Source organism: Anabas testudineus, chromosome 2 (assembly GCF_900324465.2).
Source record: "Anabas testudineus chromosome 2, fAnaTes1.2, whole genome shotgun sequence".
Taxonomy (NCBI): domain Eukaryota; kingdom Metazoa; phylum Chordata; class Actinopteri; order Anabantiformes; family Anabantidae; genus Anabas; species Anabas testudineus.
The window spans coordinates 27,042,735-27,114,823 of NC_046611.1; positions in this window are offsets into that span (position 1 = coordinate 27,042,735).

Here is a 72,089-nt window from a genome sequence, read left to right on the forward strand (position 1 = left end):
CCCAGTGTCTACAGAGTTTCAACTGATTTACAAACATTCTCACATTATTCTGAAGAATTTTTTAATACACTTGGGGATTTTTCTTTCTCCCTAATCAGTGCAAGCTGGCCAGGCCCTGATGCAGCAAAGCAGGCCCAAATCATGATGTTTCCTCCAGTAGGCAACAGATTTCATTCGTGGTGTCCTGCCATAGAAACCCTGTTTGTTCAAAGTTTTATGTAAGTTCTATGTACTCATGAACACAGATGTTAGCCAGTTCCAATGATGCCTTCAAATCTTCGTTTCGTTACCTCATTGATGAGTGTTTGTTGTGCTCTTGGGGTCATTTTGTTAAGTTTTTGAAATCACATTGTAATTCCTGATCATAGATCCTCTGAAAGTTCTTTTTGTCGAGGCATGGTTCACATAAGCATTTTCTTTTTGTGGGGAGCAAACCCAAAAAAATGTTTTCTTCTGTTGAAGTAGCTTTTTTAAGATTTTATTTGTTATTATTTAGGCACATTATATTTGTAACCACAGCAATAAAAATGAGGAACTTGCACACTATACTCTATTGTGCCTAACAAAACATGGCTTTACATGATAAGGATCTGCTTGAACAAAAAAGAAACCAGACAGTGAGAGGTAAGATGGGACATAATTGAAGTGCATCAGTAGGATACTAACACAATTACCACAGTGGTTAGGAGGTACAGGAAAAGCTAAACTACTAATAACAGAAGGTGAAAGAACCATCCTCAAAAAAAATGATGTCACGCCTAATTCGTTATTTAAACAACCTTGCATTTAAAAGCAGACCAGTGCTTCTGACTTTAAGCAACTATCATCTGTGGACATAAGTGTTTCAGTGACAGATTAAACTGTTAAACTTTTGTAAAGAACATGAAAACAAGCCTGACTGATATTGTCAGTGTATTACTTTCATCAGACGAGACAAAAACCCATGTTTAGATCTGACGGAGTACAGCCTGTTTGACTGTGAAACGTGGAGATGGGAGTGCAGTGATATGGAGATGCATAGGCAGAAAATGTGGAAAGGAGATGGCATTTATAGATGGTACTATGAATGCAAGTTTATAATAATAATTCATACATAAATTTCCTTGGGGAAAATCTTTGTGGACAGGCTGCCAACTTGAGGCGCCTTGGGTTCAGGGTTAAGTGTCTTGTCCAGGGATACCTGGACACGTGGCCAGGAATTGAAGGGATCCGAAGCGAACTGTCAACCTGGGGGTTCGAAGACAATTGCCAACTGCCCTACCAACTGCTCCACAGTCTCCCGTATACCCAAAAACTGAATAAAGGATAACTGAAAGAAGAAATGAATAAATGAATGAATGAAAAGTTGTCAAGAGGATATTTTCAGCATGACTATGATAAACTCACAGGCCACTATATTAGGTATACCTGTAAAATCTAATTGGACATTAGAAACGTCCCTCAGTATAATGCTAGTATGACTCCACAAACCACTACTAACCACAATTAAAGATATAGTGGAATGTTTCCTTTTTGGGATTTTGAAGAGAGTGGGGTACAGACCTTTAGACCATAAGAAACAGAAAATGCTGTATTGAAGTTGTCATGTGTAGTAACTCTTAAATTACAGAAACTCATCTGCATCTTGTCATTTATGTAGTCATTAAAATAAATATTAGTGACACCAGTGCTCTAGGATTCACAGGGTAGGATATGTAAAGGGAAATTTTATGGGTCTGTTAATTTGTTTTTAAATATACTGTAGTCCCTGAAAAGAAACATGGAATTTTAATTTTGCTGCAAATAAGTGAAAGAAACCAAGAGAGATATAGAAGCTCAGTATGTATCAGAGAGACTGTGCAGAAAGACGCACACATACAGACGTGCACATACACTTTGCCCAGGTCCCCGAAGCTAATTAAAGGGAAGGTAGGCAAGCAGCGATGTGATAACTCTGTGAATCATGTAGAATTGTTGTAATGGGTGACCTTTTTTTCTCTCCCCATGCGGCGGGCAGAAATCTCATTTGAGACTGAGCCATTCCAATTTGCTGCGGCGAGGCAGGTGTCAAAGTCTCAAGCAGGCAGGAAAACATCCCTTGGTGCCTTCTCCTTTGTTTGAGATCATGTGATGCCCTGTGTGAAAATGCAAAGAGCTACAAAGTCTGCTGAAACTGGGGGTTGTTTTTTATCCTTATGTACTACTTTCATTTTTTTTCTTCATCTGCACTTTGACTCAAAATGGAGAAACAAGGAGTTTTTTTCTGTCTTCATGTTGCTTGTATAGAAAGGATTATGTTAGTGATCAGAGCAAACATGAGCATTATAAACACAGTCGATCTTCATTAGGCTACAGGCCAGATATTACTGGGCTGGACACCCTGGAATGTTTGGTCGTCCATTTAGCCAAGGGCAGGAGCAGAAGGGCTGCTGTGCAGGGCTCCAACTCCCTTTGATCCTCTGCAAATGTGTGTGTGTGTGTGTGTGTGTGTGTGTGTGTGTGTGTGTGTGTGTGTGTGTGTGTGTGTGAGTGTGTGTGTGTGTGAGTGCAGTGCAATTTCACAACCCAAGTACACCAGCTGGTCCACGTTAAAGTTCCAAGGTAACCATGGCGCCCTGCGGCTGGTGGAGAGTGTGTGTGTGTGTGTGTGTGTGTGATTACATGTGGTATAAGTTTGGATGCGCTCCTCCACCCTATCCCCCCTTTGGCTTTGACTTTTAAGGAGTTTCGACACTGAGCTTTTGCCTCCATCAGGTAAACAGGATACGGGTCACTGATAAAACAATATATACACATACACAGCCTACCACCATGGGAGTATATATAGTCTACTGAATATGTGGAGTTGGATCACCTAAAAATAGTTTCTTATGTATCACTTTCAACTGAGATTTTTTAGTATCAGATGGTGTAAATAGTGTTTGAGCAGCAGACATTTCTCTGGAGAAAACACTGATACAGCGAACATATACAAGACTGGAGTTAAGCACCATTCACATAAAGAAGAGTCATGTTCAATCAGTTGCCTTGACTTTATTTGTGTAATCACATAAAGTCTAGTAGCCAGGCTTTCCTTAAAGGAGATCATATTTTTATTTAACTTGGCTGTATTGTCTCCATCATTAAAAAACATAAATATAAGAGCGTTTAATAGTGAGTTGAATTCTGGTATTTTTCTAACCAGTATGTTTCTAATATCTATCTGTGAATATAATCTACTTTTTAGTTTTTCATGTAGTTTCTGCTGTATGCCATTACAGTATTTGTGCATAACTGATAAAAAAGAAGGCAAATAAAACATCTACAACAAGTTGTATTATGCCAAAAAAGTAATTTGACTGAATAAAAACATGAAGCGACACAGAGAGGCTGTTTAGGGTTAACCCCTACGCACTTGTGCTGCAGTGAAATATTTGCATATTATCTTCTATTTATTTACTTTGTGCTTTCTCACTACCTGAAAACACATGTATTATTGCAAGAAGGCACTTGTCTGAGGCCTCATGCACCGTTACATCCAAACTAATCTAGAACAACGTTATCTATATATCTCATCTTTCATTGCCCTAAACAAATATTTACTTGGAAGCAAATAAATAAATCACTGAAACAGCTGTAACAAATGTATACAGTATGTCTCATTTAAAAATAAAGATTTCAGAGGTCATATTTTTTTCCCTTTATGTATTGCTCAGATGTTAGTGTGGTTACCACAACAATAGCTATGACAATGCTGATGGACAAAAATGAAAATGCAATCATGTTGAATCATTAGAAATGCTAATATTTGAATAATATCATTGACGAAGACTCATCCACACACATACATACATATATTGCAACCCCCCCCCCCTTTTTTTTTTTTTTAAAGAACAGCTCAAAATAATGGAAAGATTTTCTTTGCACTTCTCCCTCTCTTTCTATATATGTGATTGGTGCTGCTGCAGAGATACCAAGATGATTCAAATGGGAACAATTTAAAAACATTGGATTGGGAGAAAGCACAAAACAATTCTTATATGTCTGCACAAGTCTGCCTTGCAACTGTTGACAGTTTCTGTGTACATCTGATTACCAGCTGTCTCATCAACCTCAACTCAACCAGGGGATCATGAGATGGTAGGAGATGTTTGAATTCACAATTCACAACCTCATTGTAGCACACAATGAAAACAGATATATTTTCATATTTTGACCATGTGACAGCAACTCCTAGTGAGGATGTGATATTTATGTTCCTCATAAAAGACACAGTCACGCTTGATAACAATGTACAAAGTTACTACTTTTTGCAGGAATACATCGGTTATTTGTTGGGTTTTAAACCTCAAAGAGCTACTTTGCATCATTAGTTCTGAAAAGTCTAGTCTGCACATGCAACTGTACTGAGCTAAATTTGTGTTTTCATGCATCATGTTGCTTCCTTGTGACTGAATAAAAAAAAAAACCCTTGTGGTCTACCCAAAGGATGCCACTTTCAAAGCACAGTGTGCACAAACATGAAATAACCCCTCAATCCCTGATTCTACTGTTACTTCTATTTCTTTTAGTAAACAGCCAATAGCATCTGCCTCTGCGACAGCCACAAGCTTCCTACAATAATGAAAGAGCCTTAGGATTTCTACATTTTACATTTTAATTGTACGTGTTGCACTTTTACTAGCTTTTGAAATATTTTATTCATATGATAATTGCAAAGAAACATTTATCAGAGCTATTTCGATACCTTTGAGATCATCATAAACATTCCCATCACTAACAGAGGTAGCGCTAAGATTTTTTAACTAAACTCCTTACTGACATCCATGAAGATGTTTAATCTTTTCTTGAAATGAAAAATCATTCTGCTATCAAGCTGTCCACCGCGGACAGAAAAATCTAATGAAAATATAGTGCTACATATTGATAATGATATTCTGTATCTTTCTATCCCCACCTAATCAGAGGTGGAATACGGCACAGAGTCTCCCCTCTCTCCTGCCATGACAGCCACAATTCATCACAGCTTTAATTTAGTCTGTTACTGGGGTGTCGATAGGACGAACACTGCCTGGCGACCCTCTCTCTCACACACACACATACACACGAACATCCACACAGACAAATACAGGCAGGAAGATGCATGTTCACACACACCCATGCACAACATGCACACCCTTATGACCTTTGTGGAGAACCATCTATCCCGAGCATCTCATGTTTGCTACAAACACGTACACACACAAATATCACGTCTCATACTGTACACACATAGATGGGCACTGAGACACACCTCCTCCCATCGTCCAGAAGAGCTGACTGTGGCCCCTAGCTCAAGGCCCTTCTCCCTAGATGTATCATCAGTCATTTGAAGCAATTAAGCACTTCTCAATGAGAATAGCCTGCTCTTCCTTGAGCAAGACAGAGCGGAGCGATTCACAAAGCCATTTTCTACCAAATCCTATTAAAGGTGGGGAAGGGAGGGGGGAAAAACGAGGTTGAAGACTTAAAATGGAGGGCTTTTATTTAAGGACTAGGAGGTATTACAGGCCAGATTACTCCTGGTTTACGTTCCTAGTCTGGGAAATTACATTCCCGCTTTTTTTTTTTTTTTTTTTTTTGCCAGGCTTTGGAGTCGAAGATGAGAATCACCTTAAGTCTCTCTTGTTTTTCACTTCTCCACTTCAATGGGTTGTTCTTGTTGTTGTGTTTAGCTAGAAAGATTTCTGTTTCCCCACTTTTTTGGCACCTACTGAGCTTTTAGATACCTCTTAGGGTGTGTTTTTAGGGCAGGGGTTTATGTCAGTTATATCTGGTTCTTTCAAGGGAAATTACTTTTTCATTCCAAGATCTAGCATTAATTATTGATAGCAAGAAAAAGACAGGAGCACAAATTTCATAGGATAAAACTGCTATGGTTCAATCTCAACAGGGCTTAGAATCATACACCATATAAACACAGCTGTGAGTCATCATATAAATAAAAACACCAACAACAGAAAAGCTATCTTTGTTTTGATCATATTCATTCTTTCCTCAATTTCAAGATTCCTTTGTTTCAGATTGAAGTCCAAATAGAAGTCTGTGAAATTGTATCCATACTTCAACCACCACGACGCAATGTTTCCCTAGGCTTCCTCAAATGATACTGACCAAGAGAGTGAAGTCTAAACCTTGTTCCATTAGCAGAATAAAATTATTGATATTAAGAGTCCATACTGCAAATATTAATTCATATTGCAAATACCTCTACCGTCAACATTGTGCTGAAGTGTCCGATTAACATTATGTCAATCATGCTAAGTTGAAGACTCACCTGGGTGCTACCGTGGCAGAAGAGAAAGAAGTGAACTATTTGATGTTGGTAGAAAAAAGTAATGGAAACAGTGTTTCAGTAACTTGTTGACCGATCTTAGGCAGCGTTAACCTAAAGCAAGCATTTCCTGTAGCTGTGGATTAGAACTTCCAGGAGACATATTGGACAACTGTTTCTTGCAGAACTGCTTCAGCTCAACTATAGTCTTTGAACTTCTTGTGTGTGAAATGTTGTGGCTGATCAGTGTATATATCTACTGCGTGGAGGTCTAAATTCTGTCTGGACCACTCTATGATGACTCTATGACTCTATGATCAGCCCCATCACCCAGCTTCTCTTGAACTTCAGCTTGCAAGCAGCCACCCTGATATTATCCTGCTGGATATCTTGGTAAACCTAAGATTTAATTTCAGCCTCTATAATGCCAAACTGTCTAGGATGAGAGGTGGCAAAAACAACCCCAAATCATGCTGCTCCCTCCACCATACCTCCCTGCTGAGATTTAATTATGTTGGTTCACAGGTCTTTTCATGCCATACATATTGTGTTCTCTCTCAAAACAAACATTCATCCCTCAAGATTGCCAAAGCCCACCTTGACACTGCACAATGCTACTTGGAAAAGGATTGCAAAAGGAGAAAACTAAGGTTGAAAACTATGTATGCATATACTATCAATGTGGTCACAACCCCTGTGTGTCAAGATTTTGACTCAACGTTTTGACAATTCGACATTTTGTCTGCGATCACATGACCTATGTTTGAATATGCATCACCAGCTTGACTGCGCCATAGCAGTTGCCAAATACAGTAATTATGACAATTTACCATAGCTTTCATTTTATTTTACACAGTATAGAAAAGAGTGTTCTAGTAGACAGATTTATCTTGGGACACTTCTCCACATCCTAACTTTGCAGCTTAGGAAATACAAGTTGTCATAATCTTCACTAAGATCACTGATGGTTCACTGAGGTTCCATACAGTCACTATCCAACTCCCCTGATCAGCCACTGTGCAGCGAAATCCTCCACTGTTGCCCTTCCTAACTCAGGGCACATGTACTTTTGGACTGGAGTCAAGACAGTCTGTCTTCACCCTGACAAAAGCAGAAGAAAATTTTCAAAACACTGAAAAAGTATGTATGCAGGTATGCAAGTCACAGTATGTGTGAGACCACTAATGTATATGTAGTATATGGGCATATGAGTGTGCAAACTGTATGTGATTGGTTAGCTTTGCCAAACTGTAAAACAGGTTTGGAGTTTATTTTTGTTATGTGAAAGCAAGGCCCAGCACTGCTGGAACAGACATCTGCAAAGAATAGACCTACTCATTTAGCGTTAATCAAAACAGCCTGACTTTATTCATGTAGCTCCAGTGATCTGCGAGCCTCTGGCAAGAGCAGAGAGAAAGAAAACACAGATGTGTGCACATTACACAGACACATAGACACACACACACACACACACACATTTGAATAAAAGGTCAAATAGCTTTATCAATAACTGTGGAAAATGTGTTTTGTTAGGAGAAGGAGCAGCTGATCTGACAGTGGCCACCGCCCTGATGAATAACCGTCAGGAGAATCAATAGGAAAGAGGAGTTGAGGTGGAGTGGGGGAACGTTTTGTCATCCAACGGTACACTCCAATATCTAAGCTCATCCATCAAAGGCAGCAATGGCACTCCATCCTCCGCTTTAATTGAAAGCATACTGAAACAAGTTATTTACATGACGGGATGGATTTGAACGGGTGCACATCAGCTGGCAGCTTTGCTGTTGTGTGCTTGCTAAATGTTTGTTTCATGAGCTGATGCTCGACTGTCTCTGAACACGGTTGACTGTCAGCTAAAAATGGAAATGTAGACAAATAGTCTTGTATCAAGTCTAAAACAAAGGAAAGAAACAGAAAAAGGGGTATTTTTAAATAGGTGAGTGTGTACAGTTTCTACTGTATGAATCCATCGTTGACAATCAGTTGCCTTCAAGAATCAGGAAAGTTCATAATTCTGTCAAATGCATCACCATAAAACAGCAGTACGTATAAAAAATGAACATAATGTGAAACCCCAAAAAGCTCCTCAATGCTTGACTTCTTCTAAGAAATAAAACAACAAACCACAGTCCTGTGGTTTAACGGCAACCAGGAATCTTTTTTATTGTTAGTTTTCAAATATGTCTTTTTTTTTTTCTTTTGGCAGTATACAGGGATTGAATTTAGGTTGGCTGCCTTTGGAACTAAAGATACTATAGAGTTTAATGTAATTTGAATTCACATATGGTTTAAAGAATCCCTACTGGGAGCCTGTATTTGACTTTCAATGCGTTTTGGGTTTGTGCTTCTTTGCTACATCAAGCACTGAGCCCATATACTTTTGTAAGATACTGTAGTACTTAACACATAGTGTAGACTGTTAACTTAAGGGTCTGTCCAATATCATATTACACTTAAAACTACAGTATGTAGCAATAAGGAGCCTAGAAATTCTATTTTTCCTTTGGACAGTTTGTTCTCAGTAGTTGTACAATCAATAACTTACAGCTGATTTATTTTCCTGTGGGTCCAATCCATGGAGTGAGATGTTTTTGGTCTTAGCCTCAGGTGAAAAAACAAACAAACATATCGCACTAAAATTGCTGCAAATATGTCTTAAGTCACAAGCTGGTAATACTCATCTTTGGCAAGTACCAACTTGAATAAATTGCCAAAATAGATGAAGTTAAATAGCCAGATAGCTCAAAAGAATCCTAAATATGTTGGGCTCTGTACGTACAGTGGGTGAGGAAGCCAACATTATCCTATTCAGTCTTCTCATGATCAAGTGTTCCAAAGTTGTAGGAGGTCCTAAAGGAGTGACTGCGCTGCTTTGTATCATTTTGCCCTGGGTGACCCAGTCTGAACTCCAGATGCTACTGTGTGTCACCATGTCACAATCAGAGCCAAAAAGGCCAGGGGGAGGAGAGCCTGTCTGCCTGGGAGCCAGCTAACATCTGTCGAGCATATTCACATGTGTAAAAGACATACAGAGAGACTCTTCAGACATGCAGGGAGACTCCTCAGACCACACTGACTGTACACTGTAGTGCAGGATCCAGCACCATAGAGACAGAAAACGTTGGAACCAAAACAGGGACCATTTTTAAGAGTTTCAGAAGATAGAGCCAAGGCCAGGCAGGCTAAGCCAACACTTATTCACACTATGAGAAACCCAATTTCCCCCTTAAAAGAAAAAGTGATTTTAGCTTTAATATTGGTGCCATAAATATGATTTGCCAACTGGTTTATATATAATATTCTAGCAAATGACTTGTTCTTACCATTTAGTGTTGTGAACATGTTCTGTTGGCCCAGGCCCTGGCAAATTACCCATGGCCCTATTATGAGAAAGTGCTGAATGTGATAGCTTACAGAGGAGCCAAGCTTGCCTATTAGCAGGGGGTCTGAGGGGGGGAAAAGTCATATTTTTGCTTTTTTTTCTTTTCTTTTGTGCTTCTAAACCAGTTAAATAAAGCACGGGTTGAAATATCCCACCGCTTTGACTCTATGGAACTCAGCATTTATAGATAAAACAGATGCTTCTGGCAAATGTAATGGGTGAAATTGACATCCACATTATTCCAAAATGTTCTAAATACTCTTTCCGGTTATTGTCTGCATCCAGGCTGGGTCCTGGACAGGGGAGGAGGGATTGGGAATGTACTGGGAAACCACAGTGAAGCAGGCCAGGGAAGTTCAGCAGGGAGTGCAAGGCTAAATCAATGCATATTTCCTTTTTGGTGGTGATGAGGTTAGCCAAATGCACACTCTTCTCTGTATGCAGGTTTTCAGCCTAAATTAAACAGTGACTGGAAGAGCCTTGTCCATTGGTAGGTATGAATTTCACAAAAGATAATTTGCTGGCCGCTCTATCCCACATATTCACATGGTTAATTTTCTTCTGCCTGTCCAAATTCATTGTCAAACTTATTAGCAGGCTCTGGCTCTGAGCCACTGTTTGTCTAAGGCTGCTTCGCTCGAAGGCCTTTACAGACTACATGAGGAAACCTTGGCCAGCTCTTCTAAATATGTTTTGCTGAAATGTCCAGATATATTTTCTCTACAGTCAGAGTTCTGGAGCAGCCTTGGCATGCTCTGGCTCTGTACACGTGTTAATGCTGAAGAGGTTCAGTTATTTTAGCAGCACATTTGATAGTATGTTGACATATGTGATATTCTGTCCAAGCCCTGCGTCACTATAGACCAATGTGCATTGTTCTGGTTGGAGTTGCCTCTGGGGTTCACTGTGTGATTGAACATGTCCCATCAGTGCACCATTATAAAGTAAATATGATAGCTATTGTCTGTGCACATTCTACTGCTGTTTTTTATAGCATTATGGCATAAAGCAATTATTTACATGAGAAAAAAAAAATCTTCATTTAAGTAAGGAATACAGACAGATGAAGGATGAGGACCAATGTTTCAGTGTGTTTTTCCCTCATCATTGAAAAACATCTGCTTGGCCTGAGGGTCTGTGGGGTAAATGAGCCTTGACAATTATTTTCATAAAAAGCAATAAAGACCAGTAATTATAAAAATGCCAATAAGAATTCATCTTTCAAAAATCTATAAAGCCATTAAGTCCGTAATTAAAAAGATGAGCAGCTAAGTCTGAGAAAATTGCATTTTCCTGCACAAGCAACTGTGAAGCCTCATCTCATGTTTGTTTTGCAAATTCTTCAACAAAAACATTAACTTTGAAATATTAATCCAATCTATGGTATTGATAGGAATCTCCCATTTAACGGCAGAGGCCTGAACTCTATACACATACGCTTCATTAGCTGCAGATCCAAAGGGTCATTAAGCCTCCATCTTGACAATTACACACAGATATACATGCATACACACACAGTCTATCTCTCTAACACACACACACACACACACATACAGAAAAGTAAAGCATATAAAGTGACCAGTGTACCTTCCTACCTGCAATAAAAAAAAGTACTAAAAGTGCTCCTTTAATATTACAAGTGCGCAAAATGCTACTAGCACATAAATACATTTTAAAAAATCAGTCCATTTTGACAACTGCTAATTATAGTTTATAGGTTTCTTCATATACTGTATGTAAATTTGCAGTTTTATTGTTATTGTTTTTGTTTGTTTTTAAATTGCTGTAGCAGCATATGTCTGCTAACATGAGATCTTCAGTGTACCAAACCTGATATCTATATTCTCTGCTTTATTGTTTAATAGTTTCTCATGTTCCTATGCTAACATGCTAACGAACTGGCTTTTCTCGAGATTCAGATCTGCCACAGCTGAATTATAAATGTTTACTTCTTATTTACTCAGGACGCTGAAACACGACTACCTGTCATCTAAGACCACTACACAACATCTGCTCTGCTATGTGTGTGTGTGCGCGCGCATCTCAGTGCCATCCCACTGTTTTGATCTGGTGTGTGTTCACAGTGGACATTAGTCCATCTCTCAAAGCAGTAATGGGCTTTGATTCCCCAGGGTTGCCGTGAGATGGTCACTTCTTACATTAGCCAGTCAGGTATGACAGCGCCACGGCTTCCCTTCCTCTCAGCCGGCCCGGATAAATAATAAATGAAAGTGGTATTTCAGTCCTCCAAATCATCCGCGGGGTCAAGACTCCCCTCTCACAGTGAACTTTGTAAGATGCGCCGAAGCGCAGCAAGATGCTAAAGGTTAGCGTCTCAGACAAGACAACTGTGCATTCGGCCTGCAAGCACAAGTAGTTTATAAACATCCACCACAATATCCACCTCCCTACATGTTGGTGAGGAGCTCCCAGTCTCTCCCTTTTGCCTCTGTGGGGGAATGGGGAGACATACGAAGAGAGGAAAAGTTAGCATTCTCACAGAGCATACATCTGCTGCTAAGCTGGCATTTTGTATTGATTTTTCCCAAAGCCTGTAATTTTGAAAGCTTGTAACAGAAGATGAGGTAAATATCATTTTGTTTGCTCAAATGGCTCCAGATTGGATTGGACTGAGATGAAAATGCAGGCGACAGGCAAATCTAGATGTGAAAGAAGCAATTTCATATAATTGTCTTCAGACCTGGCGCTAGAATATATTAATGGTGTTCTAAAAGTGTCAAGTCAAAGAGCTAGAAATGGACTGGAGTAAGTGAAGGCACTTATTCCTTTGACATGTTTTACTCTCTGCTGACAATTTTTCAGTGTGATGTGGTGGCATTTATCAATTCGCGAAGAGCTCTCTTGCTTCAGCTTCGAGTATCAGTTACTCCAAATGCAAATTGCATCCTTGACACTCACAAACACTGTGTCACTGCTGGGCAGTAGTGGACCCTGAAGACGAAATGTCAATAGGACTTCACATGTCAGATTAGCATCAGATCAGTTTACAAAATAAAGACTCCCACAAAATCACAGGCGGATCAGTTCTCCGCAGTATTTAAATTTAATCGTAATAAAAATCAAACCGCATATTGATTTTTGTTGTTCTTTATCTCTGCAAACTCGCTACAAACCAGCAACCTTTCACAAATCTCCCAGTGTGCAAGGAAGCCGAGTTAATAACCGCTGTTTATAACCCTATCGCGGGCAGCCATTCTGGTTCATTTTTCTATTTACCCTGGAAGGTGAAGTTAACCTTCTTCAGCTCATTGTAGCCAGAGGAGAATGGCAGAGATTAGTGTATTGGTCATGGTGATGTGACTGTGCATAAAGTACATGACAAGACCCAACCGCATGGACAAATATGGCTATTGCCTGGAACACAGCTGCAATTGGACTTCAGATTGTTATTTGTTTGATTGGCTTGTAAAGAAATCTATCTTTTCCATACTGCTTTTTTTGTTGTTGTTGTTGTATGTTTGTTTTAATCTTTCTACTGCAGTTGTGCATGTCTAAGTATTTAACTAAGTACTCTTCTGTCCAGTGAAACATGTGGATGGTTTCCGTTTCTCTGCTGTCTCTTGGCTTATTATCCAACAGTAGCACTCATCTTTTTTCAGAGTTTTCCTTGTCTGTCTGTCTTAACCCATCCTGCTTTTCTTTCTTCCTTGAGTTCATCTATCCATAAATCAAGTGGGCTACTTAAGCCAGAAACTCATCACAACAAAGCAATCAGCTCTGAACATCGCTCCTCTTTTCATTACATACAAACCACTGTGTGTGTGCACGCGTCTATGTGCAGTGCGGGTGCTTATTAGCCGAGGTCAGCTAATTATTCGACCAGTGTAATGAAGGTCAGTGTGTTCGTCTGTCTCTGTGCTGATGGCCTCCACCTGATTGAAATAAGTACTCCTCTTCAACCTTCCTGTCATCCGTCAGATTGATTAAAGGGCCATATAGAATTAATTAAACACCTTTTTCTTCAACCTGCCTCATACCTACCTACACACATTCCTTATTATTGCATTGTGTTCTGCATTTATTAGTTTTCGTATAAACTGCTGAAAGTTTGCAGCAGGCGGTGCGTGCACTTCATGATACACATACAGATTTATCTGCACTCAACGGGATTTGCCACTACTGTAGATTTTTTGGCTTTGTGCACAGGTAGACATGCATTCTGGTCAGTGATTAAATAAGTAGCCTACATTATCATCAACATTTAATAGACAGGTGTAAAATGAAGGTGCTGTAATTACTGTATATACATATATATATCTATAGTATGTCACCAGCATGTCCATATTGAAAATATGTGAAAAGAGTGTTGTCATTAACATGATTGATGGGCCAAACTAAATTCGGTAGATGTGATAATAACAGTTAAATTACAGAGCTAGTTACCTACATGCTTAATGAACTGAACACAACATAGTCTATTATTCTTACAGTATATCATGCGTGATTAGCTAACCTATTCTCGTTTCCAGGTCGTCAAAAGCTGATGCTCTGTCAAACCTGCTGGCATCACACAGATACACGCAAGGTAGGCTGACCTTTGGAGTCCGTAAAATGAACAGCATATTTAATTGATTCCAGTGGTAATCCACTGGCGGAAACATTAGATGTCTTGAGTTTGACATTCCCACTGAAGAGTCATGGCACAGATTTTCTGCCCAAATAGGGAAATGACTAGGTGGACTCAGCATTCAGAGGTTTTTTAACTTCAAGAAAAGCAGCACTTTAACCTCAGACACTTTCATTTGAAGTCCAATTCGCTGGATTATGTGAAAAACAAAAATTATAACTATCCACGTATTTATGGAGTGCACTGTGAAGCATGCTTACTCACTGAACAGCTTCAACTGGCTGCTATCAAGCTGCCTCAGCACAGTCACAGGAAGCCTCAGGAGTTCAGGTTGTTGATGGTGACCAGAGTAGGTGTCTTTATGTCTCCATTCCTGACAAACAGAGTCAAAGATATTTAATATATTCATGTGATATTTGTAGGCTGTCCTCTGGACATATTTAGTAACACAATATAGTTCTAATATATGAGAACACTAATAAAACAAACATCATATTTGTCACTTTCTTACATACATAGTTACGTATTCTAACTCTAAAGTGTCACAAGGCAAACAGGTGTGAGCATAACTGATCTGAAATGTTAATACACTAATTATATATAAAAAAGGTCAATAGGTAAAGGAACTAATATTAGCTTGAAGTATATCTATGTTCAGTGTTCATTGTGTTCCTTACTGAGATATCACCGGAAAACTTGGTGATAGTATGCAGAGTTTTACACTTTTCAAAGCTCCAAAAAAGATGAAATGATTCATGTGAAAAAAAAAAAAACTTTATCACAAAAAGAGTTATTATAAACATTCAGAAAAAGTAGTTAATAATTATTGGTGTGTTTTGACAAGAGAGGCATCACAATGTCACCGTGGTACCTTTTCTTTATTATCATGAATTATACTACGTATTTCTTCTTCATCAGTCCTGGTCCCTCTCTGGCAACCTCTACAAGCCCCAGTTCCAAGCATCTCTAACAAGCAGCGGATACAGCGCTGGATTACTGTAGGCGTTAAATCAATAGCTGCTGGTCTCCCAGGCACGGCTATAGATTATGAATCAGTGTTGGTGAGCAGAGCACCATGGTGGCGAAAGGGAGTAGGGAGATACAGAGTGTGTTTAGAGAGTGGTGGGATACTGATGGTGTCAAACTGACAAATTGTCATTATCATAAAATATGCAGGTCTTAAATGACTCAATCTGTACATTATGAACATGCAACAAATCTACATTGGAATCCACACTTTCACTGGACTTTATCATTATTATTATTATAAATATTTATGACGTTGTGTATGTTATTTATTATATTATTTACCATAAAAAAGGTTATCTGAACAATCTCCAGAGACTAGAATTGAGGCAAATCTGGAACTTGATTTTGAATCAAGGTGTAAATAAAAGTAAATTGAGCTTTTTCAATGTAATTGATTGAATTAGCCACCAATGTCTATGTTTGTAACATCTACATGATGATTAGGCTTTCACATCCGTGTAGGAATCTCAACACATTAAGAGTAACTGCAGGAATACTGTGTAATTTAACACAGGCAGAGCTCGACCAATATCTATATAACTGATCTGTGGCTACAAAGTCCATTAACCTGTGTTAAACCTTTGATAATTTCCGCAGTAAGCTCCACTGTTTCCTAGCCTCGGTTTAATTCAAGGCCCTTTGAGTCTTGTTTACAGATGGTATCTAAGTGCCTTGATTCAACTGCCAATGAATATTGGCATGTGTCTACAACCCATAGACCCTACTATTAGGGGTGGAGACCACAGGGTTAGCCAAACACAAACTGAACATGACATCTCTCTTGCCTCTGCAAGTCCACACACACTCACGCACACACACCTAAATATCCACAGTCATGTATGTATAAAAAAAAAAACACAGAAAATGTGGACTTTCACACTCTCCAAAATATGAAAGCATATACTGAGAGCTACCAAAAAGAAAACTAAATCATATAAACACGTGCCCGTATGCAAACACATGAAAACAAACACCGAACACAATCTACAACCTTGCTACTGGGTGGGTTGCTAGACCCATACTGCCCCCTGGCTCGCCTCACCTCTCTCTGTTTGTCGAGCAGCACAGACGCCTGAGGAATAACTTGTCTCCCACCACAGATTCAGGGTCAGATTACCCTGGACCAGCTCCCTAACCTTAACCATTAGAAGGATAAGAAAATATCTGTTCTGGGATCAGTGGCTGGGGGGCTGCAGATGATATTGAGGAGCTGTCAAAGGTGGCTGATTTCAGGGTCAGGCCCTCGGGAGCAATGAGGTGAGGATAGGGTCAACCCAGGCTACCGTAGTAGAGCCTGAGATAAAGTGAGGAGGAGAGCTCTGGGTATGCTGTTTTCTACCAAAATAATTCAAATTTACAAAACTCCCCCAGCTAATGCTTTTGGCCTAGCCACAGAAGAAAAGGAAAGAGTGGATTTAAATGTCCGGGCTTTAGAAGCCAAATGGTAATGACAACTTGGTTAAAATCATTAGAATATTACTAATTACCCATTATCCTAAGCTGGTAATTATACCTCGAGATGTTTAAATAGGTTGTAAGATATTATGTTATAATGCAAAGCAATTATAAAGCACACAGTGGTTGATAAGTGTTCTCTCTATGGATAATTGTAGAGCAGCACAGTATCAACTGTTAGTTGCAGATTCTGGTGGCTACGAGCCGCCAGCTGTGTCTGAATTACTGACTCTCGGAAGTGGCTGCTGCTCTCGCATGGAGCTGTCAAGGTCAGCGGGGACACACACACACGCACACACATACACACACATGTATACCCGCAGCACCAGAATGATTAATCTGTCAATCAATGCTCCGTTTCCTACAGTGAGCCCTCCTCTTTTCCTTGTAAGGTTCCCGCGAACAGAAACGAGAGCTTGCAAGACTGGTGTGTGTGGGCGTGCCACTTCTCCAGTATGTATGTGTGTGTGCGTGTGTTTGATTTGTGCAATCAGAGCCTATTCACAACATTTAGCACACCATACCACTATAGCACAGCTGAAATGCAGAACATTAAATTGCGGTATCCAATCTCCTTATTCTATATCATCGCCATATACCACAGTGAGTTTTCATGGCATGTCCATTTCACTGCATGCTGGTATGATGATGGCAGCTGGGAGAAAGCTGTCTGTCGAAAGGGCCCCTGACTAGTGAAGCCATTAGGTAGAAATGGAGTCACAAAAGATGTACAAAACACAGTAGGGGACACTGTGGCAGACATACCGTACACATGGGGCACTAGAGACTAGACTGGTTTTCATGCTGTGTTTGGATGGCTTGACATAGCAGTGATGATAGATCCATGCAGTACACTTGGGCAGCTGTGCTGTCCGCGAGGTACAATATGTAGCACTGCACAACAACATGAATAATCCAAATCTGCAACCTGAAGACAGGTCTCTTCATTTAAAGAATGACTGGTCCAATGTATCAACATCTGTAGCATTTGTAAACTGAAGGAGATAAGGCAGTGTTTTAATTTAAGAAACTTTCGTGCACCATATGTTATTTATATCCTTCAGAATTCTGTCATCAAAAAGGATAAAAAGAAAACAAGTATACAGGGACTTTAACATCAAATATACAAATACGGTATAACTAAATGTTCAACACTACTGTCAATGGGAATATTTCCCCAGCATTCGTTTCATTTCAGTCACATACAGTTTTGATTTTGGTCTTTGCTGTAATGCAAATGGCTAATGAGATGTGCACAGTGCTTGTTGCTATGTTGTTTGCTATCTGGAAAATATCTACTTATTACTTTCCATCAAATGACAATGTTTATTTCTCTTAAAGAAGATGCTTAGTTTTAAAATGAACCATCACGGTTCACATTTTTCCAATTTAGATTCTGTCATAAACTGAGCCTAATAATATGCTAAATCAATATCATTATAACTTGTAGTATCCAGATTTAATGAAGACTGCACAGGCATATACATTTAATTAAGTGCTGCATTCAGAATGTATTTTTAATTCATCAGTTTCATTTCTGGCAAATAGATATTAGGAGTTATTAAAACTGCATGTGATAATGGCAGTGGTGGTCATTTCATAGTATTAAAGTCTCTCTTTCACTTGTTTATTTTTATTTGCTATTCATTTTTAATATTACAGAACATTAAGTCAGAGTTTCAGCTCACAGCTGTACCTTGTGAACCACTAATGTTAATGTTCTAGTGCTGTCTTACAACTACTATGACTACAGGGAGACGCCTGGTGCCAGTCTCACTATTTAACCTAAAGTTTGAGGGGCTGTCTTAGTGGAATTCATCCTATTTGATTTGAGTGCTTCTGAAGGTGCTGTAAGAACACAGTGTTCAGTGATCGCTTGTGTCGCTCTAACTAATCACCTCTTCCCTCTCTTACTCATGCTCCCCCGTTTACTCCTCCAATCTTGGTCGTTCTTCCCATCACTTCATCTTCTCCACCGCCCACTGCCTTGCCACAGTTAATTGCGGACGCCCAGTCCAGCTGAAGTGGGAAAAGTTGGAAAATCAGAGACAAAGCCATTAGTCCTTTATTGGGGGAGCTAAAAGAGTTAGCCTTATTTCACTGGATTCAATCCGCGTCAATCACATTGGGAAAATTGGATTCCAGAATAAGGAAATCCCACGTGGGAGGTTAGGCTGTCTGTCTGGATCAGCAGAAGACGCATCTTCTTCTTCTCTTCCTCCAGTCTCGTCTTTTGTCTTTCTCTCCACTGAGGCGCTGTGCGTGGCTAGGTTCTGTTCTCACTTAGTGAACCAATAGGGCCATAATAAGTATTGATTAAGCTATTAGCCAACATTACCCAGGCACTGGCAGAGACTGTGTTTAGAATCAGCACCTCAGGAGTCTGTCACACCATGTCGCGCACACACATGAACAGATACACACACACACACACACACACAGTTTTAAGAATCTGATTGAGTGTGCTGCCGGTTTAGTTAGTTAGTGAGGCAACTAAACTGCTATTCTCTTATCTATTTGCCCCTGTCTCCTTGTGCCCATCTTCTACCTCTCCATCTAGTCCTGTAACTGAACTCCAATCAAGGGAGGACGCAGTCCAGAATACACGGTGTTCCAATGAGATGGGTGTGAGTACAAGACACAGAAACACACATACACACACGTGAGGAATCAGATAAAAGAGGCTTGATTACAAAAGACAAGGTCATAGAGAGGAGTGACACAGGTTGGAAGCAAGCTATAAGAGTCAAGCCTCATGCAAGTACGTGCACACACACACACTCTCTCTCTCACAAACACACACCGACACATTCATGCTTTCAACAAGACACAGAAAATTGGTGGTCAGGGAGCTGTTGTTCACAATGCTATGTGTGCTACTGTGTGTGTGTGTGTGTGTGTGTGTGTGTGTTTACATTTGTGAGTGTATGAGAGAGATTCATGGAGATTTCTATTGTGCGACTTTGATCACTTGAGTGCGTTACACTTCACTCCAGCAGCAAAGCAGAGTGGTCGCAGGACGGACAAACTTTCAAATTACAGTGGCTTCCACCTAAACTCAGCGCCGCCATGTTTTGAATATCATTTCCAAGAAGTCATCTGACAGTGATTTCCGATACGTTGTCAGGACAAATTGTGTCCACTTAATAAGATCCTTGGTAGGAGCAGAGGACGGCCACTTGAAGAGAGGGAGAAGGAATGAGAGCGAGGGGGAAAGAAAACGACAAGTATTAATTTGGGATTTTTAACACTCTAGTCTCCATCCGCAGGCCCCGGGGCTGTGTCACTTCTTGCGCATACTCAAAAAAACATACACATCACATCGCTGAGTTGTTCTCTGTCGCTCCCCATCCCTCGGTTCCTCCCTCCTCCATCCTCCTGATCATGGAAGAAATTCTGTGGCGTAGCAATTACCTAAGTCTTTTATCAGTCATTTCAAAGGAGGAAAATTAGAGCAATTGTGTCAGGATGGTCATATGGGCAGAAATTGCACACTTATTGGGTGCACTTACGCCTAGGACTCCGCTCCCTGCACTGATGGGGCCCATTGTTAGGGGACGGTGCTTTCGAAGCCGCTGATTGGGACTGAGAACAGATGCAACCCAGCCCTCCCCCCACCCCCGTCTGCACCCCTCTCACTCGTTCCTCTTACTTCAGCATAACAGACCTGCCCCCATCCCTTCCCCAACCCAAAGCCACAAAGCCTTTGTCTTTATTTCTGCACCCCCCCGGCCCACCCAACACACACACAATCACCCCCACCCCCAAATTGAATATAAATTACAGCAGTGCTACGGTTTATGTACACTATCATCAAAGTTAAGTCCAAACCACTGTCTTCCTGTCAACTCCACTTGCCCTACCTGACCCGCTCCTCCTCATCATCCACTTCTTGCTCAGCCCCTCACAATCTTCTGTGGTAAAGGAGAGTGATGATTTTAGATTATTTTAAGAAAAAAGAACAACTGACATTTTCCCGGCCTCCAGTTTCAGTTAATGATGATGAATTCATAAATCAGTTCACAATATCAGTAACTGAGCTGATGTGACCTTTTACTGAGAATTCATTTATTAAGTCATTCTTAGATTTGACGACCCACTCTCACAGCAAAATGTCATCTGAAGTCCCATCTCAAGCAAGAATCTACAGCATATGTTAAAGAAATGCTTACTAGGTGCACACAGATCACAGGATCCATAGAGTCACACAGCAAATGTTGAGCCAGCTGAAACACTTGTGCCCCAAACCGACCCCAGAAGATGATAGGCCACTCAGCTAACGAGTGAAGCTTCCATCTGATAGTAACACTGTCTGTTTGCAGGGATCTTTCCCTAAATGCTAACTAGATTCAGGCAGTGAATCCTAGCAGTAAATGCTAAGTCTATGGCTTAATCGTCAACTCTAGCCCCTTCGCACCACAGGGAGCTGCCCACTCCACTGGCCACACATCTCCACTCAATCTGTCTTAGCATATTGATTTCCCAGCTGTCTCATTGGTTCCTAACATAATTATGGCTGGCTGGGCTAGGGGCACAGGCGCAGGGCTAATACATTTACACCAGGCCCCATCAGCACAGGCTTATATTCATGTCATTGGGGGAGGCAGGAGATTGGATGCCCCTAAGAGGTAGATCTACTAAGAGAATTTGAGGGGCTTTGCTCTAATGAAAAAGGGAATTAGCTGGCTCAATCTCCGTCACATTGTAAGATCAATAGCAACGTCCATGAAAATATTCAGTGGAAAATAAAACGAAGAGACGTAAAATGACACATCTGTTAATAAAGAAGTGATTACATGCTGTTTATTTATGCTATTATTTCAGTCTTCCCCTTTATATAAGAACTTCAGAATGAGGGCTCTTGAAATTAAGTATCAGATTTCTTTTTTTTCCTTTGTGAAAGCATTTTAACTTTATGACTATTATTTTTCTCCCAAGTCACTTTTTCTCACCTCTCGGTTTCTTTCCAGAACATATCTGTACATCTTTATGCCTATAACCTCCTGTATTTTATTCCACACAGAGGATAAGGCAAAACAGAGAGGAAAAAAAAAAACCTTAAGGAAGGGGAGAGAAAAGAAGGTCACAGTCTATCTATTTCACTGTGCCTAATTGTTGTCAGAAGCTGACCTAAAACGCAGAGACAGTATTTTTCAAAGTCAAGGATGAGGTAGAGGGGGGGTGGCCAATTCATCACGCTATCTCCCTTCCTCCTCCACTCACCATCCGGGACCGGTGAAGGTCTGCTAGTTATTTAATTCCATGGATCAGGCCCTTAATGGCAAAGTCCAACCCAATAAATTAGACACGCACTCGATTACAGCGTCTGGTTTTAAAAGCAGTCGTACACATGATCCTGACATGTAACACCATTCCTTACTCAAAGTTATTGCAATTAATGATAATTGAAGATAAGTCAGCAGGTGGGTAGAGTTGGAGTCTATTGGTACCTCACAGGTTGTATTAAACAGAGACAAATTAACATACTGATCAAGCTGTGTTTTTCTTTTTTTGTTTGTTTTTTTTTTTTGTCTGAAAACAAATTTTATTCCATAATGTTAAAACAGTTTGCAATTGGCTAAAGTGCACTTATTAATCCAACTCGAACACTTCAGCAATCAGTGGTGCAGTGGCATGAACAAAAGTAGTTCAATTACTGTAGAGAATTATACAAATGAATATTTAGAAACAATAATAAGGCAACTCTGTGTAATTTCTAACATACGAGGTGTTATTGCAATCAACAGTCCAATAATTATGCTTGAAATGCTACACTGCACAGGATGAGAACAAAGCTGTGGTGATGACTGTAACTACCCAAAGTATAAGTGTGCACAATACAGTCACCTTGCAGCAAAATAAAATACCCTCCACAGTGTGGGCTCACTGGGGCTCTGATCAGTGTGACGCTGGGCTGCACACAACGGCTTTGTGTTCCTTGAAGTGCATAAAATGGTTGCAACACGTTTTAATGGCTGTAACTGCACTCACTTGGGCAAAATTGCATTATTGTATTTATTATTTGGGCCTCCATTTCCCTTCGCACCATAGCAACGGCTAGTCTTTGATGGTTCCAGTGTACAAACTCTACATAACTGAATGAACAATGCAGACAGCTCTGCAGCAATTTCTTCACTTTTCAGTTGCTGTTGCGCTACACTCCTAATTCTGAAGGCGACAGGTTTTCTTTCTTTCTTTCTTTTTTTTTTCCTTTGCCAAATTTCATGTATTTATTTATTTATTTATCAATCTTTTTTTTTTTTTTTTTTTTTTTTGTCTTTGTGGCATTTTGGACAGTCCCGAGCATTTGCTGACAGTTATTTTGGCTCCTGGCAGCGCAGACATTGACTGTCAACGGGACGTCTCCTTTCTTTTATTCATTTCTTCTATCCTGAGAGATGCTGCTGAATGCAAGTCAGCCTTTTCTCCCTGGAGGGTGGAGAGGTGGGGGGGGGATAGGGGGGTGGGGAAGGACAGTGGTAGTGAGGGGAAGGGGGGCAGACAAGAGGGATGGTGGAAAAGGGCTGCGGGGAGGGGGTGTGCGGAGGGGTGATAAGACATGTCGGGAAGGTGTGGTGGACCGTCTCATTCTCTCTGTGTCTCTCTGCTGTGTGTTTAGCTGTAAAGTGTGTGTGTGTGTGTGTGTGTGTGTGTGTGTGTGTGTGTGTGTGTGTGTGTGTGTGCGCGTGCATCAAGGGTTATTCAGGAGGACACTCTCCTGACCATCAGATCAGCAACATTCCTGCACTTCCTCAGCCTGAAAACACAACCACAGGCTCAATGAAGCTATGTATGGCTTTCTGCAGATATAAAAAAATGTTACTATACATCCATGTACAAAACAGTTACTATGTACCTGTGCACACAAAAATAGGTGTCAGACCTTGAAAAGTCTTTATGTAGTGTAGTATGTGTGTGTGTGTGTGTGTGTGTGTGTGTGTGTGTGTGTGTGTTGTGACCTGTGTAAGTGTATATTCTCGTCTGTGTGGGCATAATTGGGATGTTGCGTGTCAGGGGAACACCAGCAGTATGTTTTTTTTTTTTTTTTTTTTTTTTCCTTGTGCAAGCCAACCAGTCAGAGAACATAATGGGTGTTTTTGCTCAATGAAAGCCTCAAAGCAGAGGTCCAGTGTCTGTTTTGATAAAGGGAATGTGCATGCCAGTGAGTGAACCCTGCATTGATGCTTGGATAAAACACATGATCAATAAAATAAACAGTACATCACCTCTATTAGTGACACAACATCGGGATCAAGGTATGTGAAAATGGAAACAGAAGGGCTGGTAGCGCAGCAGAGGTTTTAGATTTTTAGCCAGAATTAGATGCTGGGGTGTGTATTGAAGCTGTATGATTATTGAACACAAAGTCGCGGGGAGCTGGGGAGGGCTGAAAAATATGCCAGCAAATAACAAGCGTGCCAGGCTACAGCTGCTACTAATAATGTCTGAAAAGACATCTGTATTGATGATTTAGCTGCACAATTAAAAAAAAGATTCAATTTCAAACGGGAAATAACATAGCACGCTGACATTTGACAAAGATGTCTGTGTGTGCCTGAAACAGAAGGAAAATCTAAACTAAAGCCCAAACAACTTGGACTTAATGCAGACACTAAAAGCCCTGAGAATGGAGTTCTTCACTCAGCCAAATTGATTTCTGTTTGCTCTCTGTTTACAAGGTGTGCAGATTAATTTGCAACATGTCCCAACACATCCACGGCTAAAACTCCTCAGCCCCCACCCCCCCACCCCTCTAAATCAAGGCAGCTTTTTCTAAAAGCAGCGGAGATGAAATAATGACAGCGATTAGATTACTATTCTTAAGAATCCATTAGTCAAAAATGACACCCAGGAAATCACACAGTGCATTCTACCCTAATGCAATAAGGTGCCAATTATAACACTCATGTGGAATAAGTGGGCTCCTCTCCCTCTGTTGGCTGAGGAGAACACAAATCATCATTACCGTGTATTTCTTAATGCTATCCGCACTGAGAGGCATTAAGAACAGACTAATAAGTTTAGCCCTGCAAACAGAGTGCAGCTGCGTGTTCCATTTTCTCACTCATTTCCCTTCCTCCACTCATCAGCTTTTTTGGACCTGTCTGTTTGTCGTGTTGCTGTATCAGTATTAAATTTTCCAGCCTGTCTGTCCTTCTGATTGTCCTTCCATGTGTCTTTTATTAGTCTCCTGTCTCTCAAGGCCCAAATAGTTGTCACATAACAAACCCCGATATCAAGTCATCTTTTAACACTGGCCTTCAAGCGTTTTGCCTGTAACCGACTTTCTTTCAGAGTACGTGCTGTAAAAACTAAACTTTTTTTTTTTTTCTTATGCCTAGTGCATCTGGCTTTTAGAGCCGTGTTAAATTTTAGTTTTTAGTTGCGGGTTGTATCTATTATCTATAACCTCTCTAAAACCTTGCACGCACAAACCAAACAAGTAAACACAGCTGACACAGGCAGCAAACATTCACCAAGTATTTGTCTGCTTTAAGCCAACACTAATTCCAAGCCATCAGCTACAAGCTTGCAAAAAGCCGGTAAGCTAATAACATTGTCTGACTTTGCCACCAGTGGCCTGCTAGTGGGCTGTTAGTTGCCTGCCAGCTTGGAAGGGCACTGACTGCTAAAAAGACTCCTGTTGGGCTACAGCAACTTTTCCCAAACTTCATCTCATTGGATGAAAAGACAAAAAGAAGGAAAGAGAGTTTGATGGCAGTAAGGCAAAGCCATGGGGAATCTCAGAAGATGATGAAAGCAAACTCTCGAAGAGCCACAAAACACCACACACCCCCTCCATTACATCAAGGGCCAAGCAAAGAGAATTATAATAACACTGCCTTTTCTTTTTTAATTAATGAAGACTGTTATTTGTAGGAGGCAGGGCAAGCTGTAAGGGATCTTGGATGATTGGCAAACATCAAACGAAAATGGTGTGTGTGTGTGTGTGTGTGTGAGTAAGTGTGTGTTAGAGTATCTATGCCTGCACTTGCACATGTATGCAGGGGGAGTGATTGTGTGAATATAACTGTTTGCTGTACACATGCGTGCGTGTGCGCTTTTGCAGTTGCTAGGCCAGTAGTTGCTGCCTCTAGTAAATAAGACATGCCCATCAGTGGACTTTGGCGTTTGTCTTTTTGTGTGAGTGAAGTCTCTGCTTTTCTGGATTAATGATTGAATAGGGGGAAATGAGGAGAGGAAAACATTATTCATACAACACATTATACAAGTTATGGAGACTTTGAGAACTTCCCCCGTTTCCTCTGAAGGTGGTTTTAATAAGGTTCCATGGGAGTTGGCGCTTCAGGGTGTTGACTAACGGTGGGTGTGTGTGCATACCATGCATCCGTGTGTGTGTTTGGGGGGTACATGTGTTTATATCTTTTGTCTGAATAAGTGTGTTCAGTGGTGGTGCGGCACGTGGTATGTATTACACATCAAAGAAAGGTCAGGCTCAAACACAGCGTCGGGCTAAAGGTTAGGGCACGGCTCTATATAGAACAGAGAGAGGGATGGGGCTTATCAAAGCTATCACTTGGAGAGAGACTGCTAGAGGTCACCAAACCCTTGACATGGCGTACAGATCTAATGTCTTAGCCAAGGATCAATACAACTACACACAGACAAACCAGATAGGCTTAACATCAGCGTAGCCCCTACAAGCCACTGAAACCAGGCACTCACTCCCTCAACTCCAGTGCAAGAAGAAAAAAAAGATGTGACATGAAATAAAAAAAAAAGACAAATAATCAATTAAACAAGAGCTGAGGGATGAATAAAAGAAAGCTTTTTTTGAATGCAAACAAGTAGTGGGAGAAATGTTTCTTCACAATTTTGAAATTTTGATGGCGATTTTTCTTTTTTGGTGTGCATGCCAAATGTATTACGGACATCAGATGGAATAATGCAATGAATAATACAAATCAGAGGTGTTGAGGAGTTGTTGCGGTAGTGTGGATTAATATGCATCAATTTTGAGCTTGAAGTAGACAGAGAGGCAGACAGACGGACCGACAAAGATAGATAGGTAATTGATTGATTGATCAAGCCCTCTATTTACTCTTGTACTTAATGGCTAATCGGTTGACTTTCACTACCGAAGTGAATTACCTCCTCTGACAGTTAAAATGGCTACAACCAGAAAAAAAAAAAAAAAAGAGTGGAGGCATCATCCTTCTTCCTTGTGACTTCCATTCGCCTCAGCGTTCCTGAAAGTGACAGGACGCAGTGTGTTTTTGCTTACACATCAATATTTCAGAGCACTACACATGGAATGCTCCAGTGACTTTGAATATAGGGCCCGTGCGTACACCTCTTCTCTCTTCCTTAGTGATATGACATCAAGTAATGCACAGTGAAAGTTGAAAATCCAGTGCATTGAGGTTCTCCCCCTCTTCAACTAATGAAATCTGTGAGAGAATTGCTGGAAGATGTTGAAGCCTTTATAAAGTCAAAGGGAGGGAAACAGGAAATGTGAATGTGAAGAGCATCTGTATGGGAGATATGGAATATCTACATGGGAGGTAGTGGAGAGGCTAAATGGTGCATCTGTATTGCCGCACATACTCTAAACAAACAAATACAGAAGTATTCATATATGGAAATTAACCTTACTCATTGTCCAGTCCATTCATCCATGTATCCTTCTTTCAAACTGTTCGCAAAGACAAAGACGTTTTATTTAGCGGAGGATCCTCTGCTTGACTCTGTCTAAATCTACCATCACTGTTGACATGAGAACTGAAATTCATTGAATAAAAACTAAAGTGTTGCGGCTTTGTGCTTGTGCATGTCTTTATGTCCACATGAATGCTTAAGCGTGTGTTCGTGGCCATGTGTGTGCACCCGAACGCATGTGCGTTCGTGTGTGTGTGTGTGTGTGTGTCATTTGAAGCTTAGAGTCCATTTATCAAGGACAAAAGGGCCCCAAAGTGTCAGAGACTAATGGACCAGGCCCCATCCACTCTCTCCCCCTGTTGTGATCATCCTCAAAAATTAATTAGAAATAACGAATAGTCGGTCTTTTTTCACTCCACTCTCATTTATTACAATGGTAATTGCTCTTCCCTCATTGTAGGTTAAGTCTTTAAACACTGTCTTACATCAAGACATGCTCATCCTTGCCATCTATAATTCATGATATACTTTGCACCAAGCAAAGCTGTTAAATATTTAGTGAATCATTGCCTTAAACTTAATCACCCTCTGATAAATGCATGTGTTTTCCCCCCACACGCTCTGCCCCTTTTGCTTTCTACTCCCAAATCAACAGGGTACACACTCCAACTGGTTGTATAATCTATTTTTAATTTCTTCATCAGAAATTAACCCCGTACAACAGTACAACTTAACATAATGTATTAATTGCAGTACATTGTTAAGTGCTACATTATGTTTCTGTGAAACAAGCTATTATTATTGTACTTCATTAAGTATTAAATCTAATCCATATTTAAAGAATGCTTAAACATTAATTTGCTAGACTTGGGGGTAATGTCTTTTCTCATCAAACTCAACTCTCCCACAACTTTTAACTAGCTTAGCAAGAGAGTGTTTTTATATGCCAGTTGTTTTTTGTAACACAAAAATGTAGTTTTGTGTGTCACTGAAGAAAAATGCAGCACGCATCAACATAATCAATATTAGTTAACACGCAGAACACTTTACATGGACAGAACGGATGGTGGCGAAGTTACAGCATCTACTGTTTCAGCATCACTGCAGGTCAGTCTTCAGTGTGATTGTACATCAGGTTGTTGTTTTTCAGCACAACTAATCATTTTAAAGTCTGAAGAAAGAGAAAAAGAGAAAATACCATGTATTTGTCATTACTTTACTATGCCTTGTGTTTGATCTGGTTTGGTTTTTAATTCACAATCTGTTGGTTTTTGATTCCTATCAATTTTCCTGCCACTGAGTAGAAAAAAAAATTAATAGACAAGTCATTTTTAAATGAACTACTATGAGCATCTTTTCCAGATCTGCAGCACAGTTACATTTCTCACTTCCTGTTTTGACTTCCTGACTTACATCCTGAGTGCCTGTCATTGGTAAAGAGTTAATAGGCGGGTTCTATAAACAGTCTTTCACATTATCATAAAATCCCAGACGTAAATACATACATTCTTTCAACTGCACCTCACTTCTCTCAAAAGACAAGAGTACGTCTTTAGGTTCTAAACATCCTATTTGAATACACATTTCTCTCTTCTTGTCTTTCCTCCCCTCTTTTTGCTTCTCTCTCTCTCTCTCTCTCTCTCTCTCTCTGAGGCACTCCATCTTCCTGATGTTTAATTCATCACGCTTTTCCATCATCCTTCCACCTCTCTCCGCGGCTCTGTCAGGTAACAAACAATGAGTTTTTGATGTGAATAATTTAATGCATGTACTGCAAATGCCGGCGCTCTGCATTACCCATGCTGCACACTCGGCTGTCATTAAGACACCTGATTTCCCCCAAGATTCCTCTCCCCGCCTCGTAGATGAAAAGGTAACACACATGTCGAAATTTCTACCCCTCTACATCTGGGGAGAAAAGACTATATTTTTAGACAGGCTAAATGAGACAGTGACAGCGGTAAGCAGCGAAAAAGAGAGAGGACAGAAAGATAGACAGAAAGAAAGCGAAGGAGAGATGGAAATGAAGGGGAGGGGGTTGAGGAAAGGAGTGACTCTTTGTTCGTACATATTTCTCTTTTTCCCTCATTCTCACCTGATGTCGCTTTCAAAAGCAGGCGGAAGCATTGATTCAATATTTTCTCTGCTGTGCTGCTCTGATCCTGAAACTGCTCTCTGGCTAGATTTAGACACACGGGAGGGAAAATGACAGTGGCGACATCAAACGCAAACGTGTTGTGGATAATAACAGACGCAGACTCCCTTCTCTTTCTGTCCTGTTTTCCCCTCCCTTCCTACCAGCCCACCCTCCTTCCTGAACCCCCTTAGACATGATACATGCCATGAGCTCTGTGCATATGTTGTGGTGACACCAAATTCCCAACAATTAATGGCTCAGCTCCCCCTCGCTTTTAGGTAATGGGACTGTATTCATCTCCAGGATCATAACTCTCAGCCTTATCTTTCTTCATGCGAGAGAAAAGGAGGGAGAGAAAGAAGGAGAGCGCAGTGGTGGCAATAGTATAGGAGCAGCAGTATTATTTGAATTGCAGCAGCAGGGCCAATACAGACTCATCTATCCTATTCAGCTCTCTCCCTGGCCATTCTACAGACAGACAATCAGCACACAGTGAGACTGGCGAATGAGGATCACCTCCACTGGCAGCAGGGTCCCCTGTTTCATTAAAAAGGATTAAAAAAAAAAAAAAAGGTGGAGGGATGGGGTGCAAGGAGAAGGAAGGAACGTGAAGGAGAAGACGCCGACAAGGGGGGGCTGACAGAGATGGAGATCTGGGCAGATATGAAGGCAAAGGGCAGTGGGTTTTAAAAAATATGAAGGACAAAGATAGAGAGCAGGAGGGATTCAGAGGGAAAAGAGGGGAAGGGGAGAGCAATGAGGGAGATCTGGTCAAATATGACGGCAGAGTATAATATGAATATGAACACTGTGCGGCTCTGTGATGTGGAAAGGAGAGAAAGAAAGGATATAAAGAGGGTGCAATGCAGAGAAGGCGGGTATGGTATTAATAAGCCATTGTGGGGATAATTGAGGAATGGGGGGCACTGAAAGCCTTTTTAAAACCAACTCTCCCTTCAATCTGTGATTCACTTTCATCACCTAGAGTGTGGCCACGTTGATTGTGTGAAATCGGCAGGAGGGCCTTCAATTATTGCATCTCGTCTGAGGTCTTCATGCACAGATACACACACACGCGCAGAAAGGGACACGTACACACATACGTGTACACACACACACACACACACACACACACACACACACACACACACACACAGGCAAACTTGCAGCGATATACTTGCCGGATAGCTGGCATACACATTTGAAAAACATATACTCTTGAACACTGTGAATGTACAATCGCCTCTTTCTTTTTGCACACACATGCACACACACATAATGAAGATCCCTTGATTTTATCCAAATGACTGGGGAGCCGGAGAGACGAAAGAGCTGATACACAATAGACAGAAGGAAGAAATCAGCAGAGACGGAGAAGAGTGTTGATTATTCTCTTTGTCTATTTTGTCATTAGCAGATGGGAGCTCGATAATGTGGTGGGTACTTAATGGTGGTCACACGATGGAAAATGAGGGAGAATCCTATACATAATGACATGGAGTGAATGGATTGGAGACTTTACACATGTGCGAGCCTGCATGCACAGTATTCTGTGGACACAAACTACACACAAACACACTCATCAGGGATAGAGGTGCGCTAAGATTGGCAGAAAACACAAAAATCGGAGCTCCTTAGAAATGTGTACATACAAGATGTGAGTGAATATGCGAGCGATAAGTGTGAGAAGATCAAATGAGATTTTCACATTGTAGTCTCACTGCTGGAGACACAAATGTGAAGGACCACTCTGATAATTATGTCTTTTCATTTCTTCCCCCGTCTCTCCTACTCTTCTATTCCTCTCATTCTTAGCTTATAAACAAATAAATTTGTCATGACAGACCCAGAATACATCATTCATAGGCACACACATACAGGTGCAGGCACACACATACCCCAGGCTTTTACAGAATATAGACTCATTCTTGGTCGTGGACAACACTAAGCCCTCTTTAAACCGAGCCTTTATTTCCCCTGTTGCTCACTGGGAGTGCATGATACTGTGTGCTTCTATTTGTGTGTGTGTGCATGCCCTGTAAGTGTCAATGCCTGTGTATACATACAGTACAGTGTTAATGTACAACAGCATGTCCAATGTGTGTCGATTTTTTAGTCTAATTAAAAGTGGGGTTACATAGAGTCCCAGGCACAAAGCAACCACTGGGAATATTTCTAATTATTTCTTACCTTTCACATCCCATTCGCTTTTCTATATGTGATTACTGACAGCGACTGGAGATTAACTGACAGTGGGGTGCATTTGCACACGATCACTGTTTGTCCAAGTTGACAGAAATAACTCGCCGCTGAAGAACACACGTGTTGATGAACATGCAAGTTTCTGTTTGTGAGCGTGCACGTATCTGTGTGTGTGTGTGTGTGTGTAGGCTTTATATCAAATGCAGCAAAGTAGGAAGTGAATGTTGAACTTTCTCTTGTTGCATGAAATTCTGCTACATTCTTGTTTTCATGAAAGTAAACACATTTCCTCCCAGCACTATTCACGTTTTGAAAAAAACCCAAAACCTTTATGAATAAAATCAGGGAATGTACCATAACACATCACACTGACAGACATGTACGGATATGAATACATATAGAACTTGCTGACATGCAGCCAAAAAAACACCTCCAGGCACACATGCAATACAATTCACCCCATATATTTTTAATATTCACCAGAGGAGTACAAAACACTAATAGCCTGTCTGCTTGCCTTGTGTGATTTAGTGAGCAGCATATTAAAAACTGAAGCTATTCATTAATATGTAAACTAGTGTGCTGTCATTAATATGGGGTTGGGGTCGAGGGACCGAGGTGCAGGGGGGGAGTTACAGGGGCAACGGAGTCAAGGCTGCCATGATTGAGTTCAGCAGCATAATTTGATAAGTGTGTATATGTGTGTGCGTGTATTTCTATATATGTATGGGAATGGTTGTGCATGTCTTATTGGCCAGTGGGGTCGTTTGTTCGTGGATTTGTGTGCGCACATGCGTTTGCATCCTCCCGCATGTGCGCTTCGGAGGTCTCCAGGTCCCCAGGGTGATTAAAGAGAATAAATATGCTTGATTACAAATGTCCTACCTCCCCATCAACTCCCCTAATGTATGCAGTTTAATTGAGCGTTGCAAGTAAAGTATGAGTTATGGAATGAACACACAGGCCAATATCTCAGACAGGCAGAGGGTAGCGGGGGGGGCAAGAAAAAGGGAGAAAGAGTGGGTTTCATTTGGGAAAAAAAGTGACAACTCATCTTACTAAATACTAGTATCTAAATTAAACACATTATACAAAATATTCTAACAACAATAAACACCTATACACATCCATTCACACGGCTCTTACATGATGACCATGGTATTTACCATGTTATGCCAAATGTTGCCGTTTGAAAATCTTTGATGCTGGTACACAACTTCTCACAACTGTCATCAATATGTATTTTTTACATCTATAGCCCAGTGGCTATGCAGCAAACGCACGTCATTCAAATGGTTAGTTGGCCAATAATTCAACTTTCAATCCAAATATTTCCACAATTACTAAGTAAATGCAAAATACTGTATATGACATAATTCGCACTAGAGAAGTTAACTCAGAAAAAACACGGGCTGAATCCACTGCTACCAGATCAATGTAACAATGTATGTGTAGCATGTACGTCAGACCTAGAGTATATGATTATAAATGTTCTTTTTTTTTTCCTTTACTGACCAAAAGTGACTAAACGAGCAAAAAGCTTTCATGAACTGACACTGAGGTGGCTCACAGTGAGCATGTGGGTAGCCAAGTGGAAATTTATTTATACGAAATATTCACAAATTATTACTTCTTTATATAAATCTTCATCCTGATTCCTAGCAGCAGGAAAATTATGCAAAAGGAATCTCTGTTGCCGTTCGTCTACTTCTCCCTAACGTCTAACTCACACTTACACACTTTCTCACAAACGCACACTCACACGAGGCCCTGGCCCTTAGCTGGGTTTGGTCTAATTGGCTTATTGTCTTGAGGAGCCAGTGACAGAGGAGTGGGTAGGAGGCAGACTTTCATCGGAGGTTATTGAGAGAGATAGCTAATTTCCCCGTGTTTCCCTGTCCGGGCCTCTGCGCTGCACACACAGCAAGCCCTCTCAGGAGGGATCATTAAGAGTCTGGCATTCTGACTCTCTCTCACTCACTCTCCCCCACACACAGACACACACAACACAAACACACACACACACACACACACACATTTTCTCTTTTTCCCAGTCAACAACCAAACAGCTAACCTTTCGAGGAAAGTGAGACAAGGCTGGTGAGGGACAAGCAAGACACAGCGATGATCAGGATGTACCGCTCTGCTCATCAACCCACTGTCAAAAACACACATGTACCTTTGCATGCATTCTTAGACAAGCACATACAGTAGCCACAAGGCTCTACATGTGCAAAGCAAACCACAATGACACAGAAAGAAAGGTCCATACCCGGATAATTTGGATATTGAGGCACCTGTAGCCTAAATTTGATATTATACAGTACATACATATACACATGCACACAGAGGTCATTCAGGTTACAGAGCTCCTGCTTTTAAAAGCATCTTCAAATTGCAGCAGTACAGTCATTTCATTGTTTAACATCGATGCTTTGAAGCCCACCTTGAAAAAAACATGTTTATATTATAATATTAAGTTGTTGTTTTTTTCAGCTGACATAAGCACCATTATAAAGAATAAGCCTAACAATGAATGGAAGCGGATGGATGGATGTGTCTCCTCTATCATTAATTATGGACTTTGTATCTGCGAGTGTCACAGAGTGAGAACAGGTTTCCTGGGTCAGGAGCAGAATGACAGTTGGGAGTGGGGGGTTGCAGGGCCAACTGGCCAGTTGAAGTGTAGGGGGTGGCTGCTTCACAGGCCATAAACAGCTAGCAACCCTCCTCTGGGGATTCGGGAATAGGACTACACTCTGGGAGGGAAAGGGTACTAGTAATTTACAAGCCATTCTGCTCCTTGGTCAACAAAAATAAAACAGCTGGGGTAATTTCTAATTCAACAGGCAGCATTATTTATGAGCATCAAGAAGAGGTGCTACAGGCCCATGGTTTCTTTCGTATCCAAACCAAACCAGATCTGGGATGATGTGGTGAAGACCCAGCCTGAGGCACTCCTATCGCCTCTCCTGCCCAAGCCTGATGCACTGTCCCGTGGGTACAAGGCGAAAAAAGTCTTTGGGGGTGGATGTTGAGTGCTGGAAAAAGTAGTCCACCAGTTCTTTGTGATCAACATCTAGACAGGTAGAAATACAGATCCTTACACCGATGTATGTACGTCTTTGCCCACCCTTGTGTTTCCACGAGAGCCTACACGCGTACACTCTGTACATGTATTGGCTGAAGGGTACACATACATGTATAGCCAACATCATTTATTATTTTCTTTCAAAGTTGCTTCAAACAGTGACCGAACAGACCAAGAGAATTCAGAGTACATAAAAATAAGATATCTGGCATGCATCAATAGTCACTGAATCACCATTTTTTGCCCACAATGGCACATTGAATGCGCCTGATCCTAGTCAGAGAATCAATCTTAACTGTGGTTTCTCTTAAATGCAGCCACATACTGTCACATTCTACAGAATTACAGAAAACCTCTCAACGACAGAAATTGTAATAGCTCTCAATATGATGAGAATACTGGTATTTTTAGGCATTTGATCCATCCTGAGGTTCATGGATTTAAAAGCTTTTGTGTTATGGCTGTGAAATGATACATTTGCAGGCCTGCTTAAAACTCAATTTAACCGTAGCTGCAGCATTGCCATAATGGCTACCTTCTATTTCCAGAGCTCTCCCAATCAATAACAAATTGCTGAAAGCACAAATGATTCCATTTTCTGCTAGGGGGAAACGAGAATGATGAGAAAATAGGTGAAATTGATATGTGAGGGAATATTATCAATGCTCTAAATGTCAGCAGGATGAGGGACTATGACCTTTCAGGGCAGAGGGTAAAAAAAAAAAACATACAAAGATAAACCCCAAAATGCAGACAAACAATCATTCTAATGCAACAACTGTGAAGCCTGTTAGGGATTATTCTTTTGTAGCAATGAATGACTATCAAACATGATTGCCATCAAAGAACAATACTGGTGTAACTGAGATTTTTCCTCATCTTCTTAACTTGATCCTGTGCTGTCAGGTCCATTGAATGCACTAATGACATACAGACCTGATAGCTGGTGTTCATGCTGTGTTGGACTGTGAACCATCAACAGTGTACGTGGTTCTACACATACAAGGAACAGCATGGTTAAGCACATTACTTACCTTGACAACAATCTGGACGTTGAATTTACTGCACAGACGCCCACTGCATGCTCCTTTATATCTGCCAATCAGCAAATGTAGCAGCTTTGATTTTATATTCCTCCACTGCAACATTACAAACTATCAATTTCCATAACTTAAAAAAATGAATGCACAAATTTCTACTGTCTCAGAACAACAGTCAGGTGACAGTATGCTCATGAATAACCTGGTTACTGTAATCATTCCTCTTGTTCATGCTCGACTTTAAGACATCCTCACCCTAAGATCTTACAGTGAAAGGGGGACAGGGGACAACATCCGCAGTCCTGTTCAAAATGTGTATCTAAAGTGGATATGAGCCTTCAGCCTTCAGCAGTCAGAAGTATCTTCCAAACTTGGTCTTATGTTTCCCTGGAAATCGCTCCCCTGTTGAGCTGCAGTGAAAAGATAGTAACAAAAAGAGGGACTAAAAACACATGGACTTTTGAAGACATCCACTTAATGCGACTAATTTGTTAGACTGAATCCTGAAATTGTCTTCAGAAAAAAACTTTATTACATTTTTGCACAGAGGGAGGACTATGGATTTTCTCCGCCATCACTTGTACAAGAAGTGATCTCTTGCAAGGATTTCTTGAAGGCCAATGTTAACAGGAGGAATGATTACAGCAAGCAAAGCTTGTTTCAGTGTTGATATAGGCACCTGACTATTGTTCTAAGACAGACTTAGACTGTATCCTTTAATGCACAACAATGTATTTAATGATGTATTTTACTGAACAATAAAATGTCAGTGTTAAATTTGCCTTGATATCAATCTTAAAACTTTGTAACACTAGTGTGTGAATAAAAAAAAAAAAAAAGCCATGCCATGAGCCTGCAGCCTGTTACATTTGAAAAACTGTGGTTTCTGTCTGGCTAAATAAAACAACTATGTTGAACCGGTCACATCCTGGTAATGACACAGCTCAACAGTTCCACTCTCCTCTCCAGAGAGACCCTAGCAGTCAGTCCAGCTATCTCTAGCTTTGAGTGGATATACACTAAATGACAACATGTAGTTGCAAACAAATACTTCGCAAACATAAAGTGTCGCAGCTAGTCTATAGCGATACTTTCAGAAAAGGGGACTTAGTCCAGTAAGTGCACATTTAATGTCAATACTTACAGCTCTTTATGTCAAGAAGGAGGATCTATATATAAATCAAACTGCACCACACTAGTATACTCTCACCTAGAGCATTCACAGATACTGTAAGAACCCTCACACGCACTTACTGGCAAAGCATCAGATAAACAGAAGGACATAAACATACTGAAGGTGGGGTAACGCAGTATCCTCATGTTGTGTACGTTGCACTTAGTATAAAACAATTCTCCATTTCTTCAGCTGTACAATGAAAAGACAGTCAGTGTAATCTTTGTGTAAACACACATAAGCCCTCTAACCTTCTGTGCAAGTACTTTTTGTTCTGAATGTTCTGTACGTCTGGTTAAGTGTGTGTTTGCTTCATGTGTGACAATCGCGTCGGCTTGCGTCATCCATACAGCTGCCACGTTTGTTCTGAACTATAAACACCAATGTGAGGTTGTAAATGACATTAGGTACATCAGACTGTGTAGAACGTACAGGATACAAATAATAGCATGACACTGGATTCCACATCATGGTAAGATGTTTCATTATAATAGTATGTTATGTGTGATATTGTAAATACAAACTCTAGCCTTAAAGTACGTGTTGGGATGAGTAATAATAATATTAGCCTAGTGGACATAACGTTCCTTACTTACACTTTGTCCCCACTGCATCGATGTCTCTCAACACTACTGTCAATAGACTCAATGGTGTGTGCTTCTACAGTACAGTGGATATCTCCAGCAATAATTTATGAGCTTAGACAGAAATCTTTTACAAATTTGTTCTGTTTTTTTAATGAGGAAATGTAACTTGGGAAAATGTGACTGTAACAAACGTAAGACAAATATATAGAATAAACAATAGTGACTTTATTGGGTGGAAATATAAAATATGTTGGAAACTGGTCATTTTGCAAAAGTTTTATAATTTGTAAAGACCGAGGGAAAAACATGTTTCATTTGAAATTATGAACAGTACGTAACTCCGAGATTTTTATTTGACATATTCTATAAAGGTATTAAAGGTAAAAATCCAAACACTGAATTTATTCAAAGCATTTGACTCCAGATGGAGAGAATATTTTTTCTTTTGTGTGGTTGTAGAAGGTATAATTCTTTGGCGAGCTCTTGGTTTGCAAACTGTGAGTGAAAAGATGCCCAACAGTTTCACTCATTAGCACTTACTGGCTTCTTTAGGAGCAGCATCAGCCAGAACATCATTGGCTTTTGTGTCATTCACTCGCCTGGACAAACATCAACCTCCACAACCCCTTCCAGTGAGTCAATATTATTATTTCTGTCATTACGTGATTATTTCGCCGTACAGAACAAGGCCACGGTGTACTAATTTCTCATAAGCAACAAAACAGAGCAGTGTGTATTGTCCTAATCATGGCCAGTGCTCAGTAAAATCAATAATGACAGGGCACATAAAGCTCAGCCAAGGCCCTCTGAAACCTCGTTAGTCTAAATACCTCCAGGAGATATGTGCTAATAAATGAAAATAAAATTAACAGTGCTCACTCTGGCTCCACTGGACTCCTGATCTGACCATTGCAAGGCCGTACCCTGCAGTGTTTTAAACTATCCTGGTTAATTATATTTTCTAATGTGCAGGCCAGAACAAAATTAGAAGCATGCTAAACTTAACAAGCCTAACCTGAACGAGATGCTTTTGTCTTCTCTGCCTCGCGCTTTGTGTTTAAAAATAATAAATCACACAACATTTGAACTTTCCCATGAGTTCCTAAGGCTAGTGATGAGGAGGGGAGCGTGTTCAGGGATGTTGAGAGTTGTCCACATGAAATGAAATATTTAATGCAATAGACTGAAAAAAATATGGAAGCTGTCAATGTGTTGGATAATAAAGCAATACTTTTTTTTCACAAATTTGATCAATAGGGGGTCAAAGATCGGTGCAAACACAGAAACCCAAAAAGTGTGCTCGGTTATGAATGTTTCTGAGTTATACAGGCAGGAAAGCAGGAAAAAACAGGAAGACAATGAAAACTGAAGACGCTTCCTGGAGGAACAGAGACATAAACAGGCCACATTTCTACACACATATACACAAAACACACACACACACACATGTATAAAGATCTTTGAACATCATCATCTGCTGGTGCATGCATGTTGCATGTGTGGGTGTGTCTGCGGGTGCATGCCAGAACTAGCCACTTGTATACAAAACACAAAGAGATTAAATGTCACCACAGAACATAAAATTGTTCATGTGGTTTTCTGGGTGTTAAAGCACAAAATACGGGTTAAGTTTTCCGGTTATTATTGAATACCATTTTAATTTTCACAGCTTTAAATGTCATATACACTTATCAAAATGATAGGTGTCCTGGAGGATACTGTAGAAGGATGATTCATGAGTTACAGAGACAGCCCAGTAAAATAAAAGTGTATATGTCACTATGACAGGTGATGTCCTTAAAAAAAAGAACTTGGTCTTCCATTTTCAGACTTTGTTTCTCAAACACAGAGCTCAGGTGATGTTACTCTTCTCTGACCGGGCAGAAACACAGAGAACTGTTTAAACCTGAGACAACCTGACTAATCCGATATTTTCCTTTCAAATTTTGTTAGGGTGATTCTTAATGTCTTGTGCATACTCCATGTGTGCACATATACAGCAGTGTGAAAAATACAAAAGGCTACTCCATGTACAGCATCAGTGTCTGTCTATGGTTGTGTCCATGTGCATGTGTCCATGCTTTGGCATTCATACTGTCATGTCAGGGTGTGTTTGTTTACTTAATACAAAAGCTTGATTTGTCTGTCCTCCCCAAGGGGAAATAATTGACCAGTCAGTCCGGTCTCTCGCTGTGACTTCAGACAGTCTAAATGTTGCACTGAAGTGTCTCGTCTAAAGCAGACTTTTCAAAGGGAATTAGAGGGCTTCTCAGCCACCGAATCACTGCAGAAATGTAGTCAGACAGTCTAATCACAGATACTCACCGTTTCTCCCTTCTAGGAGTTTCTTCCACTTCAGCAGACCTGCCTCTGTTTGGCTGCCTTGCAGCACCCTTCATCTTACCTTTCCTTTCGTATTCATTTCCTCTCTCTTGATATGCTTGTCCATCTCCCTCTTCCTCTGTGTGTTTCTCGTATCTTTTTCATTATGTATCTCACGCTGTCTCCACCTGTGTCTGACAATCTGATTATTTCTCCTCCCACTTACACCCTCTCCTTTGTTTATATGTAGCTATAAGTGGACAGTATGACCTCTGCAGGACATACGGATGGTGGCAATGGGAGAGGTATGAGTGCTTTGCGTTTGGGTACATATGTGAGTAAGTTTATGTGCACACTGATGTGTGCGGGCTTGGCATTTGTGTGTTGACCACAGAGGTGTACCACGGGCCATTTGTACCGGCCCAGTGCGCCTACGAAATTGCCTCTGGGTGTGGGGGTGCTCACAATGTTCTGGACCATTAGCTCAAATAAGTCACAGCCAAAACTCTTAGTATCTGTCTCGCTGGCCAAATGACAAACTATGCATCCTCCTAAATCCTCACTGCTACCCAAAACTGCCAGAAAGGAAAAGGCAGACACAGGGAGAAAAAGAAAAAGGATCCTAAGGCGAAGGCCCTAATTACTCTGTTGTGGTGTTGGAGCTTTATGGTCTCAAAAAAATGACATACACACGCCCACACGTACATAATTTATGTTCATTTCTTCACATCTATGTGTCCATCCATCAACAAACCGTGAGGAATTATTTTACAAATCCGAGGCAAACAGAATATTTTCACACACAAGGTTTTTAGTAAATGTGCACACTTGTGCGTTAAAGCTCTTTTTTCCCCCTGTAAACAAACAAGCTAATGATATTGAAATTTGCATTGAAGGACTTCACAGTTTTAGCCTGTACAGAAACAAACAATATGGCTTTATGTGAGCATTTTACTACAGGTGAATTTTTACATTTATATTACAATAATGAGTTTAAAATACAGGATGTTTATGTACTAAAGTGCTGCATCATGTACGTGACTTAAATCCTTCTGATGTGTTTGGTCATTTTATTTGTCTGGTTGATTTTTGCTTCTTAGTTTGATAAACCAGTCCTCCACAAAACCACTATCAGGACAGAAAGTACTCAATATTCACTCAATGTGGACACACACACACACACACAAAGTATGAAGACATGTTTAAAAACTAGGGCACAGTGTTAATCATAAAATAAAGGCATCCCTCATGTGCACACACACACACACACACACACACATATAGACCCACATATATGCACTAGCCAGACGACTATTTGGAGCCACAGCTCTCTCTCTCTCTCTCTCATTGTTTATTCTGCCTTTCTCCCTTTCTTCTGTTGTTCTTTAATTCATTTTTCATTTGCTCATCATGACTGTGTGTGTCTGGGGCAGCAGGCACGGCAAGAACTGCCCTCAGTAAGGATATTGTACCACACTCATACACGGACAGCACATACACACTCACACAAAAACATTCAGAGGCATGAGAAAATACACTTGTGTGTGCACATTCTCACACACATGCACACAAACCTCCCTCTAGAGTAAATGAAGCCTTAGAATTCTTGAAGGCACCCCCAGTAAGAGACAGACTGTGTTTTATTCATCCTCTCATTCTTCCCTCGTTCTTCACCTCCTCATGTCAATTTTGCATTTAGGCACTCTTCCTCGTTGCCACTCTTCACCTGAGTCTCCTTGCTGAGATCAGAGCTGGATTTGAATCCCCTATTGGGGACACAGAAGAACACAAAAACAACACATGCATGCAACTGGCTACAGTATACCTGAAGCGTGTTTCAGCTAGTTTCATCATATCAGACCATCACATCGCTTGATGTGTGTGGGTCCAAGAAGTTTGGCTCGGGTTGCATCTGGGGGTTTGTACGTTTTTGATGTGTACTACATTGCTATCCTGCTAGTTATTAGTTAGGTGTAATCATTATTGTAAGACATGTCAAACTTTGTTTTCTCAAGACTGTCTCCTTCTGATATGATTAATAGGAGAAACATGTTGCTTATACTGCATTTTAAAACTACTGTGCTATTAAATATATAGAAAATAAACAAGATATTTTCAGCTAAATTTTTGCACAACCAGAAAAGTAATAACCACACATTTCTGGGCAGTTTGTTTTTTTTGTTTGTTTTGTTTTTTGTTGTTGTTTTTTTATTATTTGTAATATTTAGTTTCACTTAACTTCTGTTCCGCCATCATTGATTACCTCAAAACTGTTGCTTGGGGACTGATCCTGTCCAGGTTTTGATCATGCGGCACACATAGTCATGTGCCAAGAACTAGTTTTCCCTTCATTATACAACTTGAATCAAACTTAGTAAATCACTTTAGATATGTTTAACAGATAACTGCCTCCTATAGCATCAGCATTTTCATAGTGAGCCTCAATATGTTTTGGCAGGAAAGTCAAGAGAGATACTTACTGACCTAAGACTCAGCCTTCAAAGCTATTTACCTGCAAAATGTCACCAAAAGAGACATGAAGTGATGACCTCAGACACTGTTCACTGTGGTTTATTATTCATTTTAATAATATAAAAACTACATTGGATATCAGTGACAGACTTCTGAGAGTAGAGTGGGGATCTTCTACATATTTCTTTCTCCTCTGTGGTGCCCCTGCACCTAGCTCACCTATGCCTAAAAACAGTCCTGGAAATAAACACAACTGTTGGAAAAACTGGACCCATTTTATGCTTAAAGTGCTGGTTACAGTTATGACCCCAAGTTAACAACCTCAGAGGGAACATAAAAGAAAATGCTTCATGCTCTGACAGCGGCATCTGTATGAGAGAAATACAGACATTGACCATCTCCTCTTCCTACCTGTGTGAGTGTATAAGTGACAACTGCAGACAACTGGCTAGGCCAAAGCTGGTGAAAACATTTAAAAGAAAACGATTACAGGAAATAAAGTGAAGATGATTCAACAGGGTTTACTGTGTCTTCAAAACAAAAACAAGTGTGCTGTGATTGTCTAAACCCAACCACAAAACACTTGTTGTAACATGGGATCTTCAGTAGAAAAGGAAAAAAGAACTGTAAATGAGGTAGTACCTCGAACGCATTCAGGAGGCGAAAGTCCGACTCCACAACTTGGACCTGATGCCTCACCGACCCAAGGCAGCTGCAAAGCCAAAAACATGGGCTTTGGAACACTTTTGCGGGCATTTCCCAATGAGGGATAGTGCACTGCTGCAAGTAAGACTGGATTTCATGTTCATTCAGTACTACAGCAGTGACTTACACTTTACACTGCGGTGGGAATGATCTGGTGGTTACCAAACCATAACTAAAGGGGCTGTGAATAAAATGGAAAGTCATGTTTAGTGGCTGTTTGACGCACTTAAGTTATACAAGTAACAGTTAGTTGGCCACTTTAAGGAAATCAATTTGCAAATCTGATCACTAATCAAGTAAGCGTAAGTTCGAATTTCAAATAGTGTTTTTATTTGCATGAAAATTATTTACCGTAAAAGCAATGCATCAGAAATGCACTGACACAGCAGCAACAGATTTCTTCAGTGAAAATGAATGAACTTTCATCATTGTGATCCAGGCCTAACAGAGAACTCGAGTGCTGAAGCACTGACTTAGGAGGCAATCACATTAAGCCGGAAAAAAAGATTTGAGTTGGAAATGTGTAAAAGACTAAGTCGAACCCCAGCCTCACTACCTCATTTGTCTTCGTCTCTCCGCCAATGGAACAATGGCTTTTGTTTAACCTTGTTTGATTTCCCTTTTAGCGCTGATCCCCTGACGAAGAGGGCTATTATTGGGCCTCTCAAAGAGGCATGTTTCACTAACGAGCGATCACTAATGAAGGCTTTGATGTAGGATTAATTACACTCTAAATTGAATGTCTAATTGCTTTTATTCCCTCCCGATGAAATATGCTCCGGCTGCCACTTCAATGCCATCTGTTGTAATTAGAAAAAGAGAGACGGAGATGGGCGAGACAGAGGAGGCGGAGGGTGGGAGATTGTTAGGTGCAACAGACAAGAGCTTTTTCAGTCAGCAAAGTTTATTCTTTTGTCCTCTCCGCAGATTACGCATTTTGCATTACAAATTGTTGTCTTTCCCCTCCTCGTCCTTACCTCTCCTCCCACTGTGCCTTTGCTTCCACCTCTCTGATAGATGATGCAAGGCTATCCGTTTCCCCTTGCTAATTGCATTCTCTGATGAGCTTAGGCAAACACATTAGCTAATTGCATTTGTGCTTCCCTGACACTGGTTGATTGATAAAGTGCATATGATGCTGAATCACTGCTCTGTTTGGTGGTTATTCATCTAAATGGCATTCCATATACATATGTGGACATGTACAAGTGATTGATGTTGTGTTTTAAGGAATTGTTTTTAATCTGATGGAAATCACTTATTTCTTTCAACTGTTTTAATTATGGGGTGTTTGATTTCTGTTTTGCCTGTATGCTCAGGCAAGGACTTTACTTTGAGTCACATTAGCAAGTTTTTCTGGGAAAAATGCATTTTAGATTCCCAACAGTCAGCGCAGACTAAGAGGCAATTAAGCTTTCATACAATTATTGCTACAATTTTGTTCCATTTCAACAGCTATCAAAGTAGTATTGACAAAATCATCAGTTGTAGAGTTTGTGCATTGGGTTAAGTTATGTTGTTAATCATGAAGCTGTGTTGCAATTTATAAAGTTTTCCTTTAAGATTTATGTATTTAAAACTCAAAACTCACAATTGTCCCCACTAGGCCACCTGATGTCCTTGTAATGCCTGGTTATTTCTGTGTTTTGATAGAAAAGCCTATACTGTGAGTAGGTGCAAGGTTCATTTCATCCTCCTTTTGTTGACATGTCTTCTCCTGTTGCCAGTTCATTTTAAACTGCTCAAAAAAAAAAGAAAAAACACACATCTGGGATATGCCATCATTATAACAATACAGTTGCACATGTAGAAGGCCAATAAGTGGCCCACGACGCTATTATGTGCCATAATAGTATTATGTTCTTGAGCTTGCATTAGCATCCCAGTGAATGGATATGTGGCAGGTGTGCTTTGTAGCAGCACAGTGCCTCTGTCCAATAAGACAATGACACAATATGATGAGAAACAACGCCAGTTGTCAGCAATTGTCCTCACAGAAAAGATGACACAGCTGTCAATAACCATGCTGTGTGTGCGCGTGTGTGTGCGTGTGTGTGTTAGAAGGACTCCCCCAGGAGCAAATGGCTTTAAGTAACACAAGCACCTGATCAATACATCAATAGTCAGCTTAGGAGGTCTGACGACACACATTTATACACACACTCACAAACATTCAAACTGACAAGCACGTATACGTTTAGGCACAGAGACACACACACACATGCACACAAACACATGCACTTCAAGCTCTGTTGTGTGTATGACCCTTAGCTAATCAATTTTTCACCACATGATAGGGACGCCACGCGCCACCATCATCACTGCTGCATCATTAGACTGTGACACGCACACATACACCAACACACTATTGTTGGTGCTATAAAAGACTATAGTCAACAAAGACAAAGACGGCTGTGATTGGACATCTTGTCCATTCTTTGTCGGAGACATACACACACATATACGCACACACACACACAAACGTATCTCCTGACCTCACCCCTGCAGCTACAGCATATTGCATGGATGTCAGCTTATGGCAGTGTATGCATTGTGGTCATTGTTATTCTAATGACTGGCTGAAACAACAGTATGGAAACCAGGAGAGATGGAGCTTGTATCTTCAGATAATCCGACGCCTGTGCTCCACACTCACCGATTGGTCACAGTTAGGGGTCTGCCAAGTCAGATAGAAGACCATGCACGTGTGCCATCTGACTTGTATGAGAGAGAAAGGGAAAGTGTGGGGGGTTGATATGATGTATAAATCTGCAGTTATGCTTGTCTTTGTGTATGCAAGTCTTATATGACTACTGTCTAGACTCTGACCAGCTTGAAAAGAATTAAAAATAATACAATTATTTACAGACATTAGAAAATTACTTGCACAGTAGGTGTGCCCTGCCTAGAAGGTGCAGTAGGTGCAGTACAAATACCAAACTTTATATACATATATAAACTGATGAGAATATTGAACCTGAAGAGGATGGCACCCTGAAAGCTGTACTTAAAAATCAAACACACTGCCTTTAGCTACACAATAAGTGACTGTAAATGAAACTTTAAAACCTGCCTTTTAAAGTTTTTCAACATATTGGGAGTGCCAAAAACAAAACGTCATTCACCTGCATTCTAAATAGAGGTAGGATATAACAAATAAAACCTAAGTGACAAATTCTGTTTGTTGGTTTGTTTGTTTTGTAGTAATTTGCATCAACTGACCTTTCATTTCCTCCATTTTGGTTTTAATTGCTTGGTGCCATTATCAAGCAGATGCTGAACTTTCTCACTTTCTCTCTCTCTCTCTCTCTCTCTCTCTCCCTACTTCCCCTAGTACACACACACACACACACACACACAGTCCTTACATACAGTTTTCTCTGTACACAAGCCCATCCAGTGAAGTAAACATAATTCAATTGCATATCTGGCTAACACGATTCAATTACACAGAGGCATTTAAACCAATCACTCCCATGGTCTTCATTCATATCAGTGACATCATTCTGACCATTTGTGGCACCACTTAGGCAGTAATGAGCCAAATGAAAACGGAAATGCAGCACTGAGCACATCACAAAAGGCTATGAGTTAAATGGGGGTTCTGTTTTATTGTTCCGATTAATTGACTTGTTCATCTCTGGCAAACAAACAAACAGATGAGGGCTGCATTAGGGAGGTTCTTGAGCATTTTCAGAACTTAAAAGCAAAAATGAAAAAAAAAAAAAAACGCTCATGATGTGAAAGTGGTAAACTGTACTCAGACAGAACTAATTACTGGGAGATGATCAAGAGCCATTTGGCTTCATCCATGATGTAAGCCAGAGGTTAAAGATGTAAAATGGACCACATACAGTAAACAACTTGATGGCCTGCAATGAGGTCAGCAGACAAAAGGCTTTGTGCAATTCATTTTTTTTTTTCATACTTTGATTTAAATACAATTTGAATTCTGGCCACAGCACTGGTCTCTGAACTTTCCTAATGTTGTCAAGAAAATTTATTGTTTTGTGTTTGATGTCTTGACCTTATTTAGCATAGGGATACACACACACACACACAAAGGCAGAGCAGAGCATGGAAAATGTATCTCAGCTGTCAGCAGACTTTAAAATGGCAACAGTTATTAACTTTGAAATGTTAAAAGGCATGGCAGTGTGCGGGGTTGCTGTACAGTAAGTGGTTCCATCACTTCAGTGAAAGTTAATTGTACAGTGCATGCACAGCGTGTGTGTGCGGCCTGTGGAGATACACAGGTTTCTAGCTGTTTTCTTATTGGAGCAATAAGAAAAAACAAAGCACCCAACCTGCAGACAAATCTACTGATTCTCATAAGAGGAGAGGGTGATTGGAATCGCAGAGAAGTAATGAAAATAATTCTTTCAAGATTTAACCTTTCTACAGGGTTTAACCTTTCAGAGGTTACCAGACATGAGCTGTGTTCCCAAGACAGCTGCTGGATACTTTATTTGCAGGCCAAGGTGAATAATCTTGAACTGTCTTGTCTGTCTTACTGCTTTTCTAATACATTCAGCATTTATAGCAATACCAAAACTGTAAACATGTGCAGAAAATCCTGTGAGGGAAATTTTTTTGTTTACATCGGTGACAAAGAAAGAGGTGATCAATAATATCTGAAAGGAGTGTGTTTATTGCTCACAGACTGGTGGGTTTGTAATACATGTGCTTTTTCTACTCACATTATAGCAGCTTCAAGTTATATGAAAGATTTTTCTTTTTTTCCAGAATACAATTAAATTGAAAACAAAAAAAATACTGTGCGAGTAAACAGATTTTCTTTGCTAAATGGACCGACTTATTCTGTCTCAGCGGCCATATCCGCCGAGCTGTACCTTAAACTAAACCTCTGACCTTTGCATGTCAAGTGCCATAGACGTGAACCAGACAAAATTCATGATACAGTGAAATCACAGCTTTTAATTGGGTTTGTGTAAGCCATAAGCTTACAGACAGATTGCAGGACTTCATGCTTTCTTCCTGGCTTTTGACGACTAAACTCTAAGGCATTGAAACATCAGCTGAACTATGTTTTTTAGTTTCAGTACATCACTTGCCCAATCGCATGGCTTCTTTCACTTTAAAGTTCCATCAAAAGACTTTCTTTGATATATTTTGATGTATGGGTCAGCCTGCACCCAGGCCTTTCAAGGTGGAAAAGAGAAGTATATGTTTTTCAAACTTCAAACATCACAGATGAGGCTGCTGCTCCATTCATTCACATTTGCTTGAACTTCTGTAAGACAGGGCCAGATATCAAAAAAAAAGAAAAGAAAAGAATAATTCCAATTTTTTCTTTATTTGGGTCTAAGTTTGCAACCAGACATATGGTTTTGAGTAGGCGAGTGTTGTTGGGTAGCCTTCATATATTCTGACACAATAATATCTGTGTGCTTTTCTGGGAAACTTCACTCAAGTTGTCATGTCATCAGAACACAAACAGATGACTCAAATTAACAGATTTTGAGAACAGCAACCGAGGTGAAAAAAGGGACAAAAAAGAGTGCGATGGAAGAAAATTCACCAGGGGGGACAATGGAAATATTAAAGACCCTTAAATAAAGTGTTGAGTGAAAAGAGGCACATCTAATATCAGTCAAGGAAAAAGTGCATTGTAGAGTATGTATTATATGAACATGAAGAAACAGCAGTAGCCATAATGACTCTTCACCAACTAGCTATGGTTCACAGAGGCCAATCAACTATTTTGAGCCACTGACTAACTAAAAGCTATGCTGCATAAGCCATTTCCTTTACAAAGCACTACTTTACAGTTCTGCAGTCTAATAACAGTGCAACCAAACCAAAGTCAGGATAAATGAAAAACAGAATATACAGTAGATGTTGATGATTTCAACTCTTATCTAAACTTGTTCTTGCCTTTTATATGTATTCAGTCTCACATCTACTACATCTGACATTTCATCCATCTTTCACAGAGCATTCATCTGAATATCACAGGGATGTGGATGTGATCGGCAGAAAATATAGATCGCTATGTCCATGATGTGTCCCCTTACGTGGATTAATCAACTCTATTGACCTCACTTTCCTGCTGCACGCCACTCCGATTGTTTGTTTACCATTAGGGGCGAGTGTCTTGTTGGTTCAATAGCCCACCTCCATCTGCATTTAAACAATGAAACTATCAGCTAGGTAACAAGAGTGGGGACAGCAGCTCAATACTTCTATGAGAGGTCTCCAATAATCAGCTGTGTTGGAGGCAGGTGGGAAGCAAGCAAATACAAGCAAGCTGTATTGACAGGCGCGGGTTGCCTTCAATCAGCTTATATCTACTGGCAAAGGAAAGTGGCCGCACTCTGCATGGACCCCAAATTATCACTGATGAAGACGTCCGTAGAAGAAAAATAGGTGAGGTGAATGGTAGGGGGTGGAGGTGACGATGGGGAAGGTAAAAGGAGGGATTTTTACTTTCTTAATACAAAATATAAGTCTCATAAATCCGGTTTGTTAACTTAAGTCCTCATTTTGTACTTGGTTAATTTGAGGGACGTTGGAATACAGTAATTTATTAATTAAAGATATGTCAAAACAAGGGGTTGGATGATCATGCCGGTTTTAAACCGGCAAATTCCTGCCTTAACTTGGACCTAGTATGCTTGCCGTACTGAGCAACTATTCCAGTTTTCCACTTAAAATGAGTGACTGCTGTCCCGGGCACTTGGTAGGGTGAATGTTCGTTAGGTGAGTGTTAAAATACCCAATAAAATTATATGAGGACAACCCCAAGATCTAAACTGTAATTAATCAGAAGTCTTCTTTAAAGTTCAGAAACTTTGATGTTTTGAAAAAAAATATTAAAAAACTTTCTAGCTGCAATCAGAATTAAGTAAAATGTTGGCTCCTATGTGAGTCTTGCATCAAATAAATATGTCTAATGTCCATCACTGCCGTGGCCAAAAGCTGGAGAGGCTCACTTTGAATGTTTGAGAGATGGGATCAATTCAAGCCTGATTACATGACACGCACACACATACACAACCAGTGGTATGGAAGCTGCCAACACATCATTTACATAATCAGTTCTTGTTAGATGTTGGGCTTCCTTGTTTTGGTAAAATATGTTTAACCTCTTCACACTTGACACACGTACACACTAAAACTCAGCCATGTAGTGATGTGCTTGGGTCATATTAAGGCCACGAGTAAATTGGCTGAGGGCAGCAGGCCTCACAGCTCCCAGTTTATAGAAACAAATTAATTAGTGGGCCATGCAGCACTGTGAAGTCAACACATTACTGATGCAGCTCACATCACACTGTTGATAATAAGATGTCTAAATATTACTAAATATAATATTACTGTTCATTTATTTCTCTACCTTGGAACAGGGGTCACTGGTAGATGGCAGACTCTCGTCTAAAGGTAAAGGCAGAAGTTCTAAAATAAAAATGCCCCAATACATTAAGCATGGTTTTCTTCTCCCTGTCAGCTCAATTTATGTCACACAAAAACAAAGAGGTGCATCGCATTAAAAGAAGGTAGAATGTGAAGCCACCAGTCGGTTTACAGAAAAGGCTACAATATTTCTTGATCTGATTTGTTACTTGACTTTGATTTATCAAGCTTAGATGCAAATTTATATTTTTGTTTTCATAAGTTAAATATCTTTGGATTCTGGACTGTTTGGATTTTTATTAAAAAAGCATTTTGAAGAAGTCACCTTGAGAGTGTTTTCTTTTTCTTCTTCTTTTGCTTAGAGGAATTTGTAAACTAAATTACATTTGATAAATAGCCTGTGGGTTAATTAGTAATGAGAATAAGCATTCGTTGAAGCTCTATATTTAGGATTTTATATTAATCTCCAGTTTCATGTCAGTAGCTCGAAGGGAAAGTTCCAAATGTGAACAAGCAGAATGTGAGTCGGTCAGTCAACAGTCAACATGCACATATAGTTTAAACAAACACACTTTATCTTGTCCTCTATTCCATTCAGTGCTGTGTGCGTGCTGAATCATCAGCAGGAGAGAAACTCCCATCGCAGCCGCTGTCAGACAGCGCAGCACAGCTCAGGCAGTGACAGGGAAACAGTTGGCAGCTCGGGGGCCTCGGGCCAACCCCGACCATATGGCAGACGCTGTAGCACTGCTGTGTCATACTCTGGCATGTTTTAACAACCAATTAGGCTCATTAGGTCTTGATTAGAGACGGTGAAGCCTGGGGGAGTCACAAAGGGAGAGGAGAGGGGTGGATGATGTGTGATGACTTATCAGGCAGAGAGGATGGTGGGGAGCATGAATCAGTAATGATGTGTGCTCGCTGCACAAAAGATTAGGAACAGGTGTTCTGTTCCTGGAAATAGATTGGCCTGTGAATTCGGCTTAAAAACCTTTTATTTTTTTTGTGGTGGTGGTTTCACTTTTTGAAGTGGACATGTAGATGAAGGTGGGGAGACAGGTTAAACAAGGAGGTTTGAGGTATCTGGCAAAGGGACTATCTGTTCTCTTCTTTCCATCCGTCCTCTGTGGGCTGTTCAGATTTTGACAAAATGTTGACTACGATGCATCTCTGCTCTATAATCTGGGCATCAGAATTATACTGATTGTCCCAGAGAGGGGTGCTATCTGAGTCATATAATTAGCCATGTGACATGTCGGTAAATGATGATCAGATGTTGACATAACATTGGATAATGATGCATCTCACCTCTGTATTTTAGCTTTACCAAAATTACACTAAATGGACTAAAGGCAGATGCTACAATAACAGGGAAAAAACAAAATGGACTGCTACAAAATCAATTTAATGTCACCCTGACATTATCTCTGGAAATATTCAGGTGTTCTGAACTGGCTGGAAATATGATGTGTTGCCTTTGCTGGTGTCAGACTAACAGTAAATACAGGGAGTTGGGAAAGAGTGAGTGAATGAATCATGTGCTGAGTAATGGAGGTCGGAGAGAGGGAGTAAACCAGGTCAAAGTGAGTGAGTGAATAAAAAACTGGTGGAGAGAATTAAACTGAAAAAAGGTTCATAGTAGGAAAATATACGTTGTGTCCACATCCCACTCCCTAATACCATTTCTTAGCACCTCCCACTTCATCTTTTCAAACAACATCTGGACGTTTATCTCATTGTTTTCATCACTTAACCGACACGGCAAAAACAAACCATCTACATTTGTTTTGACCGACAGAAAACACATGGAAGTCAACAATCACTAACTGCCAATCGCCATCAGCTCTGAGCATTTAACCATGCAGAGTGTTTATGCTTTTTTTTTTTTCCATGTGTGAGTGGTCTGCAGAGGATTATGGCTCTAATGATAATTCTACATATGGTGGCTGGATAAACCTGCCTGAGCACTGAGATCATAAATCCAATCTGAGGATGATAATCCTTTTGCCAGATGAGGAATTAATACAAAATGTTATGTAGTGGTCAGGAAAGGGGAAGATGTGTTTGTGGTAGTGTCTGGAGGAGACCAATCATGTTTACCAATCATGGATAAAACTGGAGAGCTGGGTCTGTTTTCCTCCTTTTCACTTTTGATTTATTTTAACACATTTATCAACTCATCTATTGCAGCATTTCCATCAAATGAAGATTGGTCCATACATGTATCATTTGCTATTAACTGAATTTAAACACAATCACGAGTCTGTATTTCAGCACATTGTTTGCATGCAAGAGAGTGGTGTTTTCTTTTTTTTTTTTTTATTCCTTTTTTATTGAGTGAAGTCACCCTGCACTAATCCTACAGTGTTGTTATTAAGCTCAGGGCCATGGAAATGGACAAACTGTAAGACATGCAGAGTGCATATAAGCCAGATTAGCAGTGAAACACCCCCACAAACAATGTCACCGTATTTCATTTCAAATTCAATTCATATTTATAGCCATGTTCTGCTCAATAGGCTGTTCTGCTGTCGTGAGGTTACTGTGTAAAATTGGGAGAAGTAGAAAATCCTGGGTTAAGATATTTAGTGGAGGAACGATTGTACATAAAAGTATCAGAGAGAGAAAGAAAAATAGAGGAAAAGCACATGGTGTGGATGGAGTGAAGGGTTGCTGAGCAAAACAATGAGAAACAGATGGATGATAGAAAAGGGTGAGGCCATTATTAACAGAATCAGATAACAGCAATGAGGGGCTATAGAAACTGCGATTTAAAAAGAGAAAGATTGAAAAACAGGCTCGGTGAGAGTAGTAGAGTAGGGTTAACGTTCAGATAGAGAGAGATTAAGAGTCGGAGTAGATGACAAAGGGAGAGAGATGGGAATTCAGAGTTAGGTGAGAGAGAGTCGGAGAGAGACATTCAGAGGAAAAAAAAATGCCTGAGAGATCCAGAGATAGAAGTTCAGAAAGACAACGAGAATCGGAGAGAAAATGAGGAGGCACAGAGTTTCTCATTGAAAAAAAGAAAGAGAGAATGAGAGAGAGAAAGAGAGAGAGCTCCAGATCCAGTGTTTGACATTTCACCTTGCTCAGTTGATAAGGGGTGTCACCCTCTGGTCCTCAGGGCTTTGACTGCTGTCTGCAGTCATCACCCCTCCCGAGCACAGGAAACTATTGATCAACCAGACAGCACTGCTTCAGCTTGTGTGTGTGTGTGTGCTTCGCTATTAGGTAGGTGAAGGTATGTGTATGCTCTGCGTTTGCCCGTTTGTTTGTTCCTGGGCCCAAATACCAGAATCTGCATGTGGCATGTGATCGCTCAGCCCTGAGCACCGTCCTCTGTCTTTGCTTTATACGCCTTTCGTCTTGCTCTCTGTAATGTCTTAACTTATCTCATTATTTGTGTAGTAGGAAGTCCATTAAGGTTCTGTGGCTTTGGCTGAGTGGAGTGAGAGATCACAGGGCTAAGAGACAGAGACTGCCATTAAAGAGCCTCAGTACTTCAGTGTGGTGTGAAGAATGGCCTCGCACACACGGATGTACTTTAATTCAACAACAGAGAAACAGTGTGCGGCAGAGGCTTCAATTAATGCTCCTTTTCTTCTTTGTGCCACCAATTTTGTGCATTTTCAAAATACTGGTGGGAAAGCACATGTGGAATTCGGCACTGTGCTTTTGAGGCGTCTAACCCTGAACCGCTGCAGTGAACCGTACCGACTGTGTTCATTTTAGAGGTTATGGAGTATACAGAATGTGGACTGACTCATTAGTGTATTTGTTGATGACACATTCATTACTATGACGTTGTGGATAACGTCACTTATTATCAAGTAATTACTGGATAGCTGCAGTACATCTTCCAAGTTTGGAAACATGTGCACCCTTCCCACAGGTCTGGGACCAAATTCAATTGTTTACAGTTTCAGTTTAAAGTGTTTTAAGACCGTCCACCATAATAAATGTTCCAAATAAAAGCATCAGGCCTGCCTGTGAGGCCTGTCTAGCTACATGACTGTTTGAAATGCATATGCACTGACACTAGCTTCCCAAACTAGTTTACAATAACATGGGTACAGTTTCTAAAATGCGGCATCAAGCTTCATTTCGACTCAGTCACACAAGGGGAAAAACAAGGGAAATAACAGAGGAGTGAGATACTGTTGGAGCACCTTCACAAAAAAAGCAACACAGCTCTGAGAGGGTGTGGTATTTCATTTTACAAAATGACAAAGCTTACTTGTTTCTGCTAATTCACTGATACCAAGATTTATTTTTGTCATCCACTTACTGTAGAGTACACTGCTGGAAAACATGTTAGTGGAACAAGAAATAGTCAATAGTCATGGTAAATGCTAATATCTGTTCCAGACAGGATGTTGAACAAAAGTTAACAAACCCTGCTTGTCAACATCAGATTTTTCCTTTATGGGCTAAAACATGTGAAACTCAACATTTAAAGCTTACTACAACCATAACACACAGCTTTATCAATGTATTAGAGCCCACACAGGCATAACTGCGATACCTACTCTCACACCTAAACCTTACAGTGCCTCTGAAATATCCCACAATTAAAGTGATCACAGTAAGCAGTGTGAGGTGGTCCTCCTAAAGGCAGAAGTATTAGAACAGACACACACACACACACACAAACATAAACACCAGCATTGAGGGAAATAAATGATGCACCTGCATGCGGCATTGAAAATTCCTTCAGTGTTGGATAGACGCAGGGGCCTGCTACACTCTGCATTCATTGTGTGGCTCAGGGGAGAGGGAGAGGAAAGAGAGTGAATAAAATGTGGGCAAGCACAGATTCATGTTAAAAATGACACAATTAGTTCAACTCTGAAGTGCGTCTTAGTCACACATGGCTTCCCTTCTTAGACTCACATGAGGTGATCAGACAGGCAAATACTCGCAGGGCCTGGGTGTATAGTCAAATGAGGCACACTCGCATGCACACTCACACAAACAACAAAACATGCACATTTAATACAGCAACGCAGACACAGCATACTAAAATATAATCACACTCCCTCTCTATCTCTTGTAGACTTGCGTAAACAGGACTAAAAGCTCCACACTCTAATTTGTAATACATTTTTGTGGGAGGGAAAAAAAAAAAAAATCCACACACACACACACACACACACACACACACACACACACACACACACACACACACACACCGCATCCCCCGAAAATAATGCAGTAACTACAGTAAATCACTCTGCTAGTGTGGAAAACACTGCTCTAATTCCAAAGCCTCTCCTACTGAAGAATTGATCTTTATTTTTGGGGCAATACACTTTGAAACAAAAGGGAAAAGAACTTAATATGCAGGAAATGAAGAAATGAAAACTACAGTACACAGAGCACTTTGAGTTTGCACTTTCAAAGCCGGGAGAAACGAACGTTTGAATTTCCCACCCCCCCAAGAGATAGCCGGGAAAGGCAGGGCCTGATTTTATTAATTTCATCTGTAGTTATGTTTCTCCTGAATAAAACATTAATACTCTCAGGAACAAGGGAATAACAGAAACAGAAAGAAAGACAGCTGCTTCTCTTTTAATTAGCAAGTGCAACTCGCGCTCTCTCCAGCCGTCCCAGCTAGCTATCTTTGTATCGCCCTTCAAGTGCTTCTCTGTCAATCAAGCCATCTTTCCCTTAACTACAATGAAAGGAAACTCTTTGTCAACTTTAAAATCACAGCTTCTTACTTTGTGATGACATCTTAAAGTTGCACTCCATAAATAGTGCTAAAGACTCTAATGTGCGACACAGAAAAAGGAAATATGAACATTTACTTTGTGGTCTGTGAGAAGTTTGTTCATGTTTTGGCTTCTACACAATTATTCTGGACACATCCACGTCTTATAAACAGCACTGAAGGATGTGTACTGACTTCATCGCCTGTTTAATTCCACTTTTAACAGACTGCAGTAATGTAAAATTATCCTCACTGGACACAGCTCGCATAGATGTGTGCGTAGGCCATCGAGGCACATGGGAGCTAGAGCTGAACTAAACTAATCCAAATAATCAACTGTAGAGGAAATCACAGCAAAGCAATTAGTCCCTGTGGAGATATTAGATGAATGTGACAGTGATGCAATAGGAAAAAAAAACACTATAAGATGTGAGGTCACTAGAAAGTCTGCAGTATTATTCGATCGTTAGAGTGATGTTCATTAACAAAATAGTTGTGACTGGTTCTCTTGCTATCAATAAAACTGATTGAGAATTTTAAAGTCTTATGACAATGTAGATAGCAGCTAACATGCAGCCAAAAAAAAAAAAGAAAAAAGCCCGGCTTCTCCAGAGGCTAAAGGACAATGTATGGAAATAGCAGGCTACTAGTGTTGCAAGGCAAACGCCCAAAATCCATAAGTCTCATCCTGGCATCAGTAAGATCTCAGAGATCAAAATATTGAGCTATGGAATCAGGGGTCTCCAGAGCACTTTTCAAGGGTGGTTGTGCCAAATCTAACACACAGTTCACACACACACACACACATGCATACACACCGTATTCACTCATACACACATATAGTCTCCTCTGCCTTGCCCCAGGGTGCAGCCAGTCTGAGATCACACTGGCAAGTTCACTTGTAAAGCTACAGCTTTAGGCTCTCAGACAGAGAAAACTACAGATGGTCGCTGCTGCAGGTAGAAACACTGAGCTTGAAGAGCTTCATTCCAAAACAAGACATGCCCCGTTTGAAAATGTGACAAAACGATTGCTGGCATGAAAGTGAGAATCACATTTGAATGTAACTGATCAGTTTTCTTTTACTTACAGAAAAGTATATACAAGATGTCGCATATTTTTAACATATTTTGTTTTGTACATGACACAACCTAATTCAAAGCTCTCTGACTATTGAACAATTTGATCATAATTTTGAAATTCATCTATTTTCCTTCCAATGCCAGAACTATGTTTGGCAGAGACCCAAACTAATATATGATCGTTTTAAATTTTTAGAGAGTGTTAGAAAAGTTATTGCTGTTCATTTTCCACCTTGGAAATGGAAAGAGAAGACATGCTGAGGCGGGCTGGAGAGAGGAAACGGGAGAAAAGGGAAACTGATGGAAGTCTGGGGCGCAACGAGGGGTGAGAAAGTCCTATGAAGAGTGAAGGGCCTCTGTAATGATTGAGAGGGATTACCAGAAAACCCAGTGGACTGGGAAAGAGAGGGAGAGAGAGAGAGGAGGAGAGAAAGCAGTAAAGAGAATATAAGTGAGAGAGAAAGTACTGTATGAAGGGCAAAATAAATAAATAAATAAATAAATAAAATAAGTGGCAGAAGCTGCTGCATGTGTGTGTGCGAACACAGGGGTCTGCATGTGGGGGCAAATTCAGAAATAAATTGATTCAATCGGTAAATGAAGCCATGAGTGGATTTCACACTACTACACTTGACTTTGTTATAGTACTTAACCATATTTACTACACTACTAAAATTTGGGAATTTTTTCCCCTCGTTTCAACCAGAACAGATAACAGCAAGGGCAGAAAGTTTCTCTCATGCTAAAGTTCTGCCCACAAATTTCATCAGCAGTGCAAAGCATTTAGTAAAAGCTCTGCAAAAACTAGCCACACACAAAAAAGGGTGCTGTTTATACTAAATACATTTCAAGGATAATATAGCGGTCACTCATAAAATGAACAGTGACGTGAAAGAAATATGTACAAGCTATAAGAGATATATAATGATGTAAAAGAAAAGAGATCTTTTTTTCCATCAATTTTAATTTCTACATGAACTGATCCCATAGAAAGGACTTATTGAAGGTTGTGTGAGAAGCTAAAAGAGAATAGATCTGAGATCTGGAGAGCACGGGCACAACAGGCCGCATATACAGTGTAAAGCTTTTGTCAAGTCCAACATAAACATCTTACAAGGTTTACAATTCACCATCTGGATGCTGAGAGAGAAAAAAAAAACATGTTTTGCAAATATTAAAATGAAAAATGATGTTGCATACTTACATAAATGAAATGCATTTTACACGGTGCGATTTTTTTCCATATTACATTTAATGTACAGAAAGATTTTAAAAAATCGAATAGTTTTGGGATTATCCTAATTCCTTTACTTATTGATTTTTTTTTATTTTTCAAAATAGCACAACACATCTGCAGCAGACTCCATACGGTAGTTTCCTTTGCAGCTTTTCATAGTCATTTCTGTTCTTTTATAAACCTCCTCACGTGGTTTTTATCGACAGGTGTGCCTTGTGTATTATAATACGCATTGAAGAAATATATACATCCTGTTTTTGGGTTGAACAAAAATGCTGCCACCTTTATGCAACGTAGAAATAAAATATTGAATGTTGGGTATGTAGCATCTCTCCCTCTCTCCCTCTGTGCTGTGGCCCATGTGTTTCTGTGGTCTACCTATGCCTCCTGTTGGTCTGATCGCTACAGTCCACAACAATCTTAGTCCCTACATAGGAGAAGGCAGGAGGAAGGGAGGGGAGTCAGCAAAGACAGATGAGAGACAGGGAAAAACAGGGGAGAGAAGGGAGGACTGATGGTGAGTGACTGAGTGGGATAGAATGAGGGGGAGAGGAAGAAAGGAGAAAGCCTGTGAGAGCACAGTGATGGTGGAGGGATAGGAAGAAATGGGGTGGGAGGAGGCGGCGTTGGGGCAGGCAGACTGGGAGGAAGGAAGATCTTATGAATGTTGACCACTGTCCCTCTACATAAATCTGCACATTAACTGCATCAAATGAGGCTCCCCGTGTTTTCTCATCTTCTCCTCCCTCACTAGTCCATTTTTCCCCTTTCCCCCCCATACACCCAGCCCAACACACACACACACACACACACACACACAAAACCACCCCCAGTCGCCATTTCGCATCTGTCATTTATAATGTCTGTCCACATCAGGGGACATTGTAGGAACCTCAGTCCGAACAACACTTCCCCCTGTCATGCCCCAGTGCCTGATGGGTAGAAATAAACCAACCGCCATGCTGCAAAGGAAGCGACAGTGTCACACAGCTAATATTGACTATGAATAATAACACGTGGCTATTATAACTGTTGTGGTTTTCATCTGCCTGATAAACATTTGAGGATTGAAAAATGCAGAGGCGATGTTAATCTACTTTCATAAATGCAATGAATGCAACGGGAAGCGAAGTGCAGGGAAAAAGTGGCGTGCATTGTTGTTGAAGAATCACATTTGTTTCCTTGTATCCTTGGAAAGCCCACACAGGTACGAGAAAAGTCCAGAAGAAAAGAGTTGCAGGACAATGTGAGAAAATTCATTACAAATACAATAATGTCCAATATTGTTCATATGACAAGCAATGTGCATTATGAAAAAATAAAAACTGTAAATTGTGAAGAATACACAAGGAGCAATTTTAAGACCTCAATATACATGCCCTAAATCTGCTTTAGTGCACGGATTTAAATGTTGAACTGAGTTTGTTTTTTTTGCTTGTTTGTTTTTGGCGCTATAGTAACTAAATGTCAATGTTTAATTATTTATTTTTTTATCCAGGTATAATTATTAATTATATGGAAAATAAATTGAAAAACAATCTATATAAATGTATTTTATCCTGTACAAAAATATTCAGGGACCACTACAATCATCACTCTTTAATGAAACCCAAATAATGCATAAAACATTACTCATCTAAATAGTATTTTGCAAATTCGTTTTTTTTATTACTATTTCTAAGACTGATATTCAGTGTTCAGTGCTTCTTTTATATTTCTGTGCATGCTTTTAACACTTTTTGCAACAGATATGCAAATAATGTAATTTACACAAACGCAGATATCCTGTTTAAATTTAGCATGTTTAGATCTGTGATTTGTTTCAACAAGTGCTATAAATAAAGCCAAGTTATTTAAATGAAAAAAACTAATCTGTCAAAAGAAAACAATGGTGATCATGGCATCCGTATTAAAAATATATACTTTCCTTTCCCACATTTGCTTCTATTCTTCTGCATATTCTCATCACTTCACATGAAAAAGACATGAAAGATTGAGTGAAGCCTTTGAAGCAGATGCCAGGGCCGCTGACTCCCTCCCTTTAGCCGCTGCCACCTCCTCAAAGGCAGCTTGACACCCACATGCAACTCAGGAACATTAAACGGGACCAACAAAATACTAATGACCCTCTATGTTTCTGACTACACAAAAAAGGGGGCAGCCACCAATTTGCATTGCCATTCTGGTGTTCAGTGGTAAGCAAGCAATCTCCATGTGTAATGAGTGAGTTGTTTGCCACTCTCCTCTCCTGGTCAATAATTACCAGCTTTCCAGCCTGAAGTGAGTCTATTTTAGGACGGAAACCCCCTGGTTCAAAAAGCTTAACTCGGCCATAAACACACCGACTTTTTTTTTCTTTTACTCTCTCTAATCCCACTTTTGTTGGTTGTGAAGAGGTAGGTGAGGAGCAAGAGAGAGAGAGAGAGAGAGAGAGAGAGAGAGAGAGAGGGAGAGCTGAGGCCAAAGCCAAGCGAAGAACTCACGTCACCAAAGATCAAGAGGGTCATCTCACTCTCTCTCTCTCTTTCTCCCTCCTTGTCTAATCATGTATCTTTGGCCACCTTGTGTTTCTGGTTCTCACACAACGGAGGAAACCTGAGTAACCACAATGCAGGTATTTAATTCACATGGTCACACATCATACGTAAGTCTAGTGGATTGACCAGAAACAGTTGAGTTGATTGTTTGGCGGTCCCCAGGAGCTGCTTTATGCTAATGTTTGCATCGATGCCTACAAAGCCACTGCTGCTGTCCAAAGGCACATCAAGGAAATGAGAGAGCAGGCCAAGCCTTTGTGTGCACTGTGTACAATAAAGGGAGGATTTAGAGGCCTTGCCGGCCGACCGCAGGGGTTGAACAAAATGAATGAAGTGAAGCGCAGTAGGGGTGGTTGGGGATGGGGACCCCAGCCCTCCATGGCAGAGGAGGGTGGGGGGACTGGCTAATGCGGTCTCTTCCATAACCCCTCTACCCATATATAACGCCGACACGTTTGGTATCTCCTAAAGGTCACAAAAGGGTAAAACTTAAGAGGAAAGATGAGAGGGCTGCTGTCATAAAAAAAGAAAAACACACATAAGGGGAGAATAAGTGACTATTCCTCTTAAGCCACAGATAAAATATATCAGACACAACGATGTGTCCTGGCCACCAGGGGTCTAGATTTATTGTTGGGGTCAAAACTCAGCGCTGATCAATAGTCAATCAGAGTTATCAAACATCAACTATACAGAGACAATGCTGAGACATATTGCGCTGATTAATTGTCCTGCGTTTGTTATTTTTCAACAGAATGCGCTTCGTGGCCTGAAGTCTGTGAGTGTTTCATCTGTTATTATTAATTACTTTTTCTTATTTGAAGTTTCCTTATAAATCTTTTAACCCATGCTCAACATTTTAGGAAACCCAGCACAGATGAATTATGTGAGGCTGTTTGAATTAATTATTATTACTAAAAATTAAAACTAGAAAAAAAAATATATTTAATTTCTGATCCTTTATTTTAATATTTCATCTAGTACTTAAATAAACGTCATGTAAAAGCAAAAATGAAAAATTTCATAGCGCCTCAGTGAATTTGTCCAACTACAGACATCAGTAAGAAAAAAAAACATTTACTGGGGGGCTGCTGAAGAAATGTGGTGTAATGGAAGCACTTAATAGACATGAGAGGTTTATACTTGAAAGCCCCATCATCCCCCTTAATGCATATCCATTTGTTTATTGAAAAGGGTCTTCATTAAAAACAAGTTGGAAGGGGGAAGAAAAATGAAAAATAATAATTATGTTGATGGCTTAAAAATCGCATCAAAATTAAGATATTTATCAGAAGCAAGTGCACTGTAATCCCCTAAGTGCTTAGTGAAGTTCTTTTGTAATGCCACAGACAAAGCAAAATCAAAAACAAAAGCAACTCTCAAAGAATCTCCCACTATTTCTCCTCTCTCTGCTTTGTTTCACCATCCATCAGGCACTTTATGCTTCTCTCTTTTTTCACCTCTCCCCTGCCTTTTTTTTTTTTCGGGGAAACGGGTCTAATTGCACCTGAAAAGGAGAAAGGGCAGCAAAAGCAGAACATCCTCAATAGCAAATCTCTTTGAGATTGAATTTTGAATTTCCTCTTGTGTTTTATTACTTTCTCTTTTAAATTTCAAGGGCATCCGGACAGTATGTCTGTCAGGCGATGAGGAGCTTGTTCCTTTTTTCTTTCTTCGTCTACTGACGACTTACTGCAGCCCAGATATGCATCTCCCGACCTGTATGTTAAATTCATCATTTCACCAGTGACATCAGCAACTCCCGGACAACTGAAGGAAAAAAGGTGTGTGTGTGTACACATATATATATATATATATATATATATATATAATATGTGTGTGTGTGTGTGTGTCATGAGGAGTGGGATGGGCAATGGGGTGATTTTTCTGCCCCCGTAACCATGACAACCCTCATCTCTAGAGCGTTGGAAGGGAAGAGATGGCGACTCACACTCAGGGAGATTCTGATGTCTGAGGTTGCTCTGATTCCTTTTGTTGTGCTGTTGTTGTGTGTGTGTGTGTGTGTGTGTGTGTGTGTGTGTGTGTGTGTGTGTGTGTGTGTGTGTGTGTGTGTGTATGTGTCTATGTCAGAATGTAAACATACAGTCAGTGTATCTGTGGTGCAAGCAATTAAATTCACTGCAATATCCAATATGCTGTCCAGTCTTAACTTAATTTTATAAACTGCATGTTCTATTCTGATTAAGGCCAGGTACACTTACAATTAATATCTGAAGTCCCTACAAAATAGAAACATAATAAATAATTATGTTTCTTTTATTTTGGCGCATTAATTATTCTAAAGCACCAAATATTCAGCCTTTATCATTTAAAAATAAGATATATTGTCTGAACTCCTCCTTCATATTTAAGCAGAATTCCTTCAGAGAAGTCAGTGGTGCCTAATTGTAAAAATGCAGGTAAATCTATAAAACAGCAAAACAAAATGTGTCGTCTTTCCTTTCTCTCATCAAACTAACAGAGTCCGCGAACATAACATGCCTAAATTGCATCTCCAGCCATAAGCATTCTGTATGACCATCTCTGACTTCATATTCAATGCAGCCAATTGTACATAGGCAGGAATCCAGACAGGGGAATATGAATGTCAGAGGGAACATTTTAATCATTTGGCAGGGTTGGAAGCCCAATCTCCAAACATCCACATTTTGACACACAATCTCCCTCTCTCTTCCCACCCTCCCTCCGCTCTATCCTCTGGTTTCATCATCTCATCTCACACCCTTCGTGTCTCAGGGACCTATTAAATCCCCCCTCCCTCGCCAGTATACCTCCCTCCACCCATCCCACCCACCCCCTCTCAAATGTCACCTTCATTTTTCTGTTCATATTCTTGCAGACTGGAGCTCCCTGTAGATGGTTTAATTTTTTGGCCCTCACCACCTCCACTGCCCACTGTGCTCACTGTGGTCTTTGCTTTTTACAAGCTCACACCAGTCCGATGGCAGATAACAGGGGATGATGAGGCCTGTGTGTGTGTGTGTGTGTGTGTGTGTGTGTGTAAACGTGTGCATGCATAAACGTGGATACCAAGATATTGTTATGACTGATAATATTTTGCAATTCTCCTAAATCCTTTTACTGTGAAGGTCGTTTAAGTATAAGAACTGTACTTATTTTAATCCTTCCAACCATGCACAAACTGACAAAACAACAACTGTCCAATCCTTATTCGCCCTCACCTGCATCAAAGTTTTCCTCACTACAGTCTCATGTTGTAATGTATTAGCTGTTCATAAAACAACAGAACTACAGAACAGAACTGCAAATGGTTTGTGTTAGCGTCTATACTCGCAGGCTTGTACAGTTTTGGCTGAGCAGTGTACTTTGCCTGCCAGGCCTTGTGGAGTTGATCACACAAGTCTGGCGTTGACCTCACTTTTTATAGAAAAACTAAATGCTAAACACAATAATGAGACTTATCAGTCAATCCACTTTCCTAAACACCTGCTGTTCAGAAATAAAAAACAACAATTTTTACATATTATACTTATAGCGCATTAAAAAGAACCCTGTTTTACACAGACTGTATAACACGACATAAAGTAGCTCTTGTGTTATATGGAGGCAGTGATACCGAACACCTTTGTCTTAATGCCCCTTGATAATGTCACTTGGCTGCTATGGAGTATTGTACCTTACCTCTACTTTCTTCTACCTCTCATCCACACACAAGCACAAACACACACACACCCACACTCACACTCACTGCAGGCTTTGCAGGCTCCAGCTGCTGCCAAGCACTGCATGAGGGCATAAATTGTTAGGTGTTGGCCAGTAATTCTAAAATGCAATCTTCTCTGCTCCTTCCCTGCTATCTCTCTCTCAATTTTATTCTCTCTTTCTTCACTCTGCCTCTATTCTCTCAAAGGCTCCCTACCTTTGTTTTTTTTTTTTGTCTCTTTACTTGACCTTTCTTTCTGCATCCAGTGTTTTCCCTTAAATTTCACACAGTTCATTAATATTCATGACCAAAAGTAACTGCCGCAATGTACGCTTGTACGCTTTGTTTTGCAAGTGTGTGTGCTGCAGCTAGCCAGTTCAATTGTGGAAGGGACATAAAGTGACAAGGTTTACTTAACAAACTCTGCCTGTAAAGGAAAGTGTTTTACTTAGCTAAGTTTTTAGGCAAAAGCAGTGGAAATTTAACATAAGTACTATGTTTCCAAATGTATCCATAGTGAACTGATTGCTGCAAAATAGTTACTGTTATCCTATTACAAACTCTGCCATAAAAGCTGCACATTTCACATGTGTTACACAATTTGGGGAATTTGATTAACAGGTAGTAGGAAGGTGTACTGAATTACTACAGGGAATACTACTGCACTTGTGCAAACATTGCATCTCTGTGAGGCTGGCACACCACATGATCTTATTTAAGAACAGTTGTATTAATATTTATGTGCGGCTTGATGGTGTAGTTGTAACATCACCGCTCTCCATCTCAGACCCCTACCTTCACTAGGGGTCTTTAGGCAAGACCACCTTACGCTTACCCTGCCTTTGCCTTGTATCTCACTTGTAAGTCACTTTGGATAAAAGTTATGATGCCTTAGTGTTTTATTCTTATGCTATATTACCTTAGTTTGTGTTTTAACAAGATGAAATGAAATTAATTTAAATAATTAAACTTTAAGCATAGGGCCTATTGTGTTAGTATCTCATTTATACCCAAATGACTGCAAAATTGTATTAAGAAAAACTGTCTAATTTGATAAAATAAAATAAAAAGATAGGATGAAGGTGACCATGAAGGAGCTGAGGTAGGGCAGCAGGGGTGCAATCTAGCCACCTTTTAAGTTAATAAGGGTGTGTTTCCCTTGTCTACATGCTTGAAAAACTCTATAACAATTCTAATTCTCAGTTACTTCACCAAATACAGGTCCAGCATAACTGCTGCTCAACAAAATCTTAAGGTGAAGCGCTGAGTATCTCTGAATGTATGACTCTTTGGTTTTGTCTGACTGTATGACTGTCCCCTCTCTCTCCCTCTCTCTCTGTGCATTAATGATAGTAGGGAAAGGTTACATGATAAATGAGCAGCAAACAAATCTGAGCATGTTAGACTATTGCTCTGTTATCGCACTGCTGAGTGCCAGCCCCCACGCCACTGAGAGTAACCGTCGCCTCCATTCGGAATAATTCTGCATAACATTTTTGTCATCTCTGTGAGCCAAAGCGAAAGCATACAGAGAAGTGGAGAAAGACAAAGAAATATAAGGACAAAGCAAGAGATGGGTGGAGGCCACCGGAACCAAGACACAATTAGAAACTGGGTAAGAGACAGTGCAAGTGAACAAGAATAAAGGAGAGAGCCCCCTAACTAACACCTCCACCACCTCTCCACACCCCTGAAGAGATGGAGTCAGGGAGTATATGAAAGAAAGAATAAGAATGAGATGGCGAGATAGCAAGCAGAGAGAAAGACTATTTGTCTCCTCTCTTGACACAGTGGGATGATAATGCATTTTAATGACAAGACCCGTTTTTTTAAGGGGACAGACACACACACACTTGCACACATACACACAAGGGCGCAGCAGCCATCACCTATCACACCCTCCCCTATCGCTCTCTTAGCACATTCTTTGGTCAAACCCAAGGAAGCAGCTCACTAGGCTAGACATCACTCCCTGTTCAGAGAGGTAGGCAGGGAGGGAAGGAGTTCACGGTGAGAAATCAGCAGGAAACTATGGGAGAAGGCAATTTAGAAGCAATCAGAGGGAAATTTGAGGCGGATTAGGCTGAGGGCTTATAGGAGCGGGGACCCGACGCTGTATCCATCTGTCTATGAGAGGCCTTCATCAGCAGTCATCTCCTGGCTGGTCAAATCAATCTCTCCTCCTTACTCCTCTCTCCTCCGCTCCTTTACCTCCTTCCCATCTATCCACTCTACTATCCTTTCCTCTCTTCCACTCATCTCCCGCTCCCCTCTCGTCACACTCCAGCATTTTACAGTTAGATGGTCTGATCAACAGCACCCTACAGAGACGGAGCAGGTAAGGCACCATGGTGTGGCTCAAGAGCACATCAACAGCTATGTTCCCCATTAATGCGCACAAGCACATCATGGAGCAGACTTTCACAATATGATGTATAGGCCAATAAGCACCAAGCTTTTGTACTATAACTACTTCCTGTGTTCCCTTTATACTTTTCCCTAGTGAGGAAAGAATGTGTGTATGTGCATGCACTTGGTTGACAATAGAGGCTGTGTGTGTGTGTGTGTGTGTGTGTGTGTGTGTGTGTGTGTGTGTGTGTGTGTGTGTGTGTGTGTGTGTGTGTGTGTGTGTGTGTGTGTGTAAATGATGATGTGAGAGTTAATCTGAAATCTGAGGAAAAGCATAGGCTGTACCTTAGTAGGAGCCACAGTAGATTTCTACTTTGAAATGAATTGATTCAGTCTCCAGACACCATTCGCCCAATTTCCTATATTATCTTCTCTCTATCATTTACCATACATCAGTTATCATTGAGACTCATTTATGAGGCCTATTTCATCTTTAGAGAATTCTCAGATGATAGAAAACTGATCTCTTCTGCTCTGGTATTACTTTTGACTGTGGCCCAATCTCAGAGCAAGCAGAGCTGAAATTACTTTAATATTCTCTCAGTTTCACTGTGTTGCTGGCAAAGTACTGTATTACAACAGCGTAGTCAGAGGGGTGACTAACTAAAAAGAAAACAGACTTTACAGACTTTAAATTAGACTTTATAAAGTAGACCCTGTGACCCCCTGCAAAAGAGTGCTCATGGGCAAAGCATTGAAGTCCAGCAGTCAACAAAACAAGTCGGAGTATGTAATTCCCATGTGTGTGTATTTAATTAACCTTTAATTGCAACTACGCCCACAAGCTGTTAAGAGTAATAACATTTTTAGTTAATCCTTCTTGTTATATGAAACTCTCTGCTTGACCAAACTGACTTGGAGTTAACTGGTCAAATTAGCACAAAGGATGTTGTAGAAAGCAAACGTTGGAAGTTTGCATACGGTAAATTTGAAGACATTTTGATTCAGTTTGCTCTCTTTTTTTAGTTTGTTGCCATACTCTAGTGTAAGAAGTATGCACAGCGTCAATATTGAAGCTTGATGATCACATCAGGAATAGAATATTTTACTATATCAATAGGAAAGAAAAGAAAATCAATTAATTGCAAAGCAATGGCCTGTGATCAACTGTTGTGTGTATTTTATAAATCTTATTTTTAAGCTTTCTTGGAAACATTAAGTCAACAGAAATGTGTTAAGAAAATCCTCCAATGGCTCTAAAAGACTAAATAATACTGTGACAGTGTAAGACAGTCATTGTGTTTTCTGGCACTAACGTAACAGCATAACGTATGTGCATAACAATGAGGAGTTTCGATCTAACAGTATGTGATCCTTCTTCCAGTTTGTCATTTATAGCTAAAAATAATGAACAAAGTTTCCCAGCTATAGTGCTAAGGCCTCACGCATGCTGTTTAACCTTCTTCAAATGATGATTTGAGCTAAATGCTGGTGTCATTAGCAGACTTTCCATCATAGCTGGGAGGCACTGGTGATGCTCAACGGTTAGCATTAAACTGCTAACGAAGCGCATGTGAAGCCATGCATACATGACATTTATTACATTAAACAACAACACCCGGGTGCTGCTTAGAGCAAGACACTGATCTCTTGTTGGATAATGCATAATTACCCCAGACGTTGTAAAACTGGTACAGACACACACACACACACACACACACACACACACACACCCCAACACATGTGAAAAGTGTCAACTTAACACAAGCTGTTTACCATTGTGTCTCACACACAGTCAGGGTTATTAATAGCATGTGGACCCGTTTTTAACCAAACCACCTAACAACACAGTCATGCACATAGACACATACTTATTGGTACTTAGAGAAAAACAACCCTAATGCTGATTTTACATGTGTGCATTTGCTAAAACATCGGAGTGATTTGCATTTGTTTGTTTTATTTAAAGTTGGGAAGCTCATATTTGATCTAGAATAAAAATTGTTGGCAACTTCTAACTTCTTTTGATTGGGGCCTTTTTGAATCAGGCCTGGACGCTGCTTTGTGGTAAACACTTAGGTAATTAGGTCAGTTATCAAAAAAGGGTCCAAAGACAGCGGTCACACTAGAAGTTAAAGAGACCCCGATTTCTTTGTATGCCTTTGGGCAGCAGCGATAGTAATCTCCTGCTGAGATGGAACTAGCCATAAACTCATTTGCAGTGCCATGACCCGGATTATAGGAAAGGTGGGCCATCGCAGATATGCATCATCCTTATTAATATTCAATAAAACAGTGGAGGATGATATGCTGGAAAATCAAAAGCTCAGCAGGTGGGGACTCTTCTAAGTTCTGTTAGCACTGAAAAAAAGATAAAGGATTACCACCACAAAAGCTACTGAAAAAAATAGCAAATAAAAGCTATTCAAGTCATTCAGTGTATTTATGGTGATGTCAAAGTAGAAGCTGGTTGCAGAAATAAGTCACTTGGAGTGCAGTAAATAATACTGTATGTTCTTGGTCTAAGTTTCTTCCAAGAGGAAATACTAACTTTTCCTAGGGAGAAAAAAAAAGTACTTCTCTTATATTTATTGTTCCAGCTCATGTGCAAAACAACAAATCCAATACCTTTTGAAAATTACAGTTACACGTGCCACCTCTTAAGTGAGACAGCTCAAATGACTCTGAGAAGCACATTGCTTCCAGTCAAGTCCTGCCTACAATATATTTGCGATGCTGCGTTTTCACTATTAAAGAATCGGCGGATGTTTATGCGAGACAGAGGATGGGAAAGGGGGGGTGGCAAGAAAGAGGTAGGGAAACAGAGAAAGAGTGTGCATAGCATGTGGAGGCCATTATTTTTGCCGTGCTCCAAGGCTGGGAGAATTAGAAAATATCATTCTGTCAGGGTGATTTGATAGTGCGATGAAAAATGTCAGAAGTGGAGATGACAAATCATGGTGCTGAGGAGAGGGGACTGGGAGACAGGGGATGTCATTTGTCATGAGTGCCATTTGACTGCAACCCCTCCGCCTCCCTCCGTCCCCCTCCCTCCCATCTGCCTCCTCTTCCACATCCTACCCTTTTTCTCGCCCCTCCACCCCTCACTTCTCGACATCCTCCTCTACTACCTCCTTCGTTGTGTGCCTGTCTCTCTCTTCCTTTCTCTTTTCATTGTAATGATCTATTTGAACACATTCTACCGTCTCATCTTTCTTCGCCCTCCCTCACTCTGGCCGCCTCTCCCCAAAATTACCTCAGTTTTCCACCTACTTACATTGACAGCAGTATGGTCTTCCTAACTTTGTAAAAAATTCACCCATTTCTGCCTGAGCGCACAAGAAGAAAGGAATCAGATTTATTTATGTTTTGTTTTCTCCTCCTCATCTCCACATCATCCTCGCCTAGCTCCTCCCACTTCTTCTTGCTCTCCTTTCCCCTCCTTCTCCTCCTCCTTTTCCTCTTCCTTCTCCTCCCCCCCCAGCAATCTCTGTTCTCGGTGAATGGAAAGGATTAGACTGGCATTCAAAATGCACACATACACACAAAATGCACACGCAGCCGTGACACTCACACCCCCACACTTCATATAAATACATACATACACATATGCGTGGTCAAAATGTCAAGCCTGGTGACATTTAAGCTTTTTATCTTGTGTGCTGTCTGAGTCTGATCTTGAAAGAGAGGTTAGTGATGCAAGCTGAACCATAACAATCTAATTTTTTCTTGTTTTTTTCCTATTGTTTTAACACAGCTTGTGAATCTAAAAACTGACATGCTGCAACTGAACCCCAAACCCTAACCTGATTAGAACGCACAGATCACAAGTTGTGCTGGAAATGTTCTGCCATCCCCTGTCCACCGTGCTTATTTGGAGTAATTATTAGGACTTCAGTCAGACTCCTTTTATCTCTGCTGACTGTCTCGGTGTCCCCGTCATTGCCCTCAATTCACCCTCTCTCTCAAACAGCATCTCCTGCACTCCATCCCACACCGTTCCCTCCCCCTTGTTCCCCCAGCCCTCCCTTCTTCTTCATCAAACCCCTCCTTCCACAATAGCCTCAAGGTGCTATGTATCTGTGTGTATGTGTGTTTGTGCACGTGTGCGAGTAAATGTCTGTCTATAGTTGTGTTGACAAATTTTAGTTGAATACCACATATTAGTTTCGAACATCCTGGCATTGTGAGGACACTCACAACTTCAAAAGGCAATTTGAGGGGTTTAGAGTTAAGGTAAGATTTAGATTTAGGTTAAGAATGAGGTAAAGAGCTAGGGAATCCATTTTGTCAATGAGTCCTTACAACTATATCACAACAATGGGTGAGTGTGTGTGAGAGAGGGAGAGAGAGTGTGGGTGTGTGCATGTCCCTGTATGTGCATAAATCTGTCTGTGCCTATATGTATGTTTATGTATATCTGTGTGCATCTTTGCAACTGATGCAGAGAGGCAGAGGGTATGGAAGGGGGGTGTATGGGGGGGGTGGGGGTGTATGGGGGGGGTCATTGATTTGTTGGGTCTGGCCATCCTCAATGTAGCGTGGTCTGTAGCGCCGTCCAGGGCCTTAATGCTGGGGTAATTAAGGAACAGCTTCAAGGTTGCATGGACACAAGACAATCCAGGCCTAATGAAGTATCGATCGGCCGCATTGGGGCCCATGCTTGGACTAAGGCAAGCTGACATTCATTTAGAGTAGGGCCACTGCAATGAGAACAAACACACTGACACACACACCACAAAAGCAGGCTGATGACAATATGAGAGACTCAAAAGCACTTGGTTTTAATCACAAGGGAAACAATGAAGAGCCTTGTCTAGAGCTGCTGGGTTTATATGTGTGTATGTATATAATATATATATGTATATACACAGTATATACATATATAATATATATGTCCCTCCCTCCAATATTATCTACTGAACAACCAATAGGAGGCTCAAAGCAATCTCCCACCGAAAACAGTAGTGATTACACCAATGATGATTATGGTGATAATGATCACCCTGCTATCAGCCTGGTCATTACTGTCTG